The 69,507-nt window shown below is 56.8% G+C and overlaps 3 protein-coding genes and 1 long non-coding RNA gene across 8 annotated transcripts in view; 1 reads left to right on the top strand and 3 right to left on the bottom strand.

Annotated features, from left to right (window-relative positions):
• Positions 1–114, bottom strand: part of KLF16 (Kruppel like factor 16) — a 12,783-nt gene extending 12,669 nt beyond the window's left edge. Inside the window, exon 1 of the mRNA XM_044999017.1 lies at positions 1–114. This exon is cut by the window's left edge and continues 532 nt beyond it. The gene's annotated coding sequence lies outside the window, so the exon portion shown is untranslated.
• A 30,282-nt stretch (positions 115–30,396) lies between these two features.
• Positions 30,397–55,918, bottom strand: ABHD17A (abhydrolase domain containing 17A, depalmitoylase). Of its 2 annotated transcripts, XM_044998699.1 has the most exons (6): positions 55,678–55,918; positions 55,230–55,323; positions 51,730–52,265; positions 39,645–39,839; positions 33,464–33,643; positions 30,397–31,558 (listed from the first exon to the last, which is right to left on the bottom strand). In XM_044998699.1, exons 3-6 carry the CDS (start codon positions 52,035–52,037, stop codon positions 31,333–31,335), a joined length of 909 nt encoding a protein of 302 aa, XP_044854634.1. In that variant the 5' UTR covers positions 52,038–52,265; positions 55,230–55,323; positions 55,678–55,918; the 3' UTR covers positions 30,397–31,332. The 2 variants fall into 2 exon arrangements, with proteins under 2 accessions (XP_044854634.1, XP_044854633.1); XM_044998698.1 differs by lacking the exon at positions 55,678–55,918 and having other exon boundaries at positions 55,230–55,384.
• A 62-nt stretch (positions 55,919–55,980) lies between these two features.
• On the top strand, positions 55,981–59,702 carry LOC123355876. The gene is made up of 3 exons (XR_006575215.1): positions 55,981–56,103; positions 56,426–56,568; positions 58,993–59,702. It is a non-coding gene; the product is annotated as an uncharacterized LOC123355876 (long non-coding RNA).
• Positions 59,703–65,762: 6,060 nt separating this feature from the next.
• LOC123355956 (AN1-type zinc finger protein 5-like) overlaps positions 65,763–69,507 on the bottom strand; it is a 16,552-nt gene continuing 12,807 nt past the window's right edge. For all 4 annotated transcript variants that reach the window (XM_044998836.1, XM_044998837.1, XM_044998835.1 and 1 more), the window contains exon 7: positions 65,763–68,758. In XM_044998836.1, the coding sequence (XP_044854771.1) occupies positions 68,610–68,758 (149 nt within the window). In that variant the 3' untranslated portion in view covers positions 65,763–68,609. The remainder of the gene's footprint in view (positions 68,759–69,507) is intronic.

The following is a 69,507-nucleotide window of genomic DNA, read 5'->3' as shown; positions in this document are numbered from 1 at the left end:
GGCTGCTAAGGCTCGGGTGGCCCCTGCTCCGCCTCCGAGCGCACCGAGTGGCTGCGCCGCGCCCTGGCGCACGGAGAGAGACGGGGACACCCGTCCCCGCCCTGCCGGGAGCGCACGCACCGCCCCGCCCGCCCTAGGGCGTGGGCTGCAAGGGGGGGGCGGGCGGACCGCGCCCCCAGCCCAGGGCTCCCCCCACTCTCCGCCGGGCTCCGCCTCTTGGCACAGCGGCCCACACGCCGGCGGGAGGAGCGCGTGGGGGGGGGGGGGTGTGCAATGGCCCCCGGGGAGGAGAGGGGGCGGTGGCTGCTGCTGGCCCGCCCCCAGCTCCGCGCGTCTCAGCACAGGGCGGGCGGCAGCCCCCTCCCCCGGGCACAAGCGGCTTGGTGCGAGCCCCTTCCCACCCGTGCCATGCTGCCTCTGCCCTGCCTCCCAGCCCTCCCCTCCTCTAAAGCCAGCACCGCCTCTGCTCCCATCGCACCAGCCAAGCTCTTGCCCCCCACGCTTTCACTCTCCTCTCCGCTGATCACCATGATGTGGAGTGTGGCCCCCGTGCTCCCACCCTGCAGCCCCTGGACTAGGCCCACAGGCAGGGGCGGCTCTAGGATTTCCGCCGCCCCAAGCAGGGCAGCACGCCGCAGGGGGCGCTCTGGCGGTCGCCGGTCCCGCGGCTCCAGTGGACCTCCTGCAGACGTGCCTGCGGAGGGTCCGCCGGTCCCACGGCTGCGGATGCTCCACCGAAGCCGTGGGACCAGCGGACCCTCCGCAGGCACGTCTGTGGGAGGTCCACCGGAGCCACCTGCCGCCCTCCTGCGGGACGCCGCCCCAAGCATGCGCTTGGCGCACTGGGGTCTGGAGCCGGCCCTGCCCACAGGGCACATTCCCTTCCCCGTTCCCCTTGCCAAACCAGAGCGAAGGGGCCCACGACCTCTCCTGCAACTCGTGTTGCAAATTCCCAATCCCCCAGTGTTCTCCAGGATACCCTGCACGCAGGGGGAGATCCCAGCATCCCCTCCACCCCCCATCAGCCCTTGATCTAGTTAGTATGTGCCAGGCCAACTCACCAAGCACCCAGTTCAGCACCTGCTAAGGCCCTGTGTTTGCAGCACCCTCACTGGGCATGACAAACGGCCATAGGCAGAGTAGGGAAACAGCCCCTAGGCCCAACTCACCGTTCCTGCCAAACCAGGATTGTTCTAGCGTAATAAGTCTATCCAGAAGTGGCTCCAGAAGAAACTGAGGCAGGGCTAGAACTGGAGAGAGCAATGATACTGTCCACAGCCCCCCACACCCCCTGACCCCAGGCCGCCACTAAGATCAGGTGGGGAAAACTGCAACACACCTGGGATCATGCGTGTTCTGCTGGGATGCCGCTAAGTGATGCTCAGCTATGCCCATGGGCAGGGGGCTGAATCAAGGCAGGGGCGTGTGCCCAGGGCCCTGCCTGCCAGTCACCCAAATGGTGTCGGACTGTAGAGCCTTGTCAACACACAGAACTGTACTGGTGTGTACAGTTCTGGTGTAAAGCCATATGCAGTTATACTGGTGCAGCCAGCGGCGGCTCCAGGCACCAGCGCTCCAAGCCACGGGGGGCGCCCTGCCGGTCCCTGCGAGGGCAGCAGTCAGGCAGCCTTCAGCGACGTTACTGTGGGAGGTCCGCCAGTCCCATGGATTCGGCGGTGGGTACGCCGAAGCCGCAGGGCCAGCGGACCTCCCGCAGGCAAGTGCTTCTACATACAAGCTTATTCCGCCACAGGAAGGGCAGTGAGCTATACACACGTTACCTTTATACCAGCATAACACACTAGGGCTTGTACCAGCACAACCTGATTGGTTCAAAAGCCACCTCCCCTCACTGAAATAGTTATATCGCCACTCAGTGAGTTTGCAGACCAGGTTTAAACTGTTACTTAAATTGTGTCTGGCCCTTGTGGCTGAAAAGAAGCCTGGTGGTGGTGGAGGAAGTGAGTAACCACCACAGTGATGCATGCCTGAGTCTGCAGACAGTTTCCGGCTGAGAGAGGGACCCCGGCCCCTACGCTCCCCACCGCGGCAGACCAGGCTCCTTCTGCGTGGGGAAAGGCTTGGATGCCCCTGAGCTCTTCAGGGTGTGTTGCTCCTCTGGTGAGGTTCATGCCCAGTCCCCACTTTGGCCTTGTGGCTCCCAGGGTCGGAGTAGGGGAAGCCTGGGGGTGTCTCCTAAATGCCACCAACTCATGGCACCAAAATGAAACCGCACTCAGGGCACATCTGTGACCCTTCTTTGCCATGTGCTTTCATCAGTGAAGCAGTTAAAAAGGTTGAGGTGCAAGGATTCATGATCGGGCAGCTGAGTAACAGGAACGGGGCACATCACATTTCTCAGAGGCCCTGTTACGGGCTGGCGGGCTGCAGGCTCTCAGACCTCACCGCTCACTCACACGTTCATGCGTTTCTCTGCGACCCTTATGACTGGAGGGCTTTTCGCCCGCTAATGAAAGCTGAGATTCTAACCCTCCTGCTCCTGGGCTGAAGCGAACTTCTGCCTATTGGGGGCAGGCGGCTGGAGATAGGCAGGATGGTCTGATGGGTCTGGCCAGGCCTCTGGAGGACAAGATGGCCGCCTCCAAAGAGGGCCATTCACCTAGGCCAATACAAGTCCTGGGTTAAGAGATCCTTGAGACTTCCTTCAGGGTTTGACAGGAGCATTCATATGCACGGGGCAGGGGAACAGGTCCTATCACATTCATGCTGCCTTTTTTAGCTCCCTTCGGCGGCACAGGGCTTGGGGCAGTTATGAAGCCATCCTGGAGAGGGCCGTCATAACTAACAGCCTTTGGTGGCTGCTTGGTAGAGCCAGCGTCCCGATCCCATATTCAGAGGTGGGACCGTCCTGAGGGCGACAGTCCCAGAGACTCGTTGCCATTTGTCGCTGGACTCTGAGTCGGCATTTTCCTTTGGCACCTCATTCAGGTGCCGTATTCAGGGACCCGGGTGTCCTGCCCCTTTCTGCCCCCCTGTGCCCTTAGCAGTTATTCAGCGTCTCCTTTACCATGCAGTAGCCCATACACACAACCCCTCAGGTTTGTGGCTCCCTGGTTTCTAGGGTAGTGGAGCCAGACAGAAAAGCTAGCGATGGGCATCAGGCAGAGAGTACCTAAAGGGCAGCAGAATGCCGGCCATGCTCTGCAGGGATCTGTAGAATGGGGCCCCTCCGTTCCTATAGGGGCATTTGGGTGCTGCCATAATCCAAGGTTAACGAGGTCGCCACCAAGCTGTTCTCAGCTCATTGCACTTTAGCGCCCCCTACTGGTTTGTTGGCAGCAGCCCCTGGGTTCTGGGACGCGAGAGAGCAGCGATTCCAAGGCAGATTTGTAGTAAACTGCAGCAGCCAGCATGGAACAGTCTCTGCAGGGTGTCTCAGACAGCAGGTGCTTTGCTGCCAAATGAGATTGTCTGGCATGTGTGTATTAGACAGGGGAGGGGAATAGAACTGAGCACACAAGAACAATAGAACACAAGGCGATAAGGCACTTCCCCCTACTTCCTGTCCTCGCTCCTGGCTGGTAGTGTTGGCTGTTGTTGAATAGCTGCAGTTAAACCCCAGAGTCAGCTGCATTCCAAAAGCAGGTGGGATCCCTACATTGCTCAAGAGGTTTGTGCAAACCATGGAGGCCTTGCAAAACTTACCAGACACTTACTGACCAGATTTGTGGAAGCAAGGGTCAGGACAATGGACTCTTCAGCTCCTGTTTATCCCTGAATATTGGAGATAGGGCTGTTTAGCCCTCCTCAAGTCTAGTTTTCCTGGGTCTTCCTCCACTGTGACCAGCTCAGTGCCTGCACCATGATTATCAGCTTCATGGCTGCCCACAGGACTGGAGTCTTGTGTTCATTCCATCACTGCTGCTTGGGAAAAGCAGAAGCAGAAGAGGCGGCGCGCTGCCCATCTGCAGACTCAGGAAGACAGACAGCACTGCATCAGGCCGAATGGCATCTCTGTTTCAAAGGCCGTGCCTTTAACTTGGGCTCAGACGTTTAAAGTTGGTGTAAGTGAGCTTTTACACACCCTGCGATCAGACTTTTTCCCCACATCTTTGTAATCAATGAAAGTAGGGTTTTTTTTAAAAAATCCCTGTGATGCTCTGTACCTTGGGGGGAACACCTATACCCCCAGGTTCATCTTTATAAAATGATTGTGTGGTACGCAAAGTTTGTCATGTTGCGTGTCTTCGGAAAGCTCATAATGCCCTGAGCATGGTTGTTATAGTGATTGATTGTTACTGTAAGGTTATAAGTTATAAGTTCATGTATATAGTTATGAGGCTGAAAATGTGTCCTCGTGGCTTAAAGCAAGCCCAGGAAAAACTCTCCAAGAGCAGAGAGGCAGTTCACACCTCATCGGGGCATGGATGGGACAGACCCAGGCTAGCTTTACAAGGAACAATGGACACTGGCTTAGGCAGCAAGAAAAGAATCTGTTAGACCAGGGGTGGCCAACCTGAGCCTGAGAAGGAGCCAGAATTTACCAATGTACGTTGCCAAAGAATCATAGTAATACATCAGCAGCCCCCATCAGCTCCCGCCTCCCGCCCCCACTCCCAGCGCCTCCCATCCACTGGCAGCCCCACCGATCAGTGCCTCTCCCTCCCTCCCCCCCCCCGCACCTCCCAATCAGCTGTTTCATGGGGTGCAGGAGGCTCGGGGGGAGGAACGAGGGCACGGCAGGGGAAGGGGTGGAGTGGGGGCAGGACCTGGGGCAGAGCCAGGGCTGAGCAGTGAGCACCCACCGGCACATTGGAAAGTTGGCACCTGTAACTCCAGCCCCGGAGTATACAAGGAGCCGCATATTAACTCCAGAGCCACAGGTTGGCCACCCCTGTGCTGGACCCTCGAGGGAGTCACCCCCTTCCTTTGGACTGTGACGAGGTGATGCTCACCTGACTCTGAAATGGGGGGCGGGGGGAAGCCCAGAGGGGAGAAAGGACATGATAAAAGGGAGGGATGTTTGCCGTGCTCCTCCTCTCTCTTCCACCTCCATCTACAGCCACCCCCACCGCCAAGCGACTGAACCGCTGATCAAAGGGGAGAGCCTGGCTGAAGAGCAGCCAGCCAGCCTGTGGTGAGAAGCCTCTAAGTTTGTAAGGACATTGAAAGCGTTAAGAGCAGCTTAGAATGCGTTTTGCTTTTATTTCATTTCACCAAATCTGACTTGTTCTGCTTTGACTTAAAATCGATCTTTATAGTTACTAAATCTGTTTGTTTCTTCTACCTGTAGCAGTGCGTTTGGTCTGCAGCGTGGCAGAGGCTCCCCCTGCGATAACAAGCCTGGTACATATCAATTTCTTTGTTAAATGGATGAACTTATATAAGCTTGCAGCATCCAGCGGGCATAACTGGATGCTGCAAGATGGAGGTTCCTAGGGTCGGGTCTGGGATTGGAGATATTGGCTAGTGTCATTCGGTTGCACAATCCAAAGCGCAGCTTACATGCCAGAGGCTGTGCGTGACCAGCCCAGGACTGGGGGTGCTCACAGCCGAGCAGGGTACGGCCGGCTCCCAAAGTCGAGGCTCGGCCTGACCCAGCAGATCACCAGTCCAGATAACACCAGAGGGGAACATCACAATCCCCCAACAGCATTTGCGGCCCAAACAGGAACCTGAAAGTGAAACAGATTTTGCCAATTCTCATTGTCCAAGGCCAGAGAAATGCAAGCGACAAATTAGTGACAGGCCGCCAGCTAAGTTTAAAGGGCCGCTGTCCATTGAAAAGGCATGACAAACGCCCCCTCTTCTCAGCGCTCGAGAACAGCCGCCGTGCGCTCACGCTGGCAAGGCCTGGGTCTCCAGCCTCTGAATATCGCAAGCAAGGCTGGAGCTGTGGAGAGACACTCACTCAGCTGCCGTGGGTGAGGCTAACTGTTGCAGACATGAGGCTGCACAGTGGCTGGAACGCTGGCTCTGAGCGGTGGGAGCTGCCCCCTTCATCTCACTGGGTGGCTGACTCAGATCCCCAGTGATCATTGAAACGCCAGCGCTGTTACCTCTTGTGTTTCTCGCGTAAGAAAGGCGAGAGGAGTCCCGGGTCGACCGTTTTCTGTGCGTGACGGCTCATTTTACATCCACCTGCTCCCTAGCACACCCGCTCACAAGCGCTGCTCGCGCTACAAGGACAGGCCTGAGTCATAAAGCCAGGATCCAGAACCATCCCAGGGGGTGTCCAGATCTGGGCCTAAAGGATGAGCTGCTACGTTCCACCCGCCCTCCTCCCCCCAACTGGGTTTGGATCTGGGGCTTTGGTCCTGCCTGTGTAATTCCCCGGTGTTTTGCTTTCTGGGGGAAGGGAACCAGTGACTCAGCCCAGGTAGTCTCAACTTGGGGGGCACAATCAGATTTCAGGGGGTCCCAGCCACCCTCCCTCGGTTTATAATGAGATGGGGGGGGGATCGTTTTCCTCTTGTAACAGGGCACGGAATGGTTGGAAGCCACTGACTCAGACAGTCGTGCACCAGAAAGCCGGCACGTTTGTGACACGCCTTGTACAAACTCCCCTAAGCAGAGCCCGGCAGCGGCGGCAGCTGGCTACTCCTCTCCTGCGGGGTGGCTAGCGCCCCCCTAGCACGAGCCAGGGCCAGACTACGAGCAAGCCAGCGCTGGTGATGGCACCGAGCATTAACAGCTGCCATGGAAACAGGTGAAGGGAATCAGGAAGTGAAAGTGACAAGGTCTGTTCCCTGAGCGGAAGGGTGGGCTGCGTTTTAGCTTTCCTTCCCAGGGCAGCCACCCGCGGCCCCATGGCCGGAGGGGGATTTTGTACAGCCCCTCACCCAGACACTGGGAAACTCAGTCTGCAGTGCAGGCCTTGGCATCACATGGGGAAACAGGGCTAATGTTCAGAGTGAGCAACTGGAGTGTCGGGCTCCGGCCACCCCCGATAACCATCTCCCCAGGCTGCAGCCACACGGCCCAGCCCCGGCTTTCCAGCACCCTAGACAGCACGGGGCAAGGTGCTGGTGCATCCAGGAAAAGCCGGTCCCTGCCGCTCAGCCTGAGAAACGCTGAGCTGCCCAAGTTTAGTTCCAGCTTAAGCCATGTGCAAGGGGACAACAGTCCCCTTGCTACAGCTCAGTGGGGTGTTTTGGTTGCTAGCTCCCAGCACCAAAAGAAAGGGGCAGGGTCAATGGGGAATCAGAACCCTGAGATTGACCGTCCCCAGGAACAATGGGGAGAAGATAATGCTCCAGGTCAGCCTGATTGACAGGGCAGGCAGGATAATCAGGGAGACAGGAGGCCAGGGTGGGGCCCGTCCTCCGTAGGAGCTGGAGCTGCCTGGGTCAGACAGAGCGGGGCCGAGCTAAGGAGAGAGCAGGGGCCCAAGCTGAGCTGGGAGCAGAGCCAGGGCCAGCCAGAGGGGCCAGAAAAGCAGCCCAGGAAGTGGGTCAGAGCTGGGAGCGGAGTCACAGCAGCAGCCCAGGGAGCAGATCCTGTGCTGGGAGCAGAGCTGCAGCAACCAGCGCCAGAGGGGCCAGAAAAGCAGCCCAGGAAGCGGGTCAGAGCTGGGAGCAGAGTCACAGCAGCAGCCCAGGGAGCAGACCTGTGCTGGGAGCAGAGCTGCAGCAACCAGCGCCAGAGGGGCCAGAAAAGCAGCCCAGGAAGCGGGTCAGAGCTGGGAGCAGAGTCACAGCAGCAGCCCAGGGAGCAGACCTGTGCTGGGAGCAGAGCTGCAGCAACCAGCGCCAGAGGGGCCGGAGATGCAGCCCAGGGGGCTGGAGGCAGAGCAGCAGCCGTGCTGGGACAGTGTGGAGCTGGAGCCGGGGCTGGAGCCGTCCGGAGCTGGGTGCGGTGAGCAGCTGGGGAGAGCGAGGGGGAGCCTGGGCAGCGGGCCCGGTGCAGGGAGACGCCCCCAGCCAAGAGGCCTTGCAGGGGGATTGTAACCCCGATGGGGCAGGAGCGACGCTGGGAAGAAGGGCCCTGCCACCTGCCTGAGGGCGTGTGGCCACCACCAGAGCAAGTGTCCGACCTGCAGCGTCCCTGCAGCACAGCCAGGGCCTGGGACGCGAGGAACGGACTGCGAACTGCCCTGACGTCCCAGAGACGCTGGTCGTGACGTCCCCGTGCCACAGAGCAGGGTGATGGTTTTCCTTTAACCTTTCCCAGGTTTTCCTGATTTTTTTACATTGGTTGCTGTTCAATACACTGTATTTGCTTTGAGCTGGATGCAATGGCAGGGTCAGGGAAGCGTCCAGAGCAGAGAGAGCTCCCCGGAGTGGGGACATCCTAGCCCCTGTCCTGGGTGACCACAGCAGGGTTGGGGGTTGAGCCCCCCCTGGAATCCTGGGCCCAGCCTTGTGGGGGCTACAAGGACCGTGCCACATGGGAGGGAGGAAGGAAGGGGAGCCCTCGAGGGCGGGGAGGCCTCTGGGTAAAGGGAGTGGGAGCAGGGACTCAGATCCTTTCTCTAGCCCACGTCACCGGGGCGTGTATAAGCCAGGAAAGTTCCCCACACTAGCGTGACCATTGCCCCACTTACACATGCACATTCTCGGGCCGTGGTCTCAGCTGGGGCAAGTACAAGTAATAATAATGCAAGATGGGGCCCGGCTTTGGCTCCCCCGCAATCCACAAAATTCCCACTGAGCCCCCTAGGCACCTAAACTCCCTCTGCGCTTAAGCGTCTGGCATAAAATGTTCCTGCCGTGCCTACGTTCCCGCCTCTGCGCACGCGAGCTGCTGCCTCCTTCTAGGTGCCCATCTCCTGCCTGAGCCCCAGAGCGGGTCCCAAGCCAAGGGGAGATGGGTGTTCGGCCGCCTGTCACATGCAGGGCCTGCTCCGATCGGTGCACTTAGACGCTGCTTCCCGAGTCGGGTCCTGCTCCAGAGCTGGCCAGAGGAGGAGACCCTAGCACCTGCCTTCTACCGTGAGCCCACGGGCTGGGGCAGGTGCACGGGCAACCCAGGTTCAATCCCCCCGTCTCCATTAGAGGTCTCCTCCCTCACCAGAGCATGCGCCAACCGCTGGGTGATGGGCCACCCTCCCTCAGACACTCCCGCTGAAGCTGTTCCATGGTGGGTAAGAGTGATTGGAGCAGGGGAAGTGGACCTGGGGTCTCCCACTTGCAGGTGGGTTCCCTAATCCCTGGGCTAGAGTCAGTCCCACGCGCTGGCCCATGGTGGATAAATATTTTGCTCATCACTGGGCCGGACTCAGGGGTCGGAGCGCCCTGCTCAGCCAGGGCAGATCCCTGCTCGAATCTTTTCTCCCTCTGGCTGAGGGGAGAGTGGACCCGGGGTTTGCCACAGGCCAGGTGAGTGCTCCAACCGCTGGGCTAAAGGGGGGTACCACCTTCTCCAGGGCCGTACGCAGTATTATTAAACTGGTGCCCCTACGCCGGCGCATTTGGCTCTGTGAATACGGCCCCCGCCTTCTGCCTAATAAGGCGACTGCAGCACATGCTGGGTGTGCAGGAGCTGACGTGCTCTTACCTGCTGTTCTGGTCATAGGCACAGACTCTATGGGTGGGTGCTCCGGGCCTGGAGCACCCACGGGGAAAATTTAGTGGGTGCAGAGCACCCACCGGCACCAAGCTCCCTCCCTCTGCCCTCCTCCCCCCACACCTCTGGTGCACCAGCGGCCCTGCACTTACCAACTCCTCCCGCTCCCTCCCAGTGCTTCCGGAGCACCACAACTGCTGATTTGCGGGGTTCGCGCTGTGAGGGAGGGGGAGGAGCGGGGACGGGGCACGCTCGGTGGGGGTGGAGCAGGGGAGGGAAGAGGCGGGGTGGGGGCTGGAGGGAAGGGATGGAGTGGGGGCAGGGCCTGGAGCGGAGGCGGGGTCAAGCACCCCCTGGCAAGATGAGAAGTTGGCACCTATGGTCCTGGTGGTTCCCTAAATTTTCGGGTGCCCTATGGAGCATCTACCCAAGGACGGCCCTGGCCTTCGCCTCATGGCACGAGACAGGCACACAAGAAACACCTTAGTCACCTGTGTCAGTAGAGCCCCGGAGAGGGGGTCCCATTCATGGATTCCTAACAGATCTAGGCACCTCCTTGCTGCTCAGACTTAGGCGCCAATCTTCAAGAGAGGTGGGCAGGGCTTATCACACACACCCCTCATCAGCGTCTCCCCCTGGCTAGCTTAGGCTTCCCACCAAGCACCCTGGTTTTGTGGGTTGTGTTCCTGGGCACCTGTCTCTCCCCATCTATAGGCCAGGGAGCCTCGGCGTCTAACTCGGCTTTGCAAATCCCAGAGCGTCGCTGTGGTTGTCCAGGCGCAGTGACACCCAGCATTGCAAAGCCTAAGTCCCTTTGTGGGTCCCACCCTAACTGACTAGCCCAAGGTCACAGGGAAAGTCCTCAGCAAAGCAGGGAATTGAGGACTCTAGCCACTGGACCCTCCTTCCTCTCCTTCTGCTTATGTCACTTCCTTAGTCCTCCACTGCTTGCCAAAGTCCTGCAAGAGAAAGTTCAGCTGGACCTGACGCGTCAAACCCCAAATAAACTTTAGTGCTCTCCCAACCTTAAAGGAAACCAAAACAAACTTTGAAGCCATCTTTGTGGCTCCTAAACCCAGGGGCTTGCTTTGCAGCTCATCTTTATAGCCAGAATAGCCGTAAGGCCTGGTTTTCAGATGCGCCGAGCGCTTGCAGCTGCAAGGGGAGCTGCTGGTGCACAGCACCTCTCACAACCAGGCTTTGAGCGGGGTAAAAAAAAATCTTGTCATGCTCGGGGGCAGGGAGGGAGAGATGCTGTGAGAGTCCATGGATGAAACAATGTGACTCTGTATGCAAGGGGCGGGAAGGCGGCTGCTAGGCAACGAGGGAGGGTGGAGCAGACGTGGGCGTGTGGCTGCCACAGGAGAGGATTGGCAGTGGTGCAAACCAGTGGTGGAGGAGGGGCCCAGAATTGACTGAATGCCGCAAGTCAGATCCCTGGATGTGGAATTTCCTGGGGCATCAGCCTCGCTAGGAATCGTTCCTTGCCAGCCTCACCCGACGGCGACCAGCGCCCTGTGCAGATGCTGTCATCCCAGAATAAGAGTTGCTCTTCTCCGGTTTAGCTCAATCCACTTCCATCTCTCCTGCAACAGCTCGTCTGCTCAATTTCCCCATGTTAGACAAGCCCCAGTATCATTCTACTGGTATAATCTCTAGTGTGGACACAGTTATATTGCTATAAAAGTGCCTTATACCAGGTGTCTTATTCCTCTTCCCGTAGGGGAGTGGCTACACCAGCATACACCGGTATAACTGTGTCCACGCAAGATGGGCTGTGCTGTTTAATGCACCTGCTCTAATTAAAGTGGGACTGATTCTATATGCAGGCAAGGCCTTAGATCTGATCTTGTGCCACTGACGTCAAAGCGTTCTCTTGAATGGGTGCAGGAGCCGACCCTTAGCTCCTGCACAGCGAGCGATCCCCTCGGAGTGAGGGAGCCTCCTCGCTTGCGTGGCGTTTGCACACACATCAGTCGGAGGACTTGGCCAGACAAGGAGTCAGCGCACAGCCAGCTGGGGTGGGAGTCTCCCATGCAATAACTTCCATGCGGACCCAGCAGCCTGTCCCCCGTGCGCTTGGACATGGTGCGCTTTGAAACGGGAACCAGTCTTCTGCCAACCGACCTGCATCTTCACTGGGGGTTGGGTCCGCACGGCCACAGCGCCGGGGTGGGGATTTTTCACATCCCTGGAGACATAACTATGGCGACCTATAAGTGTAGACCAGGCCTAAGAGCATCCACACCGGGACGTAATGTGGTTTAACTAACCCGTTTTAAAAGTTAATTCGAATTGACTTGCCTGAGTGCCCCATGTAGACAAGGCCAGACCAGCGAGAAGGGGACAGAGCCTTGCTGTGGAAGCTGGTAGCAAGGTCCCCACCCCCCGGCTGCGTGACACCAGTAAAAGGTGTTGTGATTGCCCACCTCCGCTGGGGATGGGTGTTAGCCAGACAACGTAGAGCCTGACATAAGGATCAGGGATCCAATGGTCCTCTCCTTCCCTGAGGATGCTGGCTCAGACTCAGCGAAGTTAGAGCAACCCCGAGGTTCCTCCTAACTTCTGCCCTGCCTCAGTGGTCCCTTGCAGCACGGACAAACAGCCGAAGTGTCACAGGCTGGCCATGCGCCCTCAGGCCTCCAGCTTCGAGCCGCCCCTAACCCCAAGGGTGTTCCCAAGGTGGGGGCTTAGGGCTGCAAAGGGATCACTGCGCATGATGAATCTCGCAAGCATGGACAGCTGCTACAGAGGGGAATCCATTCAGCATGAGCCCTGCGGGCTGGGGCTCTGGTATCGCCCATCAAATAGCTTCCAGTCTGGCCTACGTGCTGCTGGAGAAGGTTTGGTGGAGGCAGTATTGGAACAACGCCCTCTAGCGGACATGCAGCCAGGCAAGAGAGTCCTTTTGCTCGTGTCGCTTACGCCAGTGTCCCAGACAAAATAACTAGCGCTGGTTGAAAGTGTTTCGACGGACCATCGGAAAATGGAGTTTGGTCAAAAGGACATAAAAGGTTGTTACAAGGAGGAGGGAGAAAAATGGTTCTTCTTAACCTCTGAGGATAGAACAAGAAGCAATGGGCTTAAACTGCAGCAAGGGAGGTTTAGGTTGGACATTAGGAAAAACTTCCTGTCAGGGTGGTGAAACACTGGAATAAATTGCCTAGGGAGGTTGTGGAATCTCTGTCATTGGGGATTTTTAAGCCAAACACCTGTCAGGGATAGTCTAGATAATACTGAGTCCTGCCTTGAGTGCAGGGGACTGGACTAGACGACCTCTCGAGGTCCCTTCCAGTCCCATGATTCTATGAAAATCTAAACGTTTTGCGGGAACGTGTCCATTTTGAAGACATTTTCCCCATGAAAAGGACTAAACAAACCCTTTCGAGTTTCTCGTTTCGATAACGTCAAAACATTTTGTTTCTATGCAGCAAAAAGGTTTCGTTTCAACTTTATTGTCTGGCTTCATTTTGTTTCAGGTTTGATACGAATTGTTAATATTAAAGTTCACGATCGCAACAGTGACCCAGTGGCTTACTAACGATGACACGGTATTGTCTTGTATGGCCTCGACATGCTAGTTAATATTTTCTCTTACAGTGTTTGTAGTCACGTTATCGAAAGGAAACGCTTTTACCCCCACTGAAATGAAACGTGTCAATGGAACGAAATGGGTCAGAATTGACATTTGTTGGAATTTGCATCCCATGGAAAATTTTGGCTGTTTGTTCCGATTCGGAATGAAAACAAAAATTTGGAAACGGCCTTTTCTGCAGCAGGGAGATTCCCTTTGCCAGCCAGCTGTACAAATTAGCTGTACTAGTAAAAGGATTATTTTGCTGGTGTAATTGTGTCTACACTCGGGCTTTTGCTGGTATCAACAGGTCATTAAAAATTCCCCCTCCCCCAACCGGCTTTGCTTTGCTGGCAAAAGTCTTAGCATGGCCCCAGCCAGCCTCAGTTTCCATGTTGGTGGCCGCAGATAAGCCCCTGTTTGTAGCTTGGGTGCAATTGCCGTGAGCTGAGAAGCAGCAGGGCCCCCGGCACCATGATCCCACACAGGGATGTCCTGCCAGCCCACCCACTCCAGGCACTTCACCCTCCCACAGGCAGGAAAGGCTGCGGCTGGGAGGGGAAGTCACTCGCTCTGCTTTCATCAGGGCTGGCTGCCTCCGGAAGCAGAGTTCAGGCAGGTCCCAGAGCCCAAGATGTGAATTTCTCCCAGACGTCACTAAATCCCTCAGAAGATAAGGCGCCAGGGAAGGACTCTGCTTTTCTGGAGCAGCAGTTTGACAACACCCGAGCGGTCAGTAAATATAATTCCCCCCCCCCCCGCATTTTCCAGATGGATAAACTGAGGCACATTGATTTTCCTCAAGGTCCCATGGTGGCTCGGAGTCAGAAATAGAACCCAGGTGTCCGGACCCCCAGCCCACTCTAACTGCTAGCCCCCTGTCTCCACCCATAGCCAGAACCCTGGACTCCGGACCCCCAGGCCACTGCTCTAACCACTAGACTTGCTGGTGGGGGGGGGCTGTCTACCAAGGGCACAAGAAGGCAAAATGGAGAGCTGGGACGGGGCAGGTTTTCTAAACAGGCTCTGATGCCTTCATTGGCGCTTCGTGGGCGTTCAGGGACGGGACCAGAGCGGAGCAGTCGATCCAAGCCCTGCGTATCGAGCACTTGGACAGGGTGTGGCTGCCTCGTCGGCTTAGCTGCTGCAAGTTCTGGCCGCAGCGTTAGCTCTCCCCTATAAGGTTACTGACAGGTGCCCCCCTGCCATGAAGGAGAACATGGGTCTTCCTTGCCCATGGCTGTGGGGATCTGGAGTAAATGCACACCACGGTTCCAGTTTAGGACGGAGAGGGAAAGAACCAGGACAATTCTTTAATCCAAACCAGATCTGAGTGGCTAGTTTCACCTTGTCAGCCATCGACCCCAAGGCAAAGCGAGTGTCAAACACCATCAGATCAGAACTGTTGCCTCCTGCACCCACGTTGCCCTGCACAGGGAGCAGGGCAATGGTGGTATCACCAACCCTCGTGCTATGTGGGTTTTTTCTTAAAGCCCCAGCTCCTGGAGTCATGAGAATTTTGGCCCTATAATAGTTTACACCAGATGAGGATCTGCCCCTAGGTTTCTAGCCTTCCTGGTTGCAGACAATGGGATTGGCATGCAGCCTAAAGGCAAATAAAATGAACCCCAAATGGCTTTTTTTTTTTTTTAAACACATGATTTTCGGACCCTTGGGGCAGGTAAAGCTGCAGTGGAGACCCAGACCCCAGACTCCTGCCCACCTGTGACTTTCACAACTTTGCTCACCCCAGGGTGAGCCAAGACCCTAAGCAAGAGACCATGCTGGCAATGGGGGCTAAGAATTTGAAAATCGCCAGCTGCTGTGAGAGGGAGCCTGAGGCTTGTACCCTAATTTACATAAACATTTGCATTAAAAATAAACTCCGACAGCCCTGCCCTCCTCTCTTCCCTGATGGATGAGCAGGTAGCCTCGAGCTGAGTCTGCGTAAGCACAGCCCACTGTCCCTGTTACAGCTCCTGCTCTGTGCCTGAGCCTTGGCGGGGGTGAACCTGCCTCTCGCCCAAGCTGTGCTAGCACCTGCTTTTGGCTCTGGATCCCTCAGTTCAATCCCTGGCGCGTCAGCCACCCCCACGGGAGAGGCTGCAGCTTTCACCAGCTTGGAAGGCAGGGCCGCCAGGGAGTTGCAAACCGCCGCAGGCTCTGGTTGCGGGGTTCCGGCCTGGCTGAGTGAAGGAATAGCGTCACCGGGAAATCCAGGCCCTCGTGCAAAGAAGATCACCACAAACCCTGCAGCTGGTCACCTTTGTTCTCCCCCTCCAGCGACAGAGACGGGAAATCCTACAGGCCGGGTCTGCCTGTGTTATTCACCAGCACTATCCAAGACAGTGTGGCCCAGTGGCTAGAGCACCCCACTTGGACTCAGGATACCTGGGCTCTGATCCTGACGCTGCTCGCAGGGCACATCCCCTCCCTTTGCCTCGGTTTCTCCATCGGTAGAATAGGCACCGGCTTTGTAAACCACCTGGAGATCTCTGGGTGAAAGGTGCTAGGTAAGGAGAACTCGAGAATGAATTCAGCAAGGGGCAATGGCCAGCCTGGAGTTATACCAGCTTCTCCCTAGTCACCTCTGCCCTGACCTGCAGCACTCACTGCTTATTCACTCCTCAGCCTTTCTTGATCACCTCAGCGGGTGTGTGGAGCAGCAAGCCCGCATTCACTGAGGCAGGATTTGAACTCAGCCCCCTAGGGGGGAAGCAGGAATGCATAGACACATGGTGCTGAGCGCCTCATGCTCCAGCCTAATGAGGATATACTATAGATGTAATGGTGAAACAGTGCATTGTTATATCTGTCTCTCAGCAGGAGGGCAAGAGTGCCCATGAACGGTCGTAATGACTGCCCTCTACTGGATGGATTCCGTACTGCTCAGGTGTGTGTCATAGATCCTGCAGGGATAGCAGCAAATGGAGATTTCCCTTTAATTCAAGTGGCAGAGGCTTGTGCATTTGGGGCCTGATTGAAGTCAGTGGATGCTGGATTGGTCCTTTAGAGCAGAAATATCCTGTTTTTTTTCCTCAGTGTTGCTGTGACATGCTTAAGTGGATATGGATTTATTACAATATATACTTTGCCCAAACTATCTTGAGTGCTGTAGCCATCCCAGCGTATGTGCTTAAAGGGCTGTTTTCACACTGTCATTATATTTTAGAATTCTTATTGCCATTACTTATCCTACTTTAGAGTAGTAATACCACAACTGCAAAAAACTCATATACTTGTTGGGGCGAGGACTTTTTAAATTTACAGTGCCTGATACACTGATGTCCTGATCTCTGATATGTGACCAAAGTACAAATGGTAACTGTAACAAGTCAATGTTATTTTCACTAGTAATGCAGTTTGTTTGCTTTCTGCATTTCAGCCAAAGCAGCCTGGTCAGTTTCCCTTTCTGTTTATAGTCAGTTCCACTCCCTACTTCTATGGCACTTCAGCAAAGCTGTTCCCTGCTGTGGGGTAATGGGGACAGGATATCAACCCCATCATTCAAAAGCATGAGACTGACTTAAAAAGATCATGATTTTTTTAAAAAAATGTTACAGGGAGAGGGTATTTGCTTTAGGGTTGGGGGGGTTAGGAATCAAGTTTTCAAGCTTTTCTCTGCAGCAATGATGACTAGCAATTTACTTTGTTTTTAAACAAAACCTGAGATTCTAACATAATCCCATGACTCCAGGACCTGGGACTCTATGAAAAAACACCAAATAGTGCAAGAGACAGTTATTTTTTTAAATGCACAGAAGTTTTCTAGTCATATTTACTTGTTAAAAAACGCCCCTTTAACACAAAGTCTGAAGACCAGATCCCACCATCTTTACTCACCCTGAGTAGCCTCTTTCTCTAAGCGTTGTTCCATTGAAATGAACAGGAGTATTTTCAAGGTGCTCTCCAATGGGAGCAAGGCCTGGTCTCTATTCAAAGTCCTAGCAGTTTAATTTTAAATCAGGTTAAAAACCAGTTTAGTTAACGAGGTGTCAACCACTGAGTGGGGACACCCTGAATTGGCTTCAAGCCCGGCATATGCTTTTTTTGTTTCACTGATAAACGATCAAATTAGGCTGAATTGATATAAGGCTGCTTTAATTCAGATTGAGAGTGTTCGCACTGTGGCTGGCACCTGCTGAACTAAATCAGCTTTAAAAAAACAATCAAACTTTACCTTGGCTTAAACTGATGCATTTTGGAACAGGAGATGAGGTCTAAGACCAGAGGTAGGATCTAGCTCAGGCCTGCCCAGGACGACACCCTGAACGGCTCATGTGGTTAAAAATTACTCTGAAAGCAGCCGGCTTTTGTAAACCATTTATTGGTTTGGCATCAGTATTTAACCCCTCCCTCTCTCCAGTGTTGCCCCAAATACTGGAAAACTCACCTTCCTTCCCGTCTCATACGGGCTCCTCCCAGCATCGGCTCTAAAGCCCTGGACCTCAGAGCATGCCCGGAGATTGGGCATGGGTCTCCCTCTGGCCTGCCTGGCTTGGGGGGCCCAGCTGTCTCCTTGGATCTATAGTTTCCTGTCCCCCCAATCCCCTTGCTGCTGATCTGGAGTCCAGTGGGGAGAGGATGGAGACAGGGCGGGGGCTTGGGGCTTTGTCTCCAGGCAGCCCTCACCTTCCAGGCAGCCAGAGCAGGGGGGTTCCTGCTGGCAGCTCAGGCCAGGCGGGTACAGCCGGTGTGGATGAGCCTGGAGCATTGCTGGTGCCCGGGATCTGCACAGACCCTCGGGAGAAGGCCTCACTGCCTCTTGTATGGGATCAAATCCCCCTGATGCAGTGGAGCGGGGAAATCCTCTCCCAGAGCAGCGGATCACATCATCCCCCCCTGCCCGGTCAGCGGAAGGCTGCTCCCTGCACTCTGTGCCCCACAGGGGCCGGCCGCGCCGTGCCCCGCCCATAGCAACTGCACCCCAGGGGAGACAGCCTCACAGCCTGATAGCTCGCTGCCTTCGGATGCTTCCCCATCTGCACCCCTCTTACCCATCCCCCCCCTGACCTGCCCCCCGCCTGCACTCTTATTGAGGCCTTTCCAATGTCTGTCCCCCACCGGGGGACTTGCAGACAGGGGATCCCTACACGCCGATGGAACACGCCGGGGACACCGGCCTGCCTAACAACCTCGCGCCGACGACTTTGCCTCACTCTCCCTGGGCACGTACTGATGGAAGAGACCCCCCCAGGAGATGCCCTTTCCTGACAGCAGCTCTGTGATCGGGTAGCCTCCCCTGCATCAAACGGTGCCCAGTGATTCACCCATTTCCTGGGCAGGACGGTGCTAACACAAGCTGGGATCTTCGAAGGGAGCATCCGGTTCCCACCAAATCCAAAAGGAGCCAGGCAAATAACTCCCCATCGCACCTCTGAAACTCCCACCAGAAGCAGTAGCACCCTAGCTCTTTCCCCCTGCCCCTCCTTCTGTCTCTCTGGGTACATCTAGACTGCAAAGAAAAACCCATGGGGCTGAGTCTCAGAGCCCAGGTCAGTTTGCAGTGTAGATGTGCCCTCTCTCACTTCTGGGAAACTCTCGGGCTTCTCTGCACCTGAGAGGGCCCAGTGGGACCCACCTGATCTGGTCGCCAGGATGAGTCAGCAGAACAGCTCTGCGCCGCCTGATGCCCAGTCACGGACTGGCTCAAATGCTCCCCCTACCCCATCTCCCTGTGGTAGCCGCCTTGGGTAGGACAAACCCTCCAGTGGCCAGGATGGAGGGGAGGCTCCTAATGCTGCCCTTCGCGGGAGGGCTGGTCTTGGCTGGCAGGGAGGCTCCCGTGTCTTCATATCAGGTCCATTCTGGTGAGGGCTGTTGGCAGCCACGTGGGCTTCCCTTCACCGTCCCAGCCTCCAGGCATCTCTCAGGCATAGGATGACAAAGGGAAGCTCACAGGGCGCACCGGCGAGGCCTTTCGCGGCGGGAACTCGGTGCCCTTCCTCGAATCGCCCTCGCTTGCTCCACAGATGCGGGGCAGGGATGGGGGGCGGGGACAGTGAGGGGATTCAGAGTCCCAAGCCAGGGGAAGGCAAAAGTCGGGGTTGGGGGGGGGGGAGAAGAGAGGTGGGAGAAGGGGAGAAGAAAAGGACCCAAGGGGGGAGGGGATGCGAGGAGGAAGGGGGCGGGAAGCCCCTTCAGCATCACAGCTGCAAAAGAAAATAAACAAAGGGCCGTAAATCTCTTATTTCCTAGAAATGAGCCAGGTTAAAAAAAGCACCAGTGCGAGGTGGTTAGAGTGACAGGTTGTGTGTGTGAGTATACGTGTGTGTGCAAGGAGGCGTGGGCGTGCAAAGAGTATGTGTCCAGTGCTCTCAAGGGGCCCCCGAGCCTCGTGGGCTGGGGGGGGGGCTACCCCCAGGCTGGGCAGGGCTGCAAACCGGAGGGCTGAAACGCAGGTGAATTTCCACCGGCCGCTGGGCAGCGCGCGGTTCGGTGCAGCGTGGGCAGGAGCCACCCTGCCCACCCAGGCGCCAGGATCGAGTGACCCCCGACTCCAGGCCCTTGTTCCTGTGACCGGGGTGTAGCGCAGTGGCTTGGAGGCCTCGAGGTCGGCTACCAACCCCCCAGCCTTTCCCAGCCCCTCGCCAAGCCCAGAGACACCCCACGGCCTGTGGAGCACTGCCCAGCAGGCACTTTCCTGCACTCAGTAGTGCTGTCATTGGAGCCACCGTGAGAGGGTTCCCCAGGCCCCACACATCTAGGGTGGCCAGAGAGCGTGTGAGAAAAATCCACACTTTTTGGGGGTGTGGGGGAGGGTATAGTTGTGCAATAAAACAAAGTCCCTAAGATCGGGACATCAGGGGGTCCTGTGACGCCCATTAGTCCTTACTGCTCCGCGAGTCTCTGGCCACCATCTGGGCACAAGTCCAAACTGCCTGAGCTTCCTGGGTGGGCCCGGCAGTGTGTGGGGGGTCCTGTCTCTGCAAAGATTGGGCTTGGGCGGGAGATTCCCAAGGCTGCCGACTTGCAGAGACCGACCCAGAGCCTGTCCTGGCAGGGGGGCTGGCGGAGCAAAGGAGGGGATGGAAATTGTCCAGACTCATTGGAATCCCCCCTGGCCGCCGCACTCCCATCAGAGATCAGGAGTTTATCTGGTTTCTATGGTGACCAACCAGTTTACACCCACTCCAGATTGTGCCGATCCACCACCTTGTATGGTGAACAAGGGGGTAATGCCCAGAGGCAGAGCTGGGCTTCAGTAATCATCCCCCACCCCGTCCAAATCCTGGCGTTTCCTGTGTGGCCTTGTCTCCCCCGCCCCCCCAGCAACCCTGCTCTGCTCCCCACTCGTCTCTTGTCTGGCTCCCCACCCTGTTACCTTGTGCTGAGCTTCAAACGTAGCTAACGCCAACCTCTAGCTCTTAACATGTTTCATGCATAGACCTCAAAGCACTTTACCAAGGCCAGCCTCATTGTGCAACTGGGGAAACCGAGGCACAGGCAGGTGAAGCGACTCACCCCAGCTCACCCAGCAAAGCTGTGGCAGAATCAGGACTAGAACCCGGCTCGGGCTAGTGGTACCTAGAAGGAACCACGGAGCAGCAGCAGTTTTCGTTATTCACTTTTTTAACATATGGAGTGAATTTAGTGCTGGCAAAATGTGCCAGGCTGGGACTGAGGACCCTGAGAGAAGCAGCAAGAGGAGTTAGGGCTGTTAGTGCATCCAGAGCCAGGAGACATTTTGTCAGGGAAGAGTTATTTTGATGTAAAAAAAAAAAAAAAAGATTTTAGAAAGAAACAAAAATGACTGCAATTTTTTGGGGTTCCTTGTCAATGTTCCAGTGTTTGGCTTAAACACGCCAGATTGTTTAGTCTCAGCGCAAACTGGAAATGTTCAGTTCCTTTCGGTTTTTCGAAAGGAAAAACAAATGTTTCCTTTTTCTAATGTTCTCTTTTTGTATTTTGGGGGGGTTCCCCCCTTTTTCTCCCCAAACCTACCCTCCCCCCACCCCCCGCAAAAACCCAACCTGCGTTTGGTGGTCAAAATAAAACAAAACAAAAATGTTCATTTCGTTTCGTGTCATTTTGGGTTGTCGAAAAAGCGGGAAATTCCACAAAAAGTTTCAAATGAAAACAATGGTTCACCTCTTCCAAAATTGGCCACGGAAAATATGTACCTGGTTTTGGCCAGCCCTGATCTCCATCTGGAGCTGAAGAATTAAATCCCCCTCCCCAGCAGGCAGCCCCATAACCTCAGGGGCAGAGGGACTGCAGGCTTCCCAGCCCTGCCAGGGCCCGCCCCCTCCACGGGTGAGACAAAGGAATCTGGCCTCCGTGACTCATTTGTTCCTTGGCTAAGGCTGCCAGGAAGGGAAAGGTTGAGATGTGAACAGCAGCTCCCTAACAGAGGGACTGGAACGCTTCCCAGGGCCTTTCGCACAGCAATAGCCAGCGGCTGGCGAGAACAGTGTCTCACCTGAGCTGGATTTGAACCCGTGACCTACAAGTGGAAGGTGCTACAGAGCCTCTCATCAGCCTTATTACTGAGCTGGGGAATGGAACCCCTCTATTCCCTTCTGGCCTATGTGACTAGCTGGCCCTTCCAGAGGGTCTTTCCTCTGTGGACCCCACAGCCCCAGTGAGGTACCATTAAAGATCAGTAACTTTGTTCCAGATGGGGGAAACTGAGGCACGGAGCAGGGGGCTGCTTCACAGCGAATCAGCAGCAGAGCTGGGAATGGCTCCTTGCTCTCCTGGCGAGGCCGAGTGCCTGGGCCTGAACAGCGTGTCTGCTTCGGCGCTACGCCAGGATCCTGGGGGGAGCTGGGGCTCTTGCTGCCTGGCCCAGCAGCAGGGAAAGGGCGCGGCCGAGCCTCTCGCCCTCAGTCACCCCTTCCGTGCAGAGCACGTCTACCTGGAGCCTCCCGCTGCGTGGGGCCACGTCCCTGAGACACTCCATGAGCCGGGCTGAGGGGATTCCAGCAGCTCCCTCTGCCCTAGTCTCCAGGCCTCGGCGGGGAGGCAGAGACCAGGGTACCTGCTGAGGAAGGGGCAGATGTCGAGTTATTTCCAGTCTCTGCCCCATCTCAGGGGCTTCCCGGGCAGCCGGCTGCTGCTGCGTGGCCGGCGAGCCCTGGGGGACCATCCGCCTGCCTTTGCAAGACCATCCCGTCCCCTCCACGGGGACGGGCAGAGCTCATGGGCCCTGGGGCAGGTGATCCCCTCCTGGCTGAGCCGGCAAGCACAGAGACAGGGCGTGATAAGGGCACGGGTGCTGCCTCTGCCCCCTCTCTACCACTCCCCCAGCCCGTTGGGCGATAACTCCCACCCCAATGGGCCAGGGATGGGACTGACCTGGCTGGAGCATCTCTGCAGAATATACAGGGCCAGATGGCTGCTCCACTCTCCATCCTGGATCCTGCTGCCCTCTTCCACCCACTGCTCTCCCTGGCCGTGTGGCTGCAGAGCTAGGAATCAGCTCTGGTTACTAGCCATTGCTCGGTTCAGTCCCAGACAGCCCCACCCTCATCCAGTGGCTTCTCTCCTGGCACAGGGTCCCGTATATCAGCTGGGAGGGCAAGGGATGGCGGCTGGTGGCTGAGGCATATTGGTGCCGTTAGAGCCGGGGGAATTCCGATCAGCTGGGAGGCTCCACCGCCTTGTGCCCTTTGGGTTCCCGGTTGGGGAAGTGCCAGGCAGCCAATGGGAGGATAAGAGCCATGCCCTGTGCCCTGAGTGCCCAGCCGCATGCCAGACAAGCAGCCCCTTCCTCCCCTCCAACGCCAACATTTCTTCTCTCGACCCATCCAGAGAGCGAGTGGTGCCAGGGGCTGGGGAGAAAGGCGGGGGCTGCACTCACCCTGGATTATATTCCACCCACACCGACCCCCCTGCCCTCTAGCTTGGGAAACCCAACCAACGCCGCTGCCCTGATCACCGTCCGCCCAATGCAGCCAGCGCTCCCAGGACTTACTGAACCATGCAGAAACCTGGACTCCGCGGCCTCACCCACAGCCCTGGGGAGGCCAGACTCACGCCAGCTTCGTCCGCCAGCATGCAGGGGGGAGGCCAGGCGGATTTTCGCTTTTCTCTCCATCTTCCCTTGGTGCTTTGCAGAGCCCATCGCCCTGGTGTCCCCCCTCCTCCCTTTGGCTGGGTCTCCTCTCGCCAGCCCGAGCCCCTGCTGGACTCCCTCCCCGCCCTCACCCTTTTATACCGTCTTTGTTCATATGACAAGCACGTGAAAACCACAGCGGGGAAAGACAGAAAGCTCCTTAAGAGGCCATAATTCAGTTTCCTGGGTCCCATGACCAGGCTCGGCCTGTGAACGGGGTCTCATGACTAACATGCAGACCCAAGCCATCAAAGGGCTCATTTATGCCCCGTGCTAACCTAACCGGGAACGAACCCCCCCCACTGCTGGAGCATTTACTGGCTGTGGCGAAGCATGCTGCGCTCCTCCAGCACCACCCCCGCAGGCCGGCGCCGGCCCAACTGCCTTCGGGGGAGCATGCCATGTGGATAGGAGATGATGGATGCCTACGCCATGCACATCCGCTCTCTGAGCTGGGAATGGCCCGGGCATTAACCATCCCCGCCAGCAGTGGGCAGAGGCAGGGTAAATGGGACCCTGGTCTGGATGGGGAAACTGAGTCAGCCCGGGGAAGCGAGGAGTCCAGGGGGTGGCAGTGGCAGGGAGGGGGAGATGTATTCAGCCTCCACCGGCCTGATGCACAAGCAAAGCAAGCAGCCACTTGGGATCACCGCCTGGCACCCCAGACCCCTAACCACAAGGAGAGAATACCGGAGTATGGACCCTTGATGGAGGAGGCCCCTGTCCCCCAGCTCAGGGGTCTAAGCTGGGGTGATCAGGATGCCTTGTCCTGCTGGTCTTGGCAGCTATGAAGGGACATGGGGCACTGGCTGGTCTGCCCTCATCTCATGCGGGGCTAACCGAGAGCTTGCGGCTTTTCCTAACTGCTGCAGATCTCAGCACAGTCATCCAGAGGAATCCGGACTGGACCAAGGACCCATCTATCCCATCTCCAACACTGGCCCACCCCAGCTGCTTCCAAGGCAGCTGGAAAAGCCCTGGAGTGGATGGGTTAAGAAGCCCCCAGGGAATGTTTCCTCCTGACCCAATAGTTACAGGTCCGCCCATGCCCTGAAGCATCTTGATTTATCTCCCTGCCAAAGCTCCTGTTTATTTTTGAATATTTACTCTTCAATGGTCTCGTTCGTCACAGAAATGTCCCATCCCTTTTTAAAGCCTGCAAAGTTCTTGGCCCCAGCAACAGCTTGTGGCAGTGAGTCCCACAGATTCTGTGGGCACTGTGTGTAAAAGCCTTTCTTTGATCTGTTTCAGCTTGCCACCTTGCCATGTCTTGTTCTTGGACCCGATGCGTTCTCGCCACCAGGCTGGGCCCCTCACCCTGCTGAGCCACGGGCCGTTCCTGGAGACCACGTCACCCGGGATGGAGTGTGGCCGTTACCCCTGTTCAATGGAACGGGCTGGAGGGGGAATTTCCAGACCAAGCTCCACGCACTGTGCTGACTTCCCATCTTCTCCCATGTGCCACCAACCTCCAAGCCTTCATGGGCTGGCATTTCAGAGGTGCTGAGCGCCCTCCAGTGGGAGCTGGAGCTGCTCAACCTGTCTGAAACAGGCCCTCGATGGCTCAGGTCTGGCTGCTTTCCAGAGGGACAGCTCTTCCAGCCATGTGGGGGATGAGGGGAGCACCAGGAGGCTGGGGGAGCTGGGTGCGAGATTCCCGCCTGCCTGCAGGCAGCGGCTCTGGCTTCCCGGGGCCTGCAATATCGGGTGGTTGGTGGAAGGGCCCTGCTACAGCGATCCCAAGTCCTGCCTCTGTGCTCCCCTCTGACGCAGGCACTGGGGCTGTCACTGCTCACCATGAGCCAGGCCGGGCAAGTTACACCCTCCTCGTGTCGCCGAATCAAGGCAGAGCAGAGGCTGGAGGGGACCACAGGGGACTGAGATGGGGCAGGCAGTGCCTGAACCCGTGTCCAGACCTCACCAGACGACTCCATCTCTTTACCACTAAACACGGTGCGGCGTTGGAGGCAGGCTGGTAAGGTCCAGTTCCTCACCGGTACCGACTCCCCTTGAAATCCCACTGCAATGGGAGTTAGGCGCCTAAAATGCTGTTCAGAACCTGGCCCCAAAGGTCCCAGACTCTAGGCAGGATCCTGATTAAAAGTCCCCCTGGGCTTTTCAGCTGCAGAGGGAAGTGTGGGTGTCTGTTACCTCCCAGGTTTCAGGGATACCAGAGTGAGGGGCCTGGGCCATGGGCCCCATTCGCCGCTGCCCGGTTGTGTTGCCTTGTACCGCAGGGCAGAGGGTGCCTGCATCCCCATCACCTTTGACACCTGCTTTACCCCGGTGTTAGGGGCTGCACAGGCTGGAGAATCAGGCCCACTGAGCTCCACCACTCCCAGCTGAGCTGTGTGCAGAACCCAGCAAAGCCTGCTCCCAGCATGCACCGGGGCTCGGCATGGAACAAAACCCTGGGGTGGTGTCGTGTGTTAGGGACCAACCTTCTCCTTTGTGCTTCCAAAGGCTGCTCAGGAACCTGGACAGGACGAGCCCAGCTGGGGCGCTGAACTCTGGAAATCTGGCTCCCAAGGTGGGCGCTGAGTGCTCACTGCTCGGGCCTGGGCCTCCTTTGGGAGCAGCACTGCAAGGTCACGACACGATGTCACCTCGTCATGACGGAGCAGGAAAACAGGGGGCGTAAACCCTATAAACGCGGGGCCAGGCAGAGAAGACACAGACGCAAGGAGCTCCTGCTCTCAGCTCACTGAACCTCTTTCTCTTTCTCTCGTGATATTTTGCTTGTATGTTCCCAGTCTAGTATTATTTCTGTCCCGTCTGAAAACTCGAAGCCCACGGCTATGTCTACACTCAGGGCACTTCACCGATCCACCTATCCCAGTACAATGTGCCAGTTAACTGTTCCCATTGTGGCTGCATTTTACACTGCCAAAGCCGTGCTTTTACCGGGTCATTTATTCCAGCCTCCACCCCGCAAACAAAACGAGCGAGACCTGTAAAGTGCTGTTTTGCTAGTAGAACCTGCGCCTAGACCTGGGGCTGCTGCCAACACAGCTGTTTCAGTCCGGGCTCACAGCTACCATGACAGAGATGTTAGAAGACAATAATCTAATTGAACCTATCGTCTAAAATCATTGTCTCTCAATCATCTGATCTAGCACTGCGTCGAATCTGGTGATGTATCATCTAAAATATTAAATATTACTTTCATCCATCAATAGTTTAGTTGACTCAACCAAGTACAGTACTGGACTATAGCCCAGGGGTGGCCAAACGTACTGACCCGCCGAGCCGAACACGACAATCTCCAGAAGTTTAAGAGCTGGGGCTTCAGTACCTGGGGAGGCGCCTGCCGGGGCTCCAGCCATGCTCCTGCTGAAGCCCCCAAGACTCCCCTCCCTTCTGGGCAGAAGCCCCTAGCCCCACCAGCCCACTGCAAGGCAGAGGTCCTGAGCTCCCCCCACACACACCTCCAGTCTGGTAGGTGGAGAAGGGGGCCTATGGGGGGGCACTTTAACTGTAAAAGAGCCGCATGTGGCTTGCGAGCCACAGTTTGGCCACCCTGCTATAGCCGTTATCCTTCTAATCTATCTCTCTGCCATCTACTCTAATATCATCTCTCTTCTGTCTAATCTATCAGTCTGCTTTTCATCTGTCATTCAGACTCATCTATCACCTATCAGTCATCTAATCTACTGCACTGATCTGCTCTGCTCTGTCATCCATCAGCCGTTCTAGCTAATCTAATCTGTCCCTCTTGTGTCTATCGTTCAGTCTAAATGCTCATGTTGCTAGCTATCACCTAATCTCTCATCTCATCGAATCCCTATCTTCATAGCTAATGTATTCCAATCGAGCTATAGAATCGAAATATCCATCATCTCATATAAACCATTTGTCCTACTCCAGCAATCAGCTCAGCATAAATACCCAATTCATCAGTCACTTAATTGCCCCCCCTTTGCAGGTGTGTGCGCCGAAAGGCTCAGGGGCTAGCGGACAGGGTACTGGGATGGGACTCAGGAGATGCTAATGCCAGTTTTACCATTAATCTGTAGTGGGACTTTGGGCAAGTGGCTTCACCTCTCTTCTTTCTCTGTGGGTCTACATAGGACATTAACCCTTCAGGGCAGGGCTTGTCCGTCACCATGGACCCCAGGGGTCCCCAATAACATGTATGAAGTGCCAAGCACTCGATTACTAGACGGTAGCTCCTTGGCGGTAGGGTTAGACCCCCCTCCTTTCTTTCTATTTTGGGGATCGGTTTTGTGAGCGGGACCGTCCCTCTCCTGAGACACGGTAAGTAAAACCCCCAAGCCGAGGCCCTGCACACAGCCCTGGAGCCCAGATTCCAGGCCGCCAGGCTCACGTCAGCGCCTCAGGGGTCTTTATAAACAGGAAACAGGCAGCAGTAAGAGGATAAAAATACATTTGGCGCAAACAGAATGTTTCTGTGTCAGGATTAGGTCGGGCTCATCGGAGCCGGGGAGGGTGGTGGCTGCGGACAGAGGGCAGCGAGGGGGGATCAGGGCCAGAGGCTGAGCTTCTATAGGATCGGGGATGTTTGAGTTCAAGTCCAAGGAGGACCCTAAGTGACACAGGGGTCTGTGTGCAGGAGATCCAGTGGGCGCTCTGCAGGCGGGGGCCGTGTGACTCTGGGGAGAGGGACGGGAGGAAAACTCCGAGGGGTGGAGAAAGAGCAGCAGAGGAGGTAGCACCGTGCTACATTTACAAGGCTAGGCCCTAGGAGTCCTAATTCCAGGCCCCCTCTCCTGTACACCCAGACACCCCACCCCTGCTCTAACCACTAGACCCCACTCCCCTCCAAGAGCTGGGAAGAGAACCCAGGAGTCCGGACACCCCAGTCCCCAGCTCTAATCAGTCCATGGCTCTGCTACGACAGAGGGTGTGTCGTACCAGCCCATCCGCATGCAGGGAGCTCCCGATGGCAGGGGCAGGCTCCGGCCCCACCCGTCGGCACGCCCAGGAAGCTGGGGAGAGACGCCGAGGGTGGATCCCGTGGGGAGCAGGGCAGGGCGAGCGTCCCGGAAGGCTGCGAGAGGCGCAGGAGAGCGAGCAGAGCATTGAAGGGGCCCAGACCAGGTTGCAGGGCCAGGCAAGAGAATGGGGCAGCCCGTGCTGACCGGCAGTGCCCCTGCCTGCCCCTCCATGGCGGCAGCCCAGAGCCGAAAGGCCAGACAGGGGGGCTGGCTTGTCCACGGGGCGACCCTGGGGCTGGGATGGAGGCCCCGGGCCGGCGTTTTTGGCCTCCTGCTGCTGTTGCCACCTCAGTTTCTCCTTCCGGCCCGAACAATGAGCTCCTTTGAGTCCTCCCAGCCGAGCCCGGGGCAGCCGAGCCGTGGCGTGGCCCATGCACATGACCGCCCCGGAGCCCCGCCAGGCCCCTAAGGAGATTAGCGCACGTCACCTGACCCTGCAGGAGGCCACGGGCCTTGGAGGGGACGTGCGGGGCAACAGGGAATCACAGACTGGGGGGGCGGGGGGGACCGGGACTCTGAGACCAGCCTCGGGGAGGGGAGCAGGCAGTGCTGGGACAGGGCTGCTTGGAGAAGGCCTGGCAGCGTCCCCGGCACACGTCTCTCCCCCACGCGCTGCCCCGGACAGAGGAAGGCCCCACCTCTCCCGCCACCCCCAGCCCTGCTGGGACTCAGAGCCACCAGACAGAGCCAGGCGCCAGGGCACCCGGGGCACGAGGCTTTCGCTGGCGGTTAGTGGGGCTTGTCTCCCTCCCTTCCCCCGACTCTCCCAGCCCCCCCCCTCTGCTCTGGGCCCCCTTTCCAAGCTCCCCCTCCTGCAGGGCGGGATGTGCCAGCTCCCAGCATGGCTGCACAGATGTCAGCCCTGTGGCACTGACCCGCCCCCTGCCCCGTCAAGGTTGCTGGTCCTCAGAAGAGCTGGGAGGGGGAGCCTGGGGCTGGGGGGCACCGGCCGAGCTGGGGCGGGGGAGACCCCAGGCCTAGGAGAGCAGGGGGTGTGGATCAGGACAGGGCACCAGCAGAGCTGCGTGGAGAACGCTTGCAGAACACCAGCCCTCCCGGCTTAGCTCCCACCAGCCTGACTAACCCCTCGGTCTCCCGAGTGCCACATTCACCCCGCTCGTTTTCTGTGCAGTACTGGCTGCCTTTGGGGTTAAAACTCAGCCCTGGGGGCAGGGGGATGGACATGAGGTCAGAATTGAGGGGCTGAGGCCTGGTCTGTCTTTGCTCCTCTTGCACTGGTTCTCACCTGCAGGAATGCGGCCGGGCCCGAAAGGCCGGTGACTGCTTCACGCCAGCCCCATGCCCAGCAATGGGGAGAAAACGCCAGCACAGCCAGAGCTCTGGAGAGGCTCCAAGCCTCCCGCACAGCACGTCAGGAACTCACCCGGGGCAGAGATTCTGTTGTGGACTCTAATAAATGGAGCGAAGGGGGGAGTGTAGGTCAGGGGGACACGTTCTAAACTGGGGTAATTTACACCCCTCAGGCCAATCTGCCCCCTCCCCACCCAGCCGCCGCTGGTCCCCGTACGCTGCTCTGGGGGCACAGAGGGGCTGTTATGTTGCAAGGCTCGGGAGGTGAATTCCCTAGCACGAGCCCGGCACAGAGCTGCCATAAGCAGCCCCACGGTGGCTGCTTCACCAGCCCCAGAGCACGTGGCAGCAGAGATTCTGCCCTGGCCCACCCTTCGGGGCAGAGGACAGGCTGGGGTGCTAGCTGGTTCGTTTCCCTGCTTGGCTACACACTCGCTGGGGGACCTTTGCCAAACTCCCACTAAAATCAGCCCGAGACAGCCTCTTGGTGCCTCAGTTTCCCCTCTGTAACATGGGGATAAGAGCCCTGCCTCCCGGGGGGGGGGGGCGGGGGGGTGTTAGGATAAATACATTAGCAATCGTGAGGGGCTCGGCTACCGCAGGGAGGGGAGCCAGAAATTCGAGCACAGATGGCCAGCGATTCCGAGCAGCCCAGGCCTGCTCTGACTTAGCCTGGGGGCAGGTTCAGTCCCCAGCATCCGGAGGGCAACAGAAGTGGCATAAAGCTCCTGTGCCCCTTGCCCTGGCAGCCCAGCCCAGAACGGAGCTGGCAAAGGGGGGATGCCCCAGTGGCTTCAGTGAGGGGGGCATGAGAGTGTGTGTGGGGGGGGGAGGGTGGCTGCCCTGCTGGGGACTCGTCCTGTGCTCACAGGCCTGCAGTTGTGAGCTGGAGAGGAAGGGGGAAATCAGGCCTCTGGCACAACAAATCACCATAAATCGCCCCTGGGGCTGGGCTCTAAAACCACCGTTCTGGGACCCCCCGAGGTGTAAAAAAGGCTCAGATGGGCACCTGGTGAGAAGTCTTGTAAAATTTTACATCTTAAATCTTTATTCTTCTTTTCCCTGCTTCCAGTGCGACGCCAGGGATCTGTCTGGAGATATTTGGAGTAGAGAAAGGGGGTGCCCCACATACAGGGGAGTCTTGCGGAAAGAGAAAACAGGCCGGACGCCGGAGATCGGGGACAGCGCACGTCTCCTAGCCACGCTTGCCCGACCCCTTTCAGAGAGCAGGGGCTACACGGCAGGGCCATTCCTTCCCCGCAGGGAGATCAAACGCCACTCGGTCCCCTCAATCCCTGCCCTCCTGGTTCTCACTGGTGTTCGATCCAAGAGCAGCTTTGCTCAGGGCCAGAGAGCCCTGCTCCTCCACTCTGATGCTACTGAATTGGGTAAGGCAGATGGGGGGCGTGGGGGGGTGTATCATGCAGTGATCAGATCCCAGACAGGAAAAGGCATGGGGCTCTGCAGGGATAATTAACCCCCTCAAATCTGCGGCCAGGCCAGGACTCCAAGCCATCTCATTGCTAATGTCCGAACAGCTGCATGATGGGAAAAGGACTAAGATGGCTCCCGAGCTGTTTGCAGTGGGATGGGGGGACAGAACCCACGGCAAGCTCCGGAGATGGATCGAAAGTGGCCTGAGCACTCGGAGCAGGAGTCGGGAAGGTGGAGCCGGACTTTTCCCCACTGCATGGGGACTCCTCTAGCTGGGGTTGCCCAGGCTGAAATGGGATCCACCCAGCATGTCCCGTCTGTAGTGTCTGGCTGGGAGGCGGAGGGTGGGCCGAGCCGGGAGCACCGTGCCTGGAAACACAACGTACATTTGAGGACTGGCCACGTCCCACCAGCTCGCCAACCTCAGTGTGGGCTGGAGCTGGGGCCGCCCAAGTTCGTTACACCTCCATGGGGGCAGCATGGCCTGATCCCTCCTCCGGGTCAGAGTCCGGGGTGGCGGCTGGGGCTCAGTTGCGTTGGCTGGCCAGCTCCTGGGAGATGAACTTCCGCAGGCGCTCGAGGTACTGGCTGTACAGTTCAATGTCATTGTGGCCTGCCCCCTCCACCCACAGCGGCTCCACGGCCTTGGGGCAGCGCTCGTATAGCGCCAGGCCGTGCGAGAAGTCGATGACCTCATCTTCGGTGCCGTGGATGATGAGGACGGGCGAAGTGATCTTGGACACCTTCTCGATGCTGCAGGGAGGGGAGAAGCAAACAACCCCCTGAGCAAACGCTGCCCTGCATCAAGCACCTCCTGCCACCAGGCGCGCCCCAGAACAGGCTGCAGCCCAGACCCCATCACTGAAATGCAGCCACCTCTGGGGTGGAGGAGGGGAAGCAACCTACTAGCTCATAGCCCGGTGCACAATTTGTTGGGGGTGGAGGGCCTGAGGAATTACGGTAAGGACTCGCAGCAAACCCCCCTCCCGCTGCCCCCCCAATTCTCAGCTAGACTGCAAACCCCTCACAACAGGGGCTGCGTATCCTCTAACACCCCACAGACCAGTGTTAGCCCACAATAATGGGCTTGCTAGGAGTGCCAGGAAACCGGGGGCAGGGGCTCCACATGGATTGGCCATCAGGGTACGTCTTCACTGCCAAAGAGGCGTGTTCTGAACTCGGGTTGAAATAGCACATGGCAGCTCAGGCTGGCAGCTCAAGATCCAGCCCGGGCTCCATCTGCATCTGCTCAGCCCAGTCCAAAGCCAAGCTGCCACGCCCTCACGACTGTTTTCACCTGGTTCGCTGACCTGAGTTCAGAACGCACCTCTTCTGCAGCGAAGACGAACCCCAGGGACTCTGGCTCTGCCATGCTCTTGACTACACGGGAAAACAGGGGGCTTCTCCAAGCCAGCCCTGCCAGCTCCTAGATTCCACAGCCAGGAGAGACTGGTGTGGTCATCTGCTCTGACCTCCTGCACGCACGGGCCAGAGGATTTCCCCCCGTGCTTCTTGCAATGGGCTCAGAACTCAGCGAGCCTGAGCACATCCTTTAGAAAGAGCCGACTGATCGCCAGTTAGAGATTCCAAGTGATGGAGGATCCACCACCTCTCTTGGCACAGTTCCCAGGGATTTTCCTTTCGGTACATCCCTGTTCCTGGAGGGGTTTAAGAACCTGTCTAGGTTTACTTAGTCCTGGCTCTAGACCACGCCCCGGGTCCCTTCCAGCCCGACACTTCCATGAGTCTGTGATCGACGTTGCCTATAACTGACCGTATGTGTACACGGCTATAGAACACCCGTGGCTGGCCCGGGTCAGCTGACTTGGGCTCGCAGGGCCATCAAATTGCAGTAGATATTCTGGCTCCGGCTGGAGCGCTGGGACCCTCTCCCCTTTGCGGGGTCTCAGAGCTCAGCCTCCAGCCCGAACATCTACTCCGCAATTTTATAGACCCACCGCCTGAATCAGCGGACCAGGGCCGGTGTTTGACTGCAGTGTAGACGTACAAACCAGGCCACGGCTGTCACTGTGATTACACACGGGCGCTGCCCGGAACATAACAACCCATTCTGCTGATGCTGCACGAAGCAGGAAAAACCTCCCACGCCCACTTGGGCAACTAATGTCTGCAAGGCGGGTCGAGGGCCCCAGGCTGTGGGGTGCTGTGGATACAAAGCAGCGCGGTGCAGGCACCCCGGGATCTCACTGTTTGGGGGGACCCGTGGCCACTTCTGGAGGAGAATCTGCCTTCGGTCCCCAGGCTGGCTGTGGCAGCAGCACGAGAATGGGGGAGGGTGGGATTAAACCGGTGCCTCCCCGCCCCCTTCCAGGGGTGTCTGGATTTCCAGAGGGGCGGCTGGCAGCCAGAGGGGCACCAATTTTCAGACCCAGGCACTTTAACAGGTTGTCTGCACCCTGCCATCTGGGATCTACGGACCTACCCCTGCGGAGACGGGCCCCTCCCAGGGGATAATCAGGTGTCCTTCCAAGGCGGCCACACAGAAAGCAGTCCCAAGCCTCACCTTTGACCCACAATCCCTTGTGCTGCCCCACACCCCTCCAAGGGCCAGCTGCAGCTGGAGCCCATGTGGCCACTGGGCCATCGTCCCCTGGCAGCCCGAGCCGAGCTCGCTCCCCAGCTGGGGGAAGCACTCACTTGGGGAAGGCGTCGAAGCAGTACGTCTTCTTAGTGTCGGGGAAGGCGACCCTCATGCCCGAGGTGAGGGGCGAGTGGAGCACCACGGCGGCGCACTCGTAGCGGGAGGCCAGGTCAACGGTGGGCACCGTGCCGATGCTCTGCCCGTACAGGATGATGTTCTCCGGGCTGATCCCGTACCTGGGCAGGAAGGGAATCTGGGGGGTTAATTCCCAGGCGCTGTCCAGCTGGGGGAGACATTCTCCCTGCAGCCCCAAAGGGAGATCCCAACACCACAGGCTGATGGCGAACAAGGAACTGTGTCGCCTGGGCCAGGAGAAGGTCCCATAGGCCCAGCTCCTATGACTCCCTGAGAGTGAGGGTCCCTGGGCAGAGGACGCTAGGTGGCGGGATTCCCCCCTGCCCATCGGGACCCCAGTACAGGGCAATGCAAAGGGCAGCCCGAGCTGGCCGTCTCCCTGCAGGCCACCTGGGCAAAAGGCAGGTTAACCACCCCCAACCACAGAGACTGAGTGACCCCCCCCCACATGCTCTCATAGCCGTGTACCCCGGACTCCCAGCCACGCAGCAGCCTGTTTCCATCCTTCCCAAGGAGGTGTTGCTGGGGGGGCTCTGGGCTCCCCCCGAGAGCCGCAGCAGGGAGCTGAACCCTGCACTCAGGCTCATGGCACTGATCTGCCTCCTGGTGAGGGGGGGAAGGGGGCCAGCCCCCAACACACAGGCCCCCCGCCCTCGGGCCTGATCCCCCAGCTCCTGGCCACTGCCACGGAGCTCAGGGCACGAAGGGCAGGGCCCCCCTTCTGCTAGCCTCTCCCCGCAACACTATCAACTGAAACAAACACCCATCACCGGGCCAACATACACGCAGGCACCGCGGAGATGCCATGGTGACTGGTTTATTCCCTCTGGGTTTCGGGCCCCGCCCCTTCCACAGGTAGCTGGCTCCCCCCCCTCCGCCCCCTGATTCAATCAGACCAGCCTGAGGCGCCCCCCACTCAGTCCTGGGCACGCTAAGATCCTTGGGGCTGGGCTGCCCTGGGCCCTGGCTCATTCCCCTTTGCCCGTGCAGGCCTGTGAGGCTGATGCAGGGCAGGGAAAGCTGGGGGAGACGGAGGGGGAAATGGGCAGAGGAGGGGACGGCTGCTCCAGCTGGGGGCATGGGCCCAGGGAGGTGCTGAGGGCGAGGGGGTGGGGGGAAGTGTTGGGAGCCGGAGCAGAGGCAGCAGCAAGGCAGGGAGGGCCCTGGGTGGGAGCCAGCAGAGGGACTGCTGGGTGCAGGAGAGGCAGGGGCCATGGATGGCTGGGACGAGCCGCCAGGTGTGGGGGGCTCCGTGTCCCACCCAGGATCAATTTAAGCAAGGCATCGAGCAGGCCCGGGCGGGGGCCGGCTCTGCAGCTGGAATTGCCCAGCTCAGCCTCCCCGCTAGCCAACGCCAGGCTCCCAGCCCTCGCCCCAGCAGACGGCTGCAGCAACCCACCAGCCCCCTGGCCTGCTCCAGGCCGCAGGGATGCTCTGGATTACGAGCCCTGTAGGGCGAGGACTGGTTACCTGCCTGGCTGCAACCTACCTCTGCACAGCGCCGAGGGCAGAGGCAGGGCCGCACGCGGGACCCAGGCAGACGCTGAGCAATTAGCAACGTCAGCGGCTCCAGTGTTCATTTCCCCGGGGCGTTCGGTGCTGGGGAAAGATGCCACGTTGGCAGCCGTGGGGATAGAGGCTTCTGTTTACCCGCAGCCTGGGCAACAACTGGGCAAACGACCTCCCCCGCTGTCCTCTGCTCCAGGACACACCTCTCCGGTTGGATCACTGAGGCTCGGTCAGCACAGGGGGCTTGGTCTCCCCCCCAAGTTTGGAGCCTTCCCTCTGGGTGAAATACAACTGACTTGCCAGCTGGTTTTCTCGGTGCCAGTGCAGCCTGCTCTGGAGAGGGACACTGGTACCGAGGGACCGGCCAGCGAGCCCCCACTCAGGGCTGGGAGCCTTGACTGGGCCACAGACCAACCTGCTAACGTGCTGTGTGCCAGGAGGCTCCCAGTCATTTCTGCCCTGGGGCTGAGCTGGAACCTGGAGAGGGAAGCTGGCTCCTGTTGCCCCATTCTGTGGCTTCTCTCTTTGAACGGAGCCCAGCCCACGTCCTGCCTTCACCCGAACCGGAAGGCTCCCCGCGGCGCCGGGGGATGAGTCACCCCAGAGCAGAGCTGCCGGGCGGGCTGGGACTGTCTAGCGCCACCATCTAAATCGCGGCCTCCGGCCTCTCCCTCCTGCTTCCCCCTCTGCAGGGACGCCGGCCCCTGCCTGTGGCTGCCCGGATGACAGGGCCTGGGGCTGTGACGCCCCGGCCGCAGTGCAGGCTGCTCTCCCAACAGGCACTAGGCATCCAGAGGAGGGACAGGCGGCCTCCTGCAAAGACCACAGGAGGAACCCGCCTCCCTGCTCAGTAGCAGTGGTGTGGCCGAGGGGTAGCTCAGCAGCTTGGGACTCAAACAAGCTGGGTTCTGTTCCTAGTGCTGCCACTGCATGGCCATGGGCAAAGCCCTACCCTGTGCCTCAGTTTCCCTTCCTGCCCGTTGTCTAGCTAGGCTGTGAGCGCTCTGGGGCTGGGACTATCTCACTCCGCGTCTGTGCAGCACCCGGGACAATGGGCCCAGGTTTAGCTGGGCTCTAATACAACTAGCAATAAAGGGAACCTGCATGGGGGGAGGGGAGTGTGGCATCCTCTGAAGCTTTATTTGGTTCCTTGTGTGGTTTGTCACATTGGGAACTCAGGCGTCCTGGCCCCGGTTAGACACTGAGCAACAGCAGAGTCAACAGGGTTAGCCACGGGCAGCCCGTGCCCAGGGGAGTTCTGCTCACGGGACTTCTACTCAGGCTGTTTCCACCACTTCCCTTATCGCCTTATTTCCTGTAGGAGAAACACTCCCTGGAACGCAGATTCAGCAATTCTGCCCATCCAGTTCAACGCTCCCGCTGCACCTCTCAGAGTCACCCCAGGAGTCCTCCAGCCAAACCAGCCCTGCCGCCCCCGCCAGCCCCCAAACCAGGCGGAACAAACCAAACCTTCCCGGCCCTCGTCCTACCGTATCAAAAGGGGCACAAACCTCCCCACAGCCCCTTGCTGGGCACCTTCCAGAGCAGCCGCTGAGACTCCCAGCCTCACTCCCGCCAGCCCCCAGCCCCCAATCCACGGAGCCCCCCTTGGCGCTGATCGGTGCGTGGCAGGAGAAAGCATCCGGGCCCGTCCCTTCACGCCGAGTCAGCAGGGCTCATGTATCACGGCTGGTTCTCCAGGATGCTTCCTTCTGCCACCTATCCCCGCCCACCTGCCCCTGCTCCCCACGCGCTCCCACGGCGAGCTGCCAGCCTGCACTGGGAACGCCCTCCAGAGCCTGCTCCTTAAACCGCCTGCAGGAGGCGCTGGGGAGACACAGGAGGTGCCCTGCCCTCCACCAGCTGAGCGCCACTCACGCTGTCCTTCCAGCCGCAGCCCTGGCTGCTTGGGGGGTGAGCTTTCCCCATGCCTGATGCTACCCCTGTCCCCGACCACACCCTGCCCAGGAAGGAGGGGTTCAGCCTCTGGGGCCCGGGCAGCCCTTGGCCTCCTCGCTGAGGCCAGTTAAAGCCTCCATGGCCACTGGCCCTGCCCCCTGGAAGCTGAGCTGGGACTAGGGTGACCAAACAGCAAGTGTGAAAAACTGGGACGGGGTGGGGGGTAATAGGAGCCTATATAAGAAAAAGACCCAAAGATCAGGCCTGTCCCTATAAAATCGGGACATCTGGTCACCCTACTGGGACCCACCAGCCCTGGACCACAGTCACACTGGCCACCCCAAGGGGAAGGCTCCGTCCCTACGGTTCCCCCGAGGCCTGCCCACCCCCGCCGCCCCGCGCATTAGCTCAGCCCTGCCCCCACCCCACCAGCGGCCTCCCCTGCGAGCCCCTTCCGAGCGGCTGTCTCGCCCAGCGAGCTTTCCTGTTTTCCCCAGCGCAGGCCACGGGGCTTTCCTGGCCCTCTCTGCAGTGACCTCGAGCTGGGCTGTCTGTATCTCATCGGGAGTGACGGGTTCCCAGCCACCTGAAATGCGGAGCCACCACACTGCTGCCTTCTATGCCAGCTGGGCCTCTCCCGGGCACGCGGCTGCTCGTGTCCTGGATGTCCCCGTGGCCACCTCTGGGTGCGACAGCTGCCATCTCGGCCAACGCACCGGGGGGCAAACCGGGGACTTCCAGAGCTAAAAGCGTGCCAGGGCTGCTACCGCCTGACCGAAGCTCCCAGCTGGGGCTGGAACAGACTCAGATCTAGGGCTGGGAGAGAAATGGAGTTTGGGGGTCGCTGGCTAGCTGGAAAACACTGGGAAAAAATCGCTGCGGGTCGCCCCAAACCCAAACCATTCCCATGTCTTCAGCAACTCGCAGCGTCAAAATAATCAGTCAAGACTTTTTGATGTTGAGCTTCGTCATCCTCCATCCCCTCCCCCACCCCAGTTTTTTTGGTTTTTAAGTACAATTAAAACTCGTCCTCAATCGTAAAATGAAGAGATTCGGTTTCAAAAACGTCATAATAAAACATTGCTGCTTGTTCGGATTTGGGAGAGGGGGAGGGGGATTTAGACTTTTTTTTTCTGACCAAAACAATCTGCCGAACTCAAGGTGAAGTCGCAAAATGTTTTGGTCAACCCGAATCTGCCTCTTTTGCTGAAAAAAGTTTCAGTGGGAACATTTCCCCAGCTCTCCTCGTACCAGCTGTGGCTTGGGTACGGAAACGGAGCATTACACATGCACTCCCAGGTTCAGCATCCAACAACCCCCCTGGAGCCTGGGTCGGGGGCTGCTGGGATTAGGAGAGCTCTCCTCACCCTGCATTGTCTGGCCTCCGCCTCAGCCACTTGCCTTTCATGCTGGTGTGGATCCAGGCTGACCTAGAGACCTGGGGGACGGGGCTCCTTGCTGGTGGAGGGGCAGAGCCAGGTGGCGGCCGCATGCTGCAGCCTGCGTTGCTTTGCCAGATCCCCCGACAGTTTCATGTTGCAGGGTGAGAGGATGGAGCCTGGTGGGACTCCATAAAAACCATGAGATTTCCCAGCAACACTGGACAGTTCATCCCAGCGGAGCGCTCCAGAGCTGGGAGTCAGGGGTCCCTGGGTGCCTCCCTTCACCTGGAACACGGCTCCCCATGCACATCCATCCACCCAAGCCTGGGCCCTCCCCGTTGAACACATGGGGAAACCGAGGTACCGCAAGGCGGAAGTGACATGATCCACTGAGTCGGTGGCAGAGACAGAAAGAGAACCCAGGAGTCCTAGCTCTCGGAGGTTTAAGCCACAAGGCTGTCTCTCCTCTGTAGATAGCTGAGAAATCTGCCCAGGCCCCTCAAAATACTCCCCCGTTTTTAGCCCAACTCTCAGGCTTTGAAACCTGAACCTTTTTCCAGGCTCCCAAAGGTGTGTGGTGGGTTCCCTCCCATCACCCCCTTTATATCAGTGACACGTCTGTGCTCCCTGGCTCCCCGCAGAGGGGCTTTGCGACCGCAGGGAAAGCTGCCCTCCGATACTGCGCACACGGCTGGAAGCCCCAGAAATCTCACCCTACAGCTGCCCCAAAGGAGAAAAATCCCTCCCACCAGGTGACAGTCGTCCAGATCATAAATAACCCTCGGCCCTGCTCTAGCACGTGACCTTCCTTCTGAGGCTCTCAAAGAACTTGACGCACAATAAGCAAAACCCCTCGTCGCATCTCCTACGAGGCATCTCCTACGAGGTATCGTTCTCCCTGTTTTACATAGGGGAAAACTGAGGCACGGAGGGGAGACATGCCCAAAGTCACAGAGTGGGACTCGGCTCTCCCAAGGCCTATCCACTGGGCCATGGTGCCTCTCTCAACCCTAACCTGCAGCCCTCCCCCTCCCACGTGCTTCTGGCCCTGAGCTCCACCCATGCCCCTCAAACCTGACCCACAGCTCCCCTGCTATGCCAGCCCTGGGATCCCCCCCAGCTCTGCCGATGCCCCTCAGTCCCGACCCGTAGCCTGTTATGCCAGGCCTGGGGTCCCCAGGCACTGACTGCCTGAGCAGGACTCCGGGAAGGCCAGATCTTCCTGTATCCATTTCCCTTTACTCACCCGTCCCCAGCAGCCTTGGGCCTGTGGGGCCACTGGGGAGGCTAGCCGGCCCCGGGGGGAGCTCACCTCGTTCTCAGGGCCTGCCAGGCCGCGTCGATGTCGGCGTAGAGATTCTTCTCCGAGGGCTTCCCCGTGCTCACGCCGTAGCCCGAGTAGTCGTAGGAGAAGATGTTGCAATTGATGCGAGTGCCCAGGCCGATGTAGAAGCTGCTCATCTGGCCCAGGTCCACGGCGTTGCCATGGGAGAAGAGCACCGTGAACCTGCCGGGGCAGAGCCGTGGGTTAACACACAGGGAGGGGCGGCGTGAGGCCCCGGGACACTGCTGGACACCGCAGCCTCCCGCCAACTGTCCTGCCGCCACGGGGACCCAGCACAGGGCTGGGGAGCCACTTGGAGCACCTGGCTAGCCAAGGGCAGGGGGAGCCGCAGGAGGGGGCATGGGGGAGGGGAGTTTGGGGAGGGAAGAGGATGCAGGGGAGATCAGGGGGCACGGAGGAGCCGGGGGGTGGGCGGAATGAGCCCAGGGTGCAGGGGAGGCCTGCTGCCAATGTCATTCCAGAGGAGAACAGGATGGGAGGAGGCGGGAGATGGAAAGGTAAGTCCAGCAGAATGGAACCCAACCCCTCCCCATCACCAACCCCCTCCCCAACCCCCGGCTCAGTCTAACTGACGTTCTCCTAGCACCACCCCCCCCGCATGCTTCTAGTGGGAGGGGCAGGAGGCCGGCGGCTGCACACCCCAGACGGCGCAGACCCCGTGAGCCCAGGGGGCTGGGCCCACCCAGTGCCCAGAGAGGGCAACGACCTTCCATTGAAACGAACAGCGACGTCTCCCAAGCAGACGCTGCCCCCTTGTCACTGCCCCGGGGGGCGGCCTCTGGGGCCAGTGCAAGACACGCCTGGGGTGGGCTCTGGAGGAAGCGGTGACCAGTCACTAGGTGGCGCTCTCCCCTCTGAGTTCGCACTGGGCTGATGCCAGGGGGTGGGCTAGGAAGCACCACATTAGAGGGAGGGGAGTGGGTGACGCTTCCCACCGGTTGTTTGCAGTGTAGTTGTGGCCGTGTGGGTCCCAGGATACCAGAGAGACGAGGTGGGGGAGAAGGAAACAGCTTTTACTGGAACACTCCCACATTAGCGTCAACTTCCGGGACACCAGGATCGGCTTCCAGAATGGAACCCTACAGACAACCACATACAAGCCACCCCAGGATCTCCCCACCTACCGTCACAGATCCAGTAACCACCCCAAACACGCCAAGAAATCTGTTCTCTGCAGCCAGGCACTCAGACACCACAGAATATGCTCGAAGGGGAAAGTCCGGGATGCACACCTTACCACATTTGAACCCGCCTTCATCAAACTAGGACACGCCAGCAGAGAAGTAGATCGCATCACGGAACGGGCCACCCAAAAACCCCAAGAGAACCTGCTTCAGGCCAGAAATAAACCCCCTCCAATTGCACACCTCTAGTTTTCACCTATCATCCCACACTGGAATCCATACGGGGTGTCATCAAACAACTATAACCCATACTCAGTGGGGACCCCACCCTGAAAGAAATAATTCCTGAACCCCCATTTCTGGCCTTCAACCCTTAACCTCTCCAAGATGACCATCAGCCGCAAGCTCCCCACACCAACGCAAAGGAGCCCCAGACCCTGCCAGAACAACAGATGCAAAACCTGCAGAGAGATCTTCACCACTACAATGATCAACACCCCCCAGCCCAACACACTTTTCCAGATCCACAGGTCCTACACATGCCTGCCACAGCATGTGGTGTGCCTCATCCAGCACACTAAATGCCACAACAACAGCTGTGTGGGTGAAACCAAACAATCACTACGCTCTCGAATGAACTCACACAGGGAAATGATAAAAGCCAAACTCACTCTGTGGGTGGACACTTTTCACAAAGCGATCACTCTATACCTGACCTGTCAGTCCTCGTCCTCAAAGGAAACCTGCACAACGCTTTCAAAAGACGAGCCTGGGAGCTTAAATGCATAACTTTGCTAGACACTAAAAATTACAAACTGCAGAGACACTGGATTTATGGCTATTACAATAATCTGTAATCCACTAACCCCCCGTTTTTGTCTTATGACTGTGCGGAGGTGTTAACGGACAACTATGACTTGAATGGCCCCTTACTTACAATACATTCTAATCAAACTGTTCCACCTTCCATTTTGCTGGGAGGACCTTTCCCAAACCTGAAGAGCCCTGTGTGGCTGGAAAGCTTGTCTCTCTCACCAACGAAGTTGGTCCAATAAGAAGCATTACCTTGCCCACCTTGTCTCTCTTTCCACTGGGGCAGAGCTAACCTCAGTTCCGTGCTTAGGAGTGTTGTGCTGCGGGGTGTGGGGACCTTTCAGTGTCTTTGTAAGATGGGGGGCACTCCTCCCCCTTCGGCGTGTTGTGAGCATCAAAGTGCGAATGCTGCTCAGAGTGAGCACGGGGGACGTGACTCGGCCTTACTCTGAGGGGAGAGCAGATCTTCAAAATGCACCAGGGAAAATCAGCTCCTGAGCAGTCCACAGCCCAGGGGAAGGGAGGGGCAGGGAGCCACACGTTCCTTGGATCCCAGCAGCCAGAGAGAAGATCAGAGACTGAGCACCTGGCAACCAGACGGGGCCGGCGTCTATGAGGCCGCCAAAATTGACAAGGCAGAGAGGCTTGGCCGGCAGCATCTGCAGCCGGACCAGGTGCTAACACACTTGGTCGGCTTAGAGGCAAGAAATCCCCTGCAATCCTGGCCTGGCCTAATGGTGCGCTAAACCCAGGAGCCTGCAAAAAAAAAAATGGGGGCAGGTCTGTGCTTAGATCAGCTCTTTATGGCACACCTGGTTCGACTGGCACATTTGGAGGCAGAAATCCTGCTCGTGGGCAGCCAGTTCCTCTTTGCCAACCCTGACCAACTACGTGAAAACCTCCCATTTCTGCTTTGCTCAGCTCTTCAATTCTGTCCCTCTCCCCCTCCCCCAGCTGCTCTCATGGTATGGTCCAGCTGCTCTGGCTGACCCTTGGTGTGATCTGTCTGGTCCGGCTGACCCTTGGTATGGTCTGGCTGACCTTGGTAAGGTACAGCTGACCCTTGGTACAATCCGGCTGGGTGACCCTTGGTGTGATCTGGCTGGTCCAGCTGACCCTTGGTACAGTCCAGCTGGGTGACCCTTGGTGTGATCTGGCTGAACCTTGGTACAGTCCGGCTGGGTGACCCTTGGTGTGATCTGGCTGAACCTTGGTGTGGTCCGGCTGGGGGACCTTTGGTGTGATCTGGCTGAACCTTGGTATGGTCCGGCTGGGTGACCCTTGGTGTGATCTGGCTGGTCTGGCTGAACCTTGGTATGGTCCGGCTGGGTGACCCTTGGTGTGATCTGGCTGAACCTTGGTGTGGTCTGGCTGGGTGACCCCTGGATTCCAGGCTCTCTCACCCATGCCCCCTGCCCTGGTCCAGGCCTCACTCCCTATCACCTGGGTTGGTTCCGCACCCACCCCATGCCGGCAGCTTAGGCCGGCCCAGCCGAATTCAATTGTGCTCCAGGTGCCTCCTGCTCCTCTCAACGACAGCTGTGGGCAGCATCTTCTGCTGGGCGGAAGGGAAAACCCTTGACTTTCCCACAGCCAAAGTCAGGTGCCAAGGGGCAGGCTCCAGCTCGCTGTCCCGGCCCTGCAGACCCTGGCCAATCAGGCCAACACAGATACACATCACCCCACATACACTACACTCATATCACTGCCCTTTGCCCTCCTCACCTGCACTCTGGATCGAGCCCTGAGTTCAACTCCCAGCTTTGCCACTTGGCCTGACAGGAGTCCTTGGGCAAGTCACTTTCCCCTCTCTGTGCCTCAGTTTCCCCATCTGTAAAATGGGAAGAATGACACTGACCTCCTTTGTAAAGCGCTTTGAGAGCGCCTGATGGAAAGTGCTACGTACAAACTAGGGATTATTAACCAACCTGCCCCAAAGTTTATTCATTCCGCTGGAGCAGCCATCCCAAAAATTATTCCACTGCTGTACCCAATTTACCCTGGCCAGATGGCCGTGATGGGTAAACTTGGGCCTACGCCAGTTTAAGTTTAAGGTCTGACGGCTGCTACTATTGATGAATTGTACTACAGGAGCTCTATCAGGGTTCTATCGTACTAGGCACTGCACAGACACCTAGTAAGAGACAGCCCCTGGGCCAAAAAACTTGCAACCTAAACAAAGGAGGCAGACAAACCGTGGGAGGGGCGGGGACTTGCCCAAGGTCATCCACCGATCAGTGGCAGAGCCAGGAACACCCGGGTCCCCTGAGGCCCAATACAGCGCTCTACCCACTAGGCAATGTTGCTTCAGCAGGTGTTTTATACTACTTGAAAACACAGCTCTCACTTCTCACTTCAGAAGGGCCTAAGATCGTGCATGTGAAAGCCACAAAATGCTTATGCACAGACAAACTATGTGAGGTTATTTTTGGGTGTGAGGGGATGTGGGTGTGTGTGTGGGGTGACTGGCCCTTTCTGAGCCGTGCTGCAGTAAGACACAAGGACCAAGATTCAGGGGGGAACGAGGGAGGACAGGACACAGCATTTAAAGTCAGGTCCTAAAGCCTAAATGGGAAGCTGAGCGGTTTTTAAAAATCTTGGTCACGGTAGCAAAGGGCTTTTAATCTAGACACACAGTAACTGGGCTGATTTAAGTCAATCGGTTTCTAAATCAATTTAGATCAAACAGCCCTCTGGTGTGGACACTCTTAAATCATGTTCAAGAGGGCCTCCTCTTGGGAAAAGCTTAATTTGGTTTGTTACCAAATTCAGAATCTAGTTTAGCGAAAATCACTGTAGTTTGTGTGTGCAGAGCAGGCCTCGGGCGCCGGAATTTACAGGTGGAGGGATACCAAAAAATATGTCCCATTAAAATGTCTAAATCCATTTCTAGCATACAGTAGAACCTCAGAGTTACGAACAGACCAGCCAACCACACACCTCATTTGGAACAGGAAGTATGCGATCAGGCAGCAGAAGAGACCAAAAAAAAAAGCAAATACAGTACAGTACCATGTTAAACATAAACGACTAAAAAAATAAAGGGAACACAGCATTTTTCTTCTGCATAGTAAAGTTTCAAAGCTGTATTAAGTCAATGGTCAGCTGTAAACGTTTGAAAGAACAACCGTAACGTTTTGTTCAATTACAAACATTTCAGAGTTACGAACAACCCCCCTTCCTGAGGGGTTTGGAACTCGGAGGTTCTGCTGTAGTTTCTCCTGTGACGCGTGGTATACACAGGTTGCATGATGGTGTCGGCTTTATTAGCACTCATTTGAATACTCTATATACCTTACTTGTGTAATGGGCTTTCCAAACTCAGGCTGAGAAAACCTCTCTAGTATCATCCGGCATTCTCTGCTGACCCTGGTGTACGCTGACAATTTAGATCGACCTAGTCACATCACTTGGGGGGGGGTGGGGGGGGCGGTGAAAAGTTAAGCCAACCTAACCCCCAGCATAGGCAACTGAAGAAGTAGTTACTCCCCGTGAGCTGTAACTGCAGTTCTTCAGGATGTGTGTCCGTAGGGGTGCTTGCAGATGTGCATGCGCTTCTCGTGCCCTTGATGGGAGATTTTCCGATAGCAATGCCCGTTTGGCCCGCGCATGCACCCTTCATCGCCTCCTGCTGGACACTGAGGCTATACAGGGGTACGTCGGCAAACCGCCCTCCGTGCCTTCTCCACTCAAACGTCTCCACAGAGAACCGTCTGAAGCAGAGGGGAAGGAGAACAAGTAGGGGAGCACCCATAGGGACACACACAGATTCACAGATTGTAGGGCTGGAAGGGACCTCGAGAGGTCACTGAGTCCAGTCCCCTGCCCTCATGGCAGGACCAAATACTGTCTAGACCATCCTGGATAGACATTTATCTAACCTACTCTTAAATATCTCCAGAGATGGAGATTCCACAACCTCCCTAGGCAATTTATTCCAGGTGTTTAACCACCCAGACAGTTAGGAACTTTTTCCTAATGTCCAACCTAAACCTCCCTTGCTGCAGTTTAAGCCCATTGCTTCTTGTTCTATCCTTAGAGGCTAAGGTGGACAAGTTTTCTCCCTCCTCCTTATGACACCCTTTTAGATACCTGAAAACTGCTATCATGTCCCCTCTCAATCTTCTCTTTTCCAAACTAAACAAACCCAATTCTTTCAGCCTTCCTTCATAGGTCATGTTCTCTAGACCTTTCATCATTCTTGCTGCTCTTCTCTGGACCCGCTCCAATTTCTCCACATCTTTCTTGAAATGTGGTGCCAAGAACTGGACACAATATTCCAGTTGAGGCCTAACCAGTGCAGAGTAGAGCGGAAGAACAACTTCTCGTGTCTTGCTCACAACACACCTGTTAATGCAGCCCAGAATCACGTTTGCTTTTTTGCAACAGCATCACCCTGTTGACTCATATGTAGCTTATGGTCCACTATAACCCCTAGATCCCTTTCTGCCGTACTCCTTCCTAGACAGTCTCTTCCCATTCTATATGTGTGAAACTGATTGTTCCCTCCTAAGTGGAGCACTTTGCATTTGTCTTTATTAAACTTCATCCTGTTTACCTCAGATCATTTCTCTGGTTTGTCCAGATCATTTTGAATTATGACCCTGTCCTCCAAAGCAGTTGCAATCCCTCCCAGTTTGGTATCATCTGCAAACATAATAAGCGTCCTTTCTATGCCAATATCACATCTCAAAGAACTGTAGCCACTGCACAAGGTGAGTAATCTCTTCTTCAAGTAGTGTCCCTATGGGTGCTCCACTTCAGGGGACTTCTGAGTGATTTCCCCACAGGCAGGAGGGAGCTTCAGAACTGAGTCCAGAACTGAAAATAGTACTTCTGTACCCTGAGCCCCATTGGATCTGATGGCCTGCATCAAGGCGTAGTGCTTCGAAAATGCATGTACTGAAGCCCCCGTGGTAGCCCTACATAACTCAGACATCGGAGGTTCTTAAGCAATGCTGTGGATGTTTCTTGTGACTTGGTAGAATGTCCTGTCACCCTTTGAGGATGACGAACGCTTGCGATCTCCTAACAAGTGACAGTACATCCAGCTATCCACTTTGACAGTCTCTGAGCAGCAATCGCAGATCCCTTGGATATATCCGTGGAGGAGATGAACGGCCTGGGGGACCTTTGAAATCACTTGGTCCCTTCCAAGTAGAAGGCCAGTGCTCTTCAAACATCCAGCGTATGAAAACAGAACTCCTACAGAGGTCTATGGCTCTTGGAAAATCAATGACATATGAATAGATTGGTTGGGGAGGAACTCTGAGAGAACCTTAGGTAAGAATTTAGGGCCTGGGAGTAAAGAAACCGTATTCTTGTAAAGGGGAGATCCGCCATCAAGATGACAATCTCCTCAACCCTATGGGCATTGTGATGGCTCCTAAAAAGGCTCTCTTCATAGATAAATGGAGTAGAGAACAGGTTGCCATAAGTTCAAATGTTTCATAAAGTAACTGAGTACCAGATTGAAGTCCCAGTTTGGGGTTGGGTCTCTAGTCTGGGGATAGAGATTCCCCAAACCCATAAAAAATCTAGATACAGGAAGAGCTAATATGGAAAATCCCTCTATATCTGGATGAAAGGCTGATATTGCAGCCAAATGGACCTTAACGGAGTTAAGTGATAACCTCAATTTCTTCAAATCCCGCAGATAATCCAGGATTGCCTCCTGTCGGGGATCAGCAGCCACTACCGCCAGGCCCTCGGAGAACACCCTTGGGGCCGAGGAGAGACCCAAGAGGACGCTAGGGCTCTGTCTCAGGCCAAGGGGCTGGAGAAGGAACTGAGGGCGGTTCACCCGCTCGTCCCTATGTGGCTTCGGTGTTCGGCAGGAGGAGGCACAGGGTGCACGCGTGGCCTAAATGGACACTGCTAGCGGAAAAGTCTCCGACCAAGGGCTCAAGAGGCACCTGAAGCGGAGCAGCCACAGGGACACTACTTGAAGAAGAATTTTTCCATCAACCTAGCTACTGCCGCTCAGAGAGTTGGGTTAACTTCCATTGCTTTAGGAAACATCTACGCTACAATGCTACAGTGGCGTAGACGTGGCCTTAGTCTCATGCTGTTAACGCTGTCAAAGCCCTTCACAAATGCCCTTTCATTAAGTTTAATTACAAGCAGGAACTGTACGCCAAGTGGGACCTTTTCACCCACCACTAAGAGGCACCCACCTCTGGAGTGGGAACATGGCAGCTGTTTAACCCTGCACTGGCACGCTGTGTAATCATTTAGGACAGGAAGTGTGGAATACCCTGCAGGGAGGATTCGCTTCAGAAGAAGGTAACTACCTAAGCAAGGATTCAACCAGGACCAGGAGCCAGGTCTAACATGGACAGAAAGACCCATTTCCACCCACACAGCGTGAGGCAGCACTGCCTCCAAGGGGGCGGGGGGTGCCCCCTGCTGAGTCACTGACCTCTGGAGGTCTCCGATCCAAAGAGCGACCCAGTTTGAGAGACCCAGTGCCCAAGGTGGCCCAGGCAACGGGCATCACGCCGCACGTCAGCCGTCAGGAACAAAGGCAGCGACACAGGAATTCCAAAGGCAGCTGCGCAGCTCCCGGCTGTTCAGAGAGCTTACGCAGCAGCTGCTGGCTCCCAGACTCAGCCATGTCCCTGCAAGCCCTAACCACAGGCAGGATGAACAGCAGCCTCCAGGGCAGGGCACATACAACATGAGACGGCCTCGGAGCTGCTCCCTTGTCTGCCCTTCCCCAGCTGTCACTGCCGGGTGCCGCCACAAATGCTAGAGGTTTAGGAGTGGGCCAGGCAAGTCCCACTCCAGCCTACAGGGGGCAGCACGGAGCCTCGGATGAGACTGGCACAATTTCAGCCCCACGCAGGCTAGCAAAATGTACCAGCCCAGGCACAAAATCAACTGCACCGAGCACAACGGTGCCGCTAGATGCTCCTGTGTAATACACAAAATAAACACACTCTGGAGAAAGGCGCTCAGATACCATGGTGATGGGTAAGGAATCAGAACCTAAATAGCACAGAATCATGGGGGGCAGATGGGAAACTAGTGATATTTCACTTGCCCATGACAAATAGTTGCTAGCCTGGGCATGTAGAAGGTAAATTAAGTAATCTTGGGATTATTCTGCCCTGCAAGGCAGGTTGACAGCAAAGACTTAGGTCTCTACGTGTTAAGATGTTATTCACAGGGAACAAATATATAATAACGGGCTCTTCAATCTACAGAGAAAGGTCTAACACGATCCAATGGCTGGAAGTTGAAGCTAGACACATTCCGACTGGAAATAAGTGGCACGTTTTTAACGGTGAGCGTCATTAACAATTGGAACAATTTACCAAGAGTCATGGTGGATTCTCCATCACTGAGAGTTTTCAAACCAAGATTGGATGGTTTTTTACAAGATCTGCTCTAGGGATTATTTTGGGGCAGCTCGTTACGCACGAGGTCAGACTAGATGATCCATAGTGGTCCCAACTGGCCTTGAATCTATGATCCCAAATCAAACAGAAGGGGCAAAGTAGGAAAACATATATCTATTATATATATATAAAATCATATTTGTGACTTTAAATCCCTTGTCTTTGTTTTTTTGTTTGTTTTTCCTATTTAGAAATAAAATCTCTAACATTTTAGACCCAAATTTGCCAAAGCAGCCCCTGATTCTGTTGGCTTCTATTATCACAACTTAAAACACCTAGGGAAGCCTAGTGATCAACCACTGGGGCAAGCTACCAGGTGGACATCACCTCTGGATGTCTTCAAATCTAGACCTTTCTGCAAGATGCTTTAGCCCAGGGGTTTTCGACCTTTTTTCAGTTGGAGGCCCCTAAAGTATTTCGAATGGACGTGCAGACCCCCATAGTCTGCAGAACTCCAGGGGCCCGCAGACCCCAGGTTGAAAACCACTGCTTTAGCCAAACACAAGTGATTGGGCTCAATACTGGGTGCAATTCTCTGGCCTGTGATACACATGAGGTCAGACAAGATGTTCTAATGGTCCCTCCTGGCTTTAAACTCTATGAATCTAAACCCCGGATCGACTGAAGTCAATGGCAAAACTCCCACTTCTGCAGGGCCAGGACATCAGCCCACGGGTGTTGTATTCAGAGATGGTGAGCAGCTGCGGAGTCCAATGACACCAGCTGGGGTCCTGGGCGCCTAGCACTCCCCAGCCGTCTCAGGCTGGGTACCTGGAGATGGTGAGTTGTCACATTACCCCTGCCTGCCCCATATTGCTAGGTGGGAGGGGAATCCTGACTTAGTGGGGGCGGGACCCCGAGACAGAACGGGTTGGGAAGCATTGGCTGGAGCAAACACGGAGCGTGCAGTCAGCGACGCTGGAGAGCAACGGCCCCTCTGCGCAGTACATCCATAGCCCACGCCAGCCATGGGCCTGGCCTGACTTGGGAAGGGCCGGCACTGGGATCGCACCTGGCCTGACTGCTGCACGGTCGGCAAGGGCGTCCAAGGGGGGCTCTTCCATTGTGGACACCAACCAACCTCTGGGCTGAGACCCACCCCCGCATACCCAGCGGATGGAGAGGTACTGAGCAGACGCCCGCCCTGAGGAGAAGGCAGCCCCAGCCCTTCGCCAGGGCTAGGGAAAGGTGGGTGGGCCTGGCGAGGGAAGGGAAGGGGTTAATTGACACTGACATTCTGTGGGGCTCATTGGCCTCCTTATATGCTCCCCGCTGCCGGCAGAAAGGGTCTTCTCGACGCCCGTCGCACCACGGCTCTGATCCCAGCTCAGCGCTTCCGCGGGGCCCCGCTTTGGTTTCTCAAGGCCCGAGCCGGGCACACCGAAGGCAGTGGGCAGGAGTGGGGCACCGTGGGAGGGAGGGAGACGTGACTGCTGGATTGGGGACACGCACTTCTGGGAGGACCCTGGAAACCCGAGCAGCTCATGGGCTGATCTGTGGCAGCAGGGTGAGACCGGGGAGGCTGGGCACGTGGGGCTCGCAAATCATGGCATGAGGGGCACAGAGGGCTGGGGGGAGGGGATGCGATTCCACTGGGACTCCGAGCTCAGGAGAGCGGCTGGGGCTCCAGGTGAGAGTCAGGGCCTAGAAACCCCGGACTCAGCTAACGAGACTAATGAGCCCAGCCCGCTAAGTGGGGCAGGGGAGTGGGGCTGAACACCGGGTGGGGGCGGGGACAGAGAAAGGACCCAGCGCTGGTCCACAGTCCATAAATCAAGCTACCGCTCGCGCCGCCCCTCCCTGCCCCCAGCTCGGCCCCCTGAACCAAGGGGCCAGCGAGCCGGGGGCCAGGCCCCTACGCTCAGGTGAGGGGAAAGCGGCCAATCAGAGGTGGGCAACAAGGCCTCGCCTTGCAAGCCATCCTTGGGAGCCTGGAATTGGCCCCCATACGAGCTGTGAATGTCTCCGGCAAAGGGGCAGGGCCCCCCCCAGGCAGCCTGGACACCCCCGGCGCAGCACAACTCACCCATTCGCCTGATTCAGCCTCGCCATTATTATTCCATAACCCTCTGCCCTGCGCCAGCAGCATCCACTGGCGGATCTTACAGCACTTCACAACAATCGGCTAAGTAGGCGGCACAACCCCCGCCGGTATAGCGCCATTTCCCTCATTCTACAGATGGGGGAAACTGAGTCACAGAGCAGGGGGAAGCAACTTGCTCAAGGTCAGCGGCAGGGCTGAAAATGGAACCCAGGAGTCCGGGTCTGCAGCAAGGCTGGGGACGGAAGCCAGGAGTCCGGGTCAGCGGCAGGGCTGGAAACGGAAAACAGGATCCGTGCCCCAAGCTCTGTGCTTTTTCCTACCTCCCTCTCCTTCGATCTTTTTGTCTAATTCCATCCCCACTTCAAGTTATGAGCAAAACAGGCTTTGACAGCCAACCCCCAGTGAGCATTCGCCGGGGCTTCTCCAAATCTCTGTGACTGGGCATCTCGCTTGGGAAGGGGCCAGACTTGGCACCGGGTCGCTGCAGGTCAGGAAGTGGCGCCATGTTGGAGCTGCATTGGCACAAGGTGTTCCAGACAGAGGATCTGCAGGACCCCTGGTCCCGCTGAGTCGGGAAGCCTACCCCCAGCAGCAAGCCACACCTGCAGTCGTGCCCTGCTCTGCAAAGAGGGCTCAGCTCCCAGCCCCGTCCGCAGGCTGCCACTCACCTGGCGCCGGGCACACACCGGATATACATGCAGCCGACCCGGTTCCCCCGGCCGCTCTTGGTTAGAAACACCTCGATGGTGTCCAGCTCCCGCTGGGCGTACTGGAAATCCGCCCGGTCCGTCAAATGCAGCTTCCATCGGCCCGCGGTGCCTCCTCTCAGGGAGCTGGTGCTGCCCACGGGCTCCGGCTCGGGGACGACGGCGTAAGTAGGCTCCGGGGGGAGGAAGGCCAGCTTGGCCGCTATCCGGCTGGGGCAGGGCGGGCAGCAGAAGAGGCAGCACAGCTCACTCACCGACAGTCCGTTCATGGCGGCGGCACCAAGCGTGGAGCTCAGTTTATTTTTCAAATTAACGAACAAAATTAAAAGGTTTGTTTTTTTAAATCAGCAGATCCGGCCTGGTAACAACCCGTCTCCTTAGCCTCCCTTCGGCACGGCGGCCGTCAGAACCAACGGGCCAGGCATGTCCTGCGCGCCGCGGCGCCGGTCGAGGTCGGGTCGGGCACCCTCTGTCCGTCCGCACCTGTCGGCAACGCCCTAGGAGCGGAGGGGATGGACACGGGGTTCATGAGAAACGACATGCAGTGCAACATGGCAAAACCAACACCCCAGCCCACGCTCTGAAAGCTACACAGCACACAACCGCACAACACACAGCACAACCGCACAACACACACCCCTCCCCAGAAAACACACACAGCACAACCGCACAACACCCCCCCTCCCCAGAAAACACACACAGCACAACTGCACAACACACACCCCTCCCCAGAAAACACACACAGCACAACCGCACAACACACAGCACAACCGCACAACACACACCCCTCCCCAGAAAACACACACAGCACAACCGCACAATACACAGCACAACTGCACAATACACACCCCTCCCCAGAAAACACACCAAACACAATCGCACAATACACACCCCTCCCCAGAAAACACACAAAACACAACCGCACAATACACACCCCTCTCCAGAAAACACACCAAACACAACCAAACAATACACACCCCTCTCCAGAAAACACACACAGCACAACTGCACAATACACACCCCTCCCCAGAAAACACACCAAACACAACCAAACAATACACACCCCTCTCCAGAAAACACACACAGCACAACTGCACAATACACACCCCTCCCCAGAAAACACACCAAACACAACCAAACAATACACACCACTCCCCAGAAAATCACACATAACACACCCTCTTCACTGAAAAACACATAACACCCATCACCTCACCAAAAACACGTTTTATACCTACACAATACAACCTGCTTGCTGGAAAATACACAATAGACACACAAAAAATATACCACCCTCACTCCAAACCCCACAAAACACAACACATACTCACACAACACCCTCCTCCCAAAAATCACATATTACACAGCCCTCCCGTAAAATACACACTGTACGCCCACAGAACACATATTGGTCACCAAAACCCACATACTCACACCGAAAACCACAAACAAATACCCCCACGCCATCTTCTGCTCACACATAATTCACCCACCCAACATATACCCACCACCAAAACCCACACACAGCACAGCCACGCAACACACCGAAAACCACACATACACTCATACTGACAAAACCCACATGCAGCCCATACCACTCACCTATCGAAGCCACACTCTGACCAACGCACGCTGATCACCAACACACACGGCACACCTCCTGCGCCTCAAACCCCACACACAACACAATACGCAATGCCCACCATGGCCCTGATTCTGCAATCTGGTTCCCGGCCCCCTCCCGCAAAGCCCAGATGACGGGACATGGGGCTAGCATGTTGCGGGTGCTACCGTCATCCCCATAGTAGCATGGCACCACATCCACTCCAGAAATTACACAACGCCCCACACATGGGCAGCAATTCTGCTGCACACGCTCACAACCAGGAGACAGAACGTAACACACACACCAAAGTGGTTTCTGCAAGTTTGGGCAGAGCCTCCCGACTGAGGAATGTTACACTAGCCCAGACCCCGAGGAATTCTACTCCAGCTGCTTCCGCAGGCGGGGAAAGAGGAAAGGGTGGAGGGAAAGAGGCCTGTGAAATAGAAGGCTTATATGGAAATATTTCTATCCCAAATAACCGGATCCCCCCACTCCCAGAATAACTGGATTACTGCACCCCCCCCCCAATTTGGGACTTGTTTTACATTAGGGGCCAAATTCTGATCTCACCCCCGTGTAAATCCTGAGTAGCTGTGCTGAAGACAATGGAGTTCCTCGGGATTTAGGCCTGTGTAGGCAAAAGCAGGATTGGGCCTCTGATGTGACTTCCCCCTGCCTCCCAACACAAGCTGACGGGGGGCAGGAGGGAGATGGAAAATCATCTATTTAGCCCCTCCCCCATGCCCCCCCCCAAATAGGTCCCAGGCTCAGCGGCTCACTTCCTTCCATTTCATTGTGCAGCTACTTAGTAGAACAGATCCTCCCCTCCCATTATATAAATGCTACATTAGAGACATGCAACATAGAGAAACACACCTGTCCACACTAGACATGTGTCTGCCACACAGACATGACAGACGCACCACATACATGTGCCATTAGACACACGTGCTGCTGCATGACCCGTCTGCAAGATACACATGCACTGCTTTATCAGACACATGTACACACACGCACCATGTATGATAGGCACACACTGTGGAGATGCACACACAAACACTAATGTACGCTTGTTTTTCACGGACACATGCACGAGACAAAACCAGAATACATGATCACACACCCAATCACCTGTATTACAGGCACACGCTTACGCGCTGTACTATAGACACATGCAGGATAGAAACACACACACATTTACAGTACAGGCTCACGCCCACACCGGTCTCCACTACCGACATGCAGAATAGAAAAACCACACACACATACACACCCGTCTACACTACACACACACCGTTTTCTATACTACAGCTTGACAAAGCCTTGGCTGGGATGATTTAGTTGGGGTTGGTCCTGCTTTGAGCAGGGGGTTGGACTAGACACCTCCTGAGGTCCCTTCCAACCCTGATACAGACAGTCACACACCTGTCTGTACTAGACTTGTGCAGCGTAAGACACACACTTATCTGCCCCAGACACACACACTTAGCTGTACTGCAGACAGACACAGCACCATTACAGGTAAGTATCTACGCTACAGACACACACTTATCTCCCTTCCCAGACACACATGCACCCGGCCTGACAACAGTATTTTGTGGGCAGAAGGGACCAGCCACCGGGGGGAAACGACTGCTTAAAAGAAAAGAAAACTAGCCTCCCCCCCTCCCCTGCAAGGGTCAAACTCCAAACTTAGTGGGGGCGGGAGCGGGGGGACACACAGCATTTGGATTTACACAAGCTGGCTGCGATCCTGCCCTTGCAGAAGTCAATGCCGGGCAAGCGACCTCCCCCCACCCCCACTGACCAATGCACCCCCGCCCCCCCCAGCACGCTAGAAAACTGCGATAATCACCCCCACATCCTGCAGGCGCCTCGGGCTCTGCTGAGCAGGGCAAGTTCGGAGCTGGAGATACTGAAGGAGCCGAGGGAGGAAGACACCAGCAGCCCTGGGGGTGGGGGGGAAGCAGAGGGAAAGAAGGGACGAGGGGGGAAATCAGCTGCTAATGGAACGGGGGAGGGGGTGATCACAGCTGGGGGAGGCGGCACAGGGGAGATTGAATCAGCTCCCAGATGGGCTGGGGGCTGCAGCGGGACGGGGGCTGGGGGCTGCAGCGGGACGGGGGCTGCGGGGGATCGGACTGGGGGCTGCAGCGGGACGGGGGCTGCGGGGGATCGGGCTGGGGGCTGCAGCGGGACAGGGGCTGCGGGGGATCGGGCTGGGGGCTGCGGGGGAGCGGGCTGGGGGCTGCAGCGGGACGGGGGCTGCGGGGGATCGGGCTGGGGGCTCCTAGGCAGGGCACCTCGGTCCCTTATCCGCTGCAATCTCCGGAGCGGGGAGCATCCAGGATCCGAGCCGGTACCGGGCCCCACTCGGGCTGCTGCCCGCTGGAGCCGGTCCCGGGCCCGCTGAGCAGCTTGAGCCGAGCGCGGCCTCCCGCATCCCCCCCCGGGGGCCCCTCCAGGCTGGGCCCGGCGCGCCGCGCTGCTCCCGGACGCTCCAGGGCCGGTGCAGCCAGTGTCTCCTCCCCTCGCTCCGAGCGGCCAGCGGCGGATGTGACAGCAGCGCAGCCCGCACTGGAAGTGACGCCTCCTCCCGAGTCCTGCTCCCTGCAAAGCCCCCGGGGAAGGAGGAGCAGGAGCCTGGTGCACAGGGAAGGGGGCTGCGCGCTCCACGGGCTGCTGCCACGACACCCCACCTGCCCCCATGCCGCAGCGTGGGCAGCGGGGTGCATGCTTCATTGCTTCGTGCATGTCGGATGCATAATTCATAAACTGCAGCAATCCCCCCTCCCCCCCCCGGGTTTGCATGGCTGCTATTTCCATGCTTAATGGGATGAACTATTCACCCCACCCTTCGCAAGCCCCAGCTTGCTTCATTTGCGGCAGCGAACTCCCTGGAGTTTAGGTGCATGCTTTATGCTTGGATCCCCCCACACACACACCCTCGGCCGGCCCAGGTACTCGGGAAGCTGTGCAAAATGGGGCAGCGGGGTATTCACACTTCATGTGCTGTCTGTGGTGACACTCTCCCCACTTCCTTATTTGCAGGCTGCGCACGAGGTTGGGGCTTCTTGCACAGGAACGTGGGTGACAGAGGCTGCAGGTCCCCTCAAGCGGCATTAAAAACTCCTCAGATCTCGGATTAGCAAGAAGAGGCCACTCCACCCACGTGGTGCGCCGGGAGGGTTCAGGTGAGGTGAGGTGACCTGTCCCATTCGGAGCACACCGGCTGTATCAGCCTGAGGGCTGCTCTAATTACACCAGAAGCTAAACAGGTCCTAGAATACAGGGAGTGCAAAGGTGATGTAAGGTCACCTTTGCCTTTTCCCCACCCTTCCATCCCTGCCTTACATGCAGTGAGGGAAGAACTGAGAACCGGGCCCTGAATGTGCAGATTCGTAGCATTTCTATGTCCCATTATAAAACCCGAGGTGCCCCCTTCGCAGGGGTTGGATATTTAGAGTGCTCCAGCTGTCATGACAACCAGAATGGGCATCCGAGTCCAGACCTTCCTGAAAATCACCCTTTCCAGCACCTCCAGCGGCAGCCTTGTTCACGCCCAGCAGCCACATCCTGAGCGCTGGCAGAGCCCGTTACCCAGTGGGCATTGCACAGGGGAGGAGGGGACTGGGGTGCTGGGCCTGCGGGTATGAGGAGCACACAGGGTGGGTCGAGTGCAAAAATCATTCACACGCTTCAGAAGGCAGAGCTACGCTGCCGCCAGTGGCTGAAATCACAGTCTCCAGCCTGGAGCCTCACAGTGCAGCCAAGGTATGTGAGCCTCTGCTCTAACCACACCCTCATAAGGGTGCATCTTCACTGCAAGGCTTTGCCCTTAACCCAGCTCCCGTCCACACACAAATCCCTCTGAGCCGAGTGGAGTGGTGCTTTCAACCCAGGCTAGCTGGCCCGGTGGAGGGGATAGGCCAACGCGTGGGTGCTGCTTTCACTAGGGCTGGTAACCCCACCCCATTGTGCAGTGAGGATGCAGGGTAAACCACCTGAGTGTGATCGTCCTCCAAGCACCTTCCCACAATTCCCCGTGTGCCCAAAAGACCAAGTTCTCCCTCAGTTCACTAGGGAAGAGTCGCAGAGCAGCTCAGTCTATTGCCAGGGGATATAGCCCCACAAGTCCTAGCAGCACACACTGGCAAGTGGCCAGTACGAGCAGCTTCAGCACGCGGTGCAAGAAACCCCTCAGTGGACATAGATGGAATAATCTGCCCCTGGGGGACATTACTTCCTGACCACTGCAGCCAACTAAGGCTCTGAAGCATGAAGGTGCGTTTCTTATAATCTCCCATTGAATGGGATGCTGGCTGCTCTATTTTTTAAAAATGTATTTTGTTCCTGAAACTCTGTTTTTCATCAAAGAAATTTCACCCACCTCTAGTCCGCACCCATCCTGCTGGGACAGCCCACCAAGTCCCCTTCTGTCTTCCTGGCTCTTCACCCACCATCCCCACTAGCCCCATTCTGACTGCTCCTCAGTCTGAATCCTGACCTGATTCGACCCACCTCCCCACTGCTGGCCTGCTGAGGGAGCTGTCAGGGAGGGCGTCATGTCAGGAGGTGGGGCAGTGCCCCAAACCCCTTTTCCCAACATAGCCCTCCCTAGTGGAAGCCCCAGGGAACAACCTCCCTCCCGGGTGGCATCCACCTGGGAATTAACCAGCCTCCCAGATGCTGCTGAGTGCTTGCAAAGGGCTTTGATGCTCCCAGATGAAAGGAGAGCTACAGGCCTGCAGAACTGGTTACCGTCTTCCTTCTCTAGGGCTGGCCCAGGCTTGCAAACCCCACACACCTGCTGGTCCCTGCTCAGTGACGTGTCTATACCCCTCTCTGTTCACTCAGAGCCTCAACCTCGTTTATAAGCCTGAGTCTGATTTACCTCGGGTGACTAATTCAGTCTGGGTATAAAATGCAGGTCAGTCTGCTCACAGGTCCCCTCCATCCCCCGTCTGCCCCCCCTGCCAGCTGCCCCCATTACTAGCTGTGGGGGCCACAAATCACGCCCAGAGCCAGCCCCAGGACCAGTTGGGGTCAAATGACCGCGTAGACTGGGCCCAAGAGCTCCTCTTCCCAGAGATGAAAGTAAGCCGGTCCGGTCTGGTACGGCAAGAGCCAGTACACCGTGCTGGACCGCACCGGCTTCCGCGGCGGGGATTTAAAGGGCTCTGGGCTCCCTGTGGCTGCAGGGAGCCCAGAGCCCTTTGAATCCTGCTCGCAGATCCGCGCTGGGGCTGGATTTAAAGGGCTCAGAGCTCCCATGGCTGCAGGCAGCCCAGAGCCCTTTGAATCCCACTCGCGGCTCCGGCGGCCCCAGCCCGGCAAGGCTCGGGGCGGTGGGGATTTAAAGGGCCCAGAGCTCCATGGCGGCCAGAGCCCCGGGCCCTTTAATTTGCCCCTGAGCCCCGGGGGCTCCCAGCCACCTCTGCAGCTGGGAGCCCCGGGGTGATATAAAGGCCCTGGGGTTCCCAGCCACAGCCGGTGCCCCAGGGCCTTTAAATCTTGAGAGGCCCCGCCTCTTCCGGGTGAGGCCACGCCCCCTCAGGACTCCAGCAGTACCAGTAAGTCCTGTAAGTTACTTTCACCCCTGCCTCTTCCCCATTAAGGTGGTGACAAGAAGGGCGACGCAGGGTGCTAGGCAGCCGGTCTAAGCGAGGCAGATGTGTCACAGCACACAGGACCCGTAGCCCCAGCTGACCCAGAGGGGATTAACTGGCCTGGCAAACCCAGTCTGGAAACCGGCACACCTAGATGGAGCATGGAGCCAGCCAGACTTTGACAATAGGTTGGGATCTCCTGGCCTGGGGAAACACCCTCGGCAAACAGCAGAGGAACTTTGGATCAATACAAACAAGGTGTCACCTGTCCTTGGAGTCTCTCAGCCAAAGTGCTTGGTAAACATTTGTTAATGGAGTCTCACAACATCCCCCTGGGAAGGTGAGTTGCATTGGGCTGGCTGGGACTTTACGAAACAGACACTCCCTGAGCTGTGTGGTTATTAAAGATCCCGTGATGCTTTGCACCAGGGTAGCAGTTGATCCAAGGCTCAGATTTTGCAGTGTGTTGTCCACGGGCTGCCTCGTGGCAGACACGTTCCACCCTAGAGGGGGTGCATGTCGGTGGTGGGGGACGGGTGGTGTTACTCAGCTTGGCCACAGTCTTAAGGGCCTGAGCACCTTTTGCTCCCTGCTGTGAGCAGCACCGTACAGGGTCAGGCCCGTGGAGCGAGCCGGTTCTGTCACATTCGTTCCCTTCCACCCAGGGCAGAGAGGCCAACTTTGGAGCACGGCAGAGGCACCTCAGCGCGGTGCACCTCACAGGCACCTCAGCGTGCTCTCCCGCACCCAAGCCGGATGAGAGGCTGGGAATTCCTATCACAGGCTGGTGGGTGAAGACAGGCTGAGAACTGGCCTCTGGTTCCCTCTTGGCTGGCAGAGCGCACCCCCTCCTGGCAGAGCCGTGATTCAGTACGACACAGCAGGCCGGGGGGGGGGCTTCTGAGTCTAGTCTCTCTGCAGGCTGGGATCCCTCGCCTGCCCCGGAACGAGGACACAGCCCCGTCCCATAGCAGGAAAGGAGCCCGAAGCTGTAAAACGGCGCCTGTGCTGATGGGGTTCAGGGAATGACGACGGCCCTTGGCCCTTCTCCAGCACCATCCTTCCACGGCTCTCAGAGCATCACACCAACAGGAATGAATCAGCCCCAGGGCTGGGTCATAGCGATGGCCCCATTCGACACGGGGCCACCCGAGCCCGGAGAGGGGATGTGACTTACGTGAGGTCACCCCACGAGTCAATAGCGGAGCCAGGAACAGAACCCAGGAGTCCGGACAATCATGGCTTAAAGTGGTCCAAAAAAAGTGTGTGGGAGGGGGAGGGAATCATTGTTTACGGCAAGGGAAGTGACATTGCATCTGCCTGCCCCCCATCAGTTCTGCGCCCCCCCACCTCAGCTCCTCCGGCAGCTGCTGGGATTCCTTGCCCCCCAGCCCTTCCCGGGTGGGTGCTGCAGGGAGAGGAGCCACCCAGTCCCCATTGCTCCCAGGAAGGGAGCAGGGAGCCGACTCACCCTGCGCTGATGGGATCTTTACCTCCCTCCTCTCCTGAGAACGGTGGGGGCGCACGATCGCACCGCCTGCCTCTGATTGGCTGCTCTACCCCAGGGGGTGGGGCGGTCGGGAAGGCAGCCAATCAGAGGGGGTTTTCCCGCAGGCCCGGCTGACGCGTGCACCCCTCAGTGACCCAGCTCCGACCTAAGCTATTTATCTGGGCCAGGCTTTTCAAAGAGGAGTGTGACGCCCACGGGAGCTGCCGGCTCACCCAAAAACCTGGCCCCAAAGGTGGGCGCTGAGCCCTTGGGAAGCTGGCCCTGGGCTCTGCCCCGAAGACGAGACACCCAGCCTGTGTCAGACGACCCAGTCCTAATCCCTCTGCCAAGCTCCCAGCATCACAGATGGCAGGAGATCCCTTCCAGCTGGAGCTCAAGGGACAGGTGACTTCCCCCGACCCCCAGCTCTGATCCCATCCCCATAGGGCGGCAGCTGGCTGGTCCTGCCGCAAAGCAGTGAGGAATTGGCCTGGAGAGCGTGTTGAGCTCAGTCTAACTCAAGGCACTTTCTGGGCTAAGAATGAGCGCAATAATAACAAGGCCTAACTGATCTATAGCGCTTTTAAGCCATGGACCTCGAAGCATTTTACCAAGGAAGTCAGTATCAGATGGGGAGACAGAGGCACAGAGCGGGGAAATTATTTGCCCACAGTCACCCAGGAGGCCAGTGGCAGAGCCAGGAATAAAACCCAGTTTCTTCAGTCCCAGGTGAGTGCTTTATCCACTAAGCTACACTGTTTTGCACAGCGCAGCAATTGCAGCTGGGACTGAGCTGTTAGTCCAGCTCCCAAGGCCAGTGCAGGATCATTCCCAGCAGCGTATCACCCTGGGCATTTTTTAAGTCTAGTTTGATTCAAAAGACTCAACTCCTGGGGCTCCCACCACGTCCTCTGGGATGACTCCACACCCTCCCAGTCTGCCCCAGGAGGAAGTTTTTCCTGCTATCTCATCTACCTTTTCCTTTCATCCTATCGCCTCTAATTATATGCCCTCCGAACACCCTAAAATCATTCCTCCCTCACATCCGTCAGCGCCTGGTTAGCCATCCCCCTTCAACCACACTGGCTGAAACACGGTTTTGTCTTTTGTAGATGGCATCTAGCCAGGCTCAGAAAAATGGGTTACACGCCGGGGCTATCCAAGGAGGGGCAGCTCATTACCTGGATTTCTGCAGCCAGGAAAAGAGAAACAGGCCCCGAGGCCTAACTGATCACTCCTGTTGCTGCATTGGAGCAACACAGTGTCGGGGTCTAGGAGAAAATCCTGTGCTCCAAACACTCATGAATCTAGCAGAGAGGCAGAGCAAGGACTGATGGCTGGATCCTGAAGTCAGACACATTCAGATTAGAAATCAGGCCCATGTTTGTCTCCGTGAGGGGAGTAACCACGGGAACAAACGCCCAAGATTCTCCATGGCCTGCTCTCTTCAAGTCCCTGACCAGCTGCTTTGCTGGGAGAGACGCTTTGGCCAAACACAAGTTATTGGGCGCAAGGCAGGGCTAACTGGGTGACATTACCACATAGGTGGTCAGACTAGAAATACCCAGCAGTTTTCACCCATAGATCTCAAAGCCCTTCACAGGGGAGTGCCATCCTCATTTTACAGATGGGGAAACTGAGGTACAGAGAGGATAAGTGACTTGCCCAAGGTCACCCCGTATGTCGTTGGCAGAGCCAGGACTAGACTCAAGGTCTCAAGCCAGTGCACTAGCCCTTAGGCCACACTGCCTCTCGTTTGGCCTTACAATCTAGGACTCGCCTCTTCCCTTGTCTCCAGGTAAATTCATTTCCATTTATCAGGAGCAGAAAACCAACCCCCTCCTAACCTTGCGTCTCCAGCTGAGACGCAGGACTCCTGCACCTGTGCCGGGTAAGCCTCTTGAAGGATTCACAATATCCACCCCGCCCCACCTTTGAGTCCTTTGCTCTTAGAATGAGCTTCTCTCGAGGCGAGGGCAGAATGAGAATTAACCCTGACAGGGGATTAGAGTCCGATGAAGAGTAAAAATAAACAAGGGTGCGGGGGACAAATAGAGGAGAGCGAGGGAGACAGGGAAACTGGCAGACAGGACTCCTGGGTTCCATTCCCAGCACTGGGAGGTGGTGGCTAGAGCAGGGAACCTGTCACTTGCTGTGAGCATGGGGCTCCTCACGTCTCCTTCCTGTGCATCAGTTTCCCCAACGTTAAAGACGGGGGTGACAAGTGAGCTGCCTTTGCAGAACCTCAGCTGAAATAAACTAGACAGCTGCCGAGGATTAACATAAACTGCTCACTGTGCATGGCTCTCAGGCGTGGGCCCCAAATGCGCCCCCCGCCCCCATCCTTGTCCCTTTCCACCAGAGGTGGCTGAGGCATCAGCTTATCTTCAGCCCTGGGAGAACTAGGATGCAAACAGGGTTTGTAACACTGGCAGAGACTCAGCAAATTGGAGTGAACGGAGAGGTGAGGAGAGATTAAACAGGGGAGACCTGATGTCGTCTTCAGGCTCCCTCCCATAGGCCAAAAGGTGTTTTGATGGGGGTGCAGGACCAGGAGGATCAACAGATGTCAGGTCCAGAAGGCACCATTTTGATCATCTAACACAGGCCAGAGAATTTCACCCTTTTGGTCTGCGTCTCATCCAGGGATTTTCCTGCGCAGCCACTTCCGAATGCCGCAGGGAGTAGCACTGAGCATGCTCAGTGCAGACGGCCTGTCAGGCAATTTTAGCAGCAAGCTGTGCTGAGCATAACGCGTACAGCGACTGGTGGGTTTGGACAGCTTGTAACTCAGCCAGATCCAAACGGATCATTACAGAGCCAACAGCAGCGCCTCCCTGACACCACCCATCACCGCATAGCGAATTTCAGAGTCCTGCTGCCAATCACAACGGTGCTAAAGCTCTTCCAGCAGTGGCTGGAAAATTGTACAATGGTAGATATTAGGCAGTCTTGGGACAAGGGCCACTACTACAAAGCAAGGACTCCTCCAACGTTCAGACTGGACAATGGCAGGCAACTGCTGATCAGAGAAGATGCCAAAGCTGCTCCTCTCCTGTTTCTGCTCTGCTTCATCTCTTCCCCAGCCGCTCTCTGGGGCGAGCTAGTGACGCAGCCTTTCCATTGTTTCTTGGCATTGTTCCGGTTTGGCCTTCCCAAATCACACCCCTCGAGAGAGCCTCTTTTCACCTGACCAGCTCCTCCACCACTGGGAAATTTCCCTTCTTGTCTTGCCTGTGAAAGCCTTCAGCGACAGAGTGTGTGTTCGGGAAGGTGTGGGCCTGATCCTTAGCTGGCATGACTTGGTGTCACTCCACTGACTTCCACCAGCCAAGGATGTGGCCCTGCAGCCCCTGCCGATGCTCCAGCCGGAGCTTGCTTAGTTTTCGGCATGTCCAGAAGCAGAGATTCACATTCGCAGGCTAAGGCACAAAAATAAAACACGGCCAGTTTCCTGAGATCACTGGAGCAAAGGCCACCGAGGCCACCTCCCTGGGATGCCTTTTAGCTGCGGGATCACAGAGGCTGTATTGTACTTGGCCTTGACTGCACATGATTCACTAATGCCGGGCGTTTGGAGCCGGGTTATCAGCTGTAGCGACAGGACACAGGGGCCGTTGAGCAGCCCGGTCAGGGTTCCAGGGATCTCCTTGTGTCAGGGAAATGTTGGTCCGGACAGCTCCAAGTGGTGGCTCTAGGCCCTGCAGCATTCTGACACCCCCCTTCCTTTGCTTTCCACGAGCACACTCCCTGGCAGCCAACGTCTGGTGTGAGTGAGGCCCTGGACATGGACCCAGCTCCAGAAGCTCCCAGGTTGTCGACCAGACCCACAAAGGCCCAGCTCCTCAGAGGTACTGGGGCTCCTAACTCCCACTGATTTCCAGGGAAGTTGGGTGCCTAAATCCCTTTGAGGATCTGGGCCAAAGCTCCCACAGGAGCCGTACACACTTGAGTCCAAGGGCAGCATTTGTCCCTCAGCCCTTTTCATCCACGCGAGGTGATTGCCACCAACCCCTTCCTCCCCTGGGACCCAGCCATTGCTTCCACACCCCCCACGGCGCTGTGGGTGACAGGTTATGGCAGCCTCGCTGTGATGGCCACGCTGGCAGCGGATGGATCTCAGGCTCTGGCAGCAGCATACCGTGGAGCTCCAGCCTGCTCAGGGCCATGGGGAGCAGAGGAACACAAGCTGCGCCTTGGGTCATCATGCACCATGCTTCCAATGGCTTCCGCCAGGCACCAAGGATGGGCACCTCCAAGCACCATCCCTGCAAAGCATGCAGGCTGCAGCACTACAGCGAGTGGCAGCCTGGCACTCGTCTGGCAAGGCCTTGGTTAGGGTTGGGCAGGACGGGCAGGGGAGTTTCACTAATCCCTTGTAGCTTTGTGTTCCTGGGCTCCAGATGCCTCTCGAGGTGTGTCTGCACCACAATCACAGGGTGCGACTGCAGCATGGGCAGACACACCCGAGCTCACTTTAACCCAGCTAGCTCGGGTATTCCCCAGTAGGGGACGGAACAGCAACTCAGGCACTTTAAAAGACAGCTACCAAGGCACGACTCATCATGCCCCACTCAGTGGCAGCAAAGCCCCTTTGACCTGAGACGCTGCTTTACTGCAGCCATCCCCAGCCACTGCTTGTGACGAGTCAGACCTGGAGATCATCTGAAAGCAAATGATAAAGCAGGAGCGTGATAGGGCCTGAATCTGAGCTCACTCATGTCAGTCTAACGCTGCTGGCCCCCCAGACCCCTTGCACATTGTCCCTCCATTTACAGCAGTGCAAAGTGGGTGTGTAAAACACATAGGAACGGCCATACAGGGTCAGACCAATGGTTCATCCAGCCCAGTATCCTGTCTTCCGACAGTGGCCAATGCCCCAGGGGGAATGAACAGAAATTCAGAGGCAATTCAGAACGCCACCGTTTTAACAGTCACTTTACACAGCTCTAAATGACCCAAGGAACAAGGCAAAGAATCAGGCCTGCTGATTCCAATGGCGCTACTCCTGATTTATGTTGGGGCGAGGGAGATAAGAAACAGGTGCAATGCGTTTTGGGGAAAAGCCCACCCAGGGGCTCATCAGAATACCCGGCTCTTCTACAACGCTTGTCACCTGGAGATCTCAAAGCGCGCTGCCAACGACGACTGGAGCTGAACAGTAGAGTGGCACCCTTCATCACGCAGCTCTTCCTGGGGTAGTCGGCAGTTCACCCGCAAAACATCAGCTCAAACGGCGGGTGGCCAGAGAGCTCCCGAGCCACAGCAACACAAAGAGCAGTTGACACCATCCAAGCAAACTAGAATATATTAATATTTACATATCTGGTATCAGACTTTCTAGGAAGAAGACAGAGATAGAGGAAGTGGTGGAGAAACAGAGGGCTGGTTTATCACTGCCTGGGCTTCCCTCCACAGTGAACTGCCCCTCCCCCTGGTAAAGAATTCCCAGGCTTAATGTGACCGCTACTGACAGTGTGTGATCGGAGAATGGTTCCAGGGCCTCCCATGGCCATGCTGGAACCAAGGTTGGGGACCAAGCCAGCCACGGTGCAGCAGGCCCTTTTCACGAATGAAAATGTCTCTCCATAAGGAAGTGGGGTTTCTGCTGGGCTCAAGATGGGCGTGGGCACCAGGAAGCGTATGGTGGGAGGAAGAAACCGCTAGCTGGCTTGAATTAAACACAAGCCCAAACGAGCCCACTTAGGCTAACAAAAGGATGGCGCAGAAGGAAACCAACCCCCGACACTGGTTATATGGCCCCAAACTGCTGGAGACCAGATGCTGGTCGCAGAAGCACCCGTGTATATCCAGAATGACTCCAGCGGAGCTATTCCAGCTTTCTGCACTGACGAGAACACAGCTGCTCTGCGTTTACAGCCTGGCCCTGATTCAGAGCCATGTTACCTTGGCACGTACCTAGCGCGCCTCTACTGAAACCAAAACAAGGCTTGGAATTTGCCATGAAGTCAGCAATGCTACTTGGGATTGATGCTCCAGGCTGGATCCTCCAGCCCAGTAGCTAGCCTGGCGTGTCTGCACTGAAGTCAATGGAGCTACTCCGGATTTGCAGAGCGGATCAGATTCACCAATGCGTTACTCCAGGTTTATGCACCAGCTCGATGCCGATCAATGGAGTTACACCAGGGTCAGACTGGAGAGGGCGGCTCTAGTGAATGAGGAGCTCTATCTCCACTGTAGTTACTCTGGATTTACACCAGTGTTACTGAGCCCAGAATTTAGCCCTTGAATTCTTTCCCCGTGGTACCTTCTGCAGGGAATGCTGCTAGGACAAGGAGGGGAGAGACTGATTTGGCTGGATCCAGGTAGAAAAATTAAAAATCTTTATCCTCAGCTGGTGTGAATGGGCCAGGCCGCGTGGATTTCAGGATTGCTTTACAGCAGCTCAGGTCTGGCCCGATGAATTGAACTGCTTCTTGCACTTTTATTATAAAGTCGACGTTTAAGGGAACAATTTATCACGTGGGATAGTTTAAAAGTAGGGCAGAGGCATTTTAGTTGCTTCGTTCTCCGGGGGCTCATTTCGCTTCCTTTGCTTCTAGAATTCGGGGCTCATTCAGTTTGTTGGGTCCTGTAAACAGCCCAGAAACGAGCCACCTCCTAACGCTCCCATCCGAGAGCTCCCCGCAAAGCAGCAGTGGCAGCCTGATTCCTAGGCTCCTAGCTGCTGCGGGGCCCGGGTGAAATTCACTTCTCTGCAGAGAGCCTGCCCAGCGCCTCTATACCGAGTCCTGCTCATCACAGGAATGTACGTGGGATTTCAGTGGCGCAGGGGTGTGGGGCTGGCGCGCTGCACAGGAGTGGATTTCACACCCACCCCTGCCCCGAATCCTCTTTTCAAATCTAATCGAGGGCCAGATCCTGTGAGTTTCCAACATTCCTCTCCATCCAGGATCAGAACCTCAATCTGGGTCCCAGAGGTGCCCAAATTCAGCCCCTTTGATCCACATCTGGGAACTGTATGGCTCAGAACGGTAGAAGTTCCTTAGCAGGCAGATTCAGCTGCTATAAGGCAATGGAGCGGCCCTGATTCACAACAGCTGAGGATCTGCCACTACCACTGCACCCTGGGGAACAAGCAGTGAGCTGGGAGAGGTCAGCGGCTCAGTGTGATTTCCCACCAGATCCACCCACTCGAGAGAGAGGCTCACTGAATATCAGCGAGGCCTGGAGGGAGGACAGAGCTCTCTGAGATTTGCATGCGTGCAGCAAAGGGAGGAGGAGGAGGAGGATTGCTGGTCTGAATTTTGCGCACAACCCTGATAAGAGAGAATCACACAATAAGGCAGAAGGTAAAGAGTGGGAGGGGCGGAAGGGAGTTATTGGCGCGTGAGCTTCGGTGGGGCTACAATCGGCCTTGCTCGGTAAGCAGCCAACAACCGCACATGGGCGAGTCTGAAACACGAGGCTAGCGCCAGGCGTCCCGCCGGAGCCTTGAAAGCAGCCCCCGCCGCTGAGCCCAGCATCCCACAAAGCCTGGGGAAGGGCAAGAGGCATTTGTGGGTTTTTCCTGAATGTTCCTGGCTCATGGGCGTAACGCTCACGTTTGGCTGCAGCGTCCGCGAGCCACGAGCTCCTTCTGCTGCACCAGCCGCCGCTGCTTCACGATTCTGTCGCGACACCAACCGCTGCTTAAGGGGAAGGGGGAAAACTCAGAGCTGTAACGGGACAGAATCCTTGTTCTGTGTCTGAGCCCAAATGGGAGCCTCAGGGGGCGAGGAGATGACGTTTGCTGCTGAGCAAGGTGCTGCAGTGACTCACCAATGCTCACAGCAGGCTCCTGTTTGCAAAGCCCGGGGCTGTCGCACAGACAGAACGGAAGGGCTGCTGAACTCCTGCACGCCATGAGCTGTGTGCGCAGCCCTGCTGGAAGACAAGTCCAAAGCTCTTAACAGGGGGGCGGGCGGGGTAGGTGCAGATCCCTTTTCTGGTTGAAAACGGGTTAAAAACACGTCAACTGAGTGACGGGTAGAGGAAAAGAAGTGGGGAGAAAGGAGCCACGGGGTTGCTGAGTCTCCTCGCCTCCTGGCAGGATCCCAGACACCGTGGGGGGAAGGGAACGGGAGTGGGAGGAGTGCCACGCCACAAGGCTCAAGTACTCAATGCTCAGCTTCCTTCACAACTTCTGGATCTTCTCTGCCACAATAATGGGGTTCTCCTTGCGGATCTTCTCGGCCGCCTCCGCCTTGTAGTCATACGGGCAGCTGTGCATGTCAGAGTACCGGTGGATGGCACAGAACAGGTTCCCGCAGCGGCAGTCGAAACCTGGATAGGCGAATTCCAGAGAGACAAAGCAGAGTTAACCATGAACTATCAGGATGGGGAGGTGACACAAACAGGGCGAGAGGGTTGGCGCTTGGCACACACTGATGCCCCATTTATGCCTAAAAAAGGTCAGATTAGGCACTAACTGCCTGCGAGTCCTCTGTGGATCCCCCCAACCCCGTGATCCAGGGTGGCTCAGCTGCTGCCACGGAGAAGTCCAGTGGCTCGGCCATCACTTCATTTGATTTCCTGTGCCCCTGCGCTTCCACATTCACTGGAGAGGAGGAGGGCTAGTGAACCAATCAGAAGCCAAGGTTGGAGGTCACAGCATGTCACCAGGCTTCCCATAAAGATCAGGCTTCCTGTTCTCACATTTCTGCTGAGCAGGAGTCAGCTCTTTTGTGCCCCGATGGCAGGAGGAGTGGCTCAAAATACAACGTGCCATGTTAGATTTACAGCACAACCCATTCAGCAAAGGGCAGGCCAGAGGCAGCAGCGTCACTGGAAGCGTTTCAATAACCAAAGATAATGGACTATGGGAAAATGACCCTGTTTTGGAAACCAGTTTGCTGAAGCTCAGATAATTGAGGTTGTGCTGCATTTTGATGGATCTCGCTAGATACTAGGTAACAGCCTGGTTGCTACTTGGACATTTTGGGTTTGCTTTATCCACAGAACCGTGTTAGCTACAACTGTGTCTCATTCTGATCATTGGTCCCCTTGAAAACTTTCCAGAGAACTGGGTTTTA

The sequence above is a fragment of the Mauremys mutica genome, chromosome 24 (assembly GCF_020497125.1).
Source record: "Mauremys mutica isolate MM-2020 ecotype Southern chromosome 24, ASM2049712v1, whole genome shotgun sequence".
NCBI classification, from domain to species: Eukaryota; Metazoa; Chordata; order Testudines; family Geoemydidae; genus Mauremys; species Mauremys mutica.
This window is presented reverse-complemented; position numbering and strand designations above follow the sequence as displayed.

Bases quoted from the DNA above. Each gene is read 5' to 3' on its own strand.
- ABHD17A (XM_044998699.1), bottom strand. From the start codon at position 52,037: ATGAACGGACTGTCGGTGAGTGAGCTGTGCTGCCTCTTCTGCTGCCCG. The intron at 39,840-51,729 runs GTGAGTGGCAGC...CTGCCCCGGCAG, and splicing joins CGGTGTGTGCCCGGCGCCAG to GTTCACGGTGCTCTTCTCCC. The intron at 33,644-39,644 runs GTGAGCTCCCCC...CTTCCTGCCCAG, and splicing joins TGGCAGGCCCTGAGAACGAG to GTACGGGATCAGCCCGGAGA.